The 67,923-nt window shown below is 55.6% G+C and overlaps 3 protein-coding genes, 1 long non-coding RNA gene and 1 other non-coding gene across 8 annotated transcripts in view; 2 read left to right on the top strand and 3 right to left on the bottom strand.

Moving 5' to 3' along the window:
- The first annotated feature begins 7,511 nt into the window (after window positions 1-7,511).
- LOC112322093 (U6 spliceosomal RNA) lies at window positions 7,512-7,618 on the top strand. The gene has a single exon (XR_002976587.1). It is a non-coding gene; the product is annotated as a U6 spliceosomal RNA (small nuclear RNA).
- A 9,885-nt stretch (window positions 7,619-17,503) lies between these two features.
- CBX7 (chromobox 7) lies at window positions 17,504-43,075 on the top strand. Of its 4 annotated transcripts, XR_008426286.2 has the most exons (8): window positions 17,505-17,799; window positions 19,988-20,031; window positions 26,714-26,779; window positions 31,590-31,656; window positions 34,303-34,654; window positions 35,024-36,174; window positions 41,530-41,686; window positions 41,904-43,075. XR_008426286.2 is itself a non-coding variant. In XM_024579153.4 (6 exons), exons 1-6 carry the CDS (start codon window positions 17,731-17,733, stop codon window positions 35,179-35,181), a joined length of 753 nt encoding a protein of 250 aa, XP_024434921.1. In that variant the 5' UTR covers window positions 17,504-17,730; the 3' UTR covers window positions 35,182-38,379. The 4 variants fall into 4 exon arrangements, 3 of the variants coding, with proteins under 3 accessions (XP_024434921.1, XP_024434920.1, XP_024434922.1); XM_024579153.4 differs by lacking the exons at window positions 41,530-41,686; window positions 41,904-43,075 and having other exon boundaries at window positions 17,504-17,799; window positions 35,027-38,379; XM_024579152.4 differs by lacking the exons at window positions 41,530-41,686; window positions 41,904-43,075 and having other exon boundaries at window positions 35,024-38,376.
- On the bottom strand, window positions 19,011-24,685 carry LOC112321680 (uncharacterized). Its single transcript, XR_011651053.1, has 3 exons — window positions 24,496-24,685; window positions 20,989-23,822; window positions 19,011-19,650 (listed from the first exon to the last, which is right to left on the bottom strand). It is a non-coding gene; the product is annotated as an uncharacterized lncRNA (long non-coding RNA).
- Window positions 43,076-43,245: 170 nt separating the features above from the next.
- On the bottom strand, window positions 43,246-56,141 carry LOC112322021 (DNA dC->dU-editing enzyme APOBEC-3F). Its single transcript, XM_053919807.2, has 11 exons — window positions 55,859-56,141; window positions 54,465-54,621; window positions 52,973-53,264; window positions 52,631-52,745; window positions 50,575-50,674; window positions 49,389-49,479; window positions 47,277-47,517; window positions 45,132-45,273; window positions 44,322-44,616; window positions 43,980-44,094; window positions 43,246-43,534 (listed from the first exon to the last, which is right to left on the bottom strand). The coding sequence occupies exons 1-11, from the start codon at window positions 55,912-55,914 to the stop codon at window positions 43,525-43,527; spliced, it is 1,614 nt and encodes a 537-aa protein (XP_053775782.1). The 5' UTR covers window positions 55,915-56,141; the 3' UTR covers window positions 43,246-43,524.
- A 5,516-nt stretch (window positions 56,142-61,657) lies between these two features.
- LOC123479522 (DNA dC->dU-editing enzyme APOBEC-3G-like) overlaps window positions 61,658-67,923 on the bottom strand; it is a 20,345-nt gene continuing 14,079 nt past the window's right edge. Inside the window, exons 6-9 of the mRNA XM_053919806.1 lie at window positions 64,052-64,193; window positions 62,502-62,784; window positions 61,951-62,066; window positions 61,658-61,804 (exon numbers count right to left, since the gene is read on the bottom strand). Coding sequence (XP_053775781.1) covers window positions 61,658-61,804; window positions 61,951-62,066; window positions 62,502-62,784; window positions 64,052-64,193 — 688 coding nt within the window. The remainder of the gene's footprint in view (window positions 61,805-61,950; window positions 62,067-62,501; window positions 62,785-64,051; window positions 64,194-67,923) is intronic.

Genomic DNA, 67,923 nt, shown 5'->3' with positions numbered 1-67,923 from the left:
GTTGGGAGCGGGGCCCTGGCTGCACTCCAAGGGGCAGGCCCCAGACAAGGGCAGGTGACAGAACGGGGCTTCCTCTGCTTCACACTCTCAAGGGCTCGCGGAGGAAGGTGCGGGGTCACAGAAAGGAAAACCTGACACCCAGGATTCTGGGACCACAGAGAGTCGGGGTGGGGAGTGGGCTGGCTGGCAGGGACCGTCTTGTGTGGCCTCCCGATGGGGGTCAATGCTGTGCTGAGGCCCAGTGGTTGGGATCTCTCCCGGCTTCTGACTTGAGCAAAGAGGCTTTTCTGCCTCCCCACGGGGCCTGGACCAGGCTCCCTTGGCCTCTGTCCCCAGAGCCAGAGTGAGGTCTTGAACTGCGTGGTGAAATGGGGTGTGGACTGCGAACTGTCTGGAGCGTCCCTAGGACTGGGCAGAGAAACTCGGGATCCTGGAACCGCAAGGGACAAGAGAGGGAGACCGGCACCCCAGACCTGACCTCAGTTGTGTCCGCCCCAGGGCAGCCCCTCCCCCACCGGCCTCGAGGGACCCCTCCAGGATCTTCAACTGCACAGGGCAGCCTGGGAGAGAGGCCGAGGGGCCGTGTCCCTCGGACAGGAGGTCTCTGAGGCAGAGCCCTGGGGGGCTGTCTGTGTTCACCCCTCGCTGTACCACTCTGGCTCTCACAGGTCTGAGACCCCAGGCTGTTTGCAGGGAAACATGAAAGAGAAGGAACTCAGCTCCTGATGGCTTTGGGGAGGAGCAGCAAATGCGTGGGGTCCAGAGTCAACTCGACCTGACTGGCTGAGGTCTTGGACAAGTCATTTGCCTCCCCGGACCCCCGACACAGCCAGGCGTGAGGCTCTGGAGCCTGACCCTGGGACAGGGTTGCTTCCAGCTCTTCCCTGAGTCTCAGCGCCTGCAGGCCATTCGGAGGGAGTTGGCCCTAGGTAAACACAGTGGGGGCCACCGCCACCTGCGTTGGGCCAGGCTCAGTGCAGAGAAGGGCTGGGTTTCTGCCCGTGGTCCAGGGAAGAGGCTCAGCTAAGAGGCAGTTGCTAGATGGTGACATTGCAGTGTAGCAGAGCTGAGGAGGGAGACAAACCTCCCATTTTGCAGATGGAGCAACTGAGTCCCAGGGAGGGAAAGCAACTGTCCCAGGCACTACAGACTGGATCCCAGGACCCTCAGCCTCTTTCCTCCCCGCCCACCCACCCTGCCCCCGGCCACTCTGCAGAGCTTCCCTGGGGTGGGAAGCAGACCAGCGAGTTCCACGATGTAGAATTGAAAGCAGAAGCTCTTCTCTTGTTGACTGACTGCCCCCGGGGACCCCAATTCTCTCCTTCCAGGATTGGGGTTTGCTTGCTTGTGTGATAACCTAGGGTGAGTGGGACTGGTACGAGAGTGCCCCTAATCACCCCACATCCAGGGGCACCCCAAGTAGGATGCTGTCCTGCTACACCGGGACAGCATGGCACAGGGCCAGTGCCCCAAGCAGCCACGGCGAGAGGCAGCTGGCGGGGCGGACGCCAAGAATGTCAGGAATGCGGAGCAGAGCTGCCCGTCCTTCCCGCTCCTCTCCCCACTCTCCCCCCACTCCGGGAGCACAGGATATTCCCTGTCCAGGGAAGCCCAAGTCCCGCCCCTTCAGGGAAAACCACGGGGCAGGTGGGCACTCCATCCGAGGGAGCCGGGGCGGGGGTGGGGGGGCACGGCTGGTCTGCGTGGGTTCAGCACGTGTTGAGGACCTACTGTGTGCCAAGTGCTTCACGTGTATTCACTCAATCTCACAAGCATGGGAGATTCTGTCTTACAGATCAAAAACTCGAGGCACAGAGGGGCATCCCCTGGCACCCCCAATGCCCCCACAGAAGATGGGGGGGTGTACTGCAGAGAGGTGGCCCCTTCCGGTCGGCAGCTGGTCATTCTGGCTGTAGGCAAAGGGGTGATGTGGGAGGTCTGTCTCCAGGATCTGGAGGCTGGAAGCTCAGCTCCAGGCCCTCTCCCTGTTCATGCGGGTCCGGGCACCAAGCTGTCCCAGAGTTTGACCAGAGCTCCTCTGGCCCTCTGTGATGGGCAGGGGAGCCTGTCACCAGGGGACCCAGGGATAGGAGGTGGGGCTCCGGGAAAGCTGAAGGGAGACACAGGGGTTGGGGGAGAGCATGGGTGCACCCAGACTCCAGTCCTGGGATTCTAGAGGTTTCCCCAACCCCAGCTGGGCACCCATCTCCTCCCTCCTTCTGATCCCGGCCCTTTGAGCATCACCCTGGGGGTTCAGGTGCCTCCCTCCCACCCCTTGACTGAACCAGGCCGGGCAGGCAGGTGGGCAACAGGACTACCGGACCTTGGGCTGCACTGCAGGGGCTGCCCAGACTCAGGCCCCCCGAAGCCAGGCCCCACATCACTGGAGAGCATGGGGCCATCTAGCCCAGGGGACTGGGAGTAAGGGGCACCCAGGCTTGGGTGGGCTGGGTGACCTGCTCAGAGTCACAGAGCTGTGACGGGAATCTTGGTCTCGTCTCTGGCACCTACCAGCCCGCCAGGGGGTCTGGGCTGAGCCGGGGCCCCTCACCTTCCCCTGGCCTTCACCCCCGGGCCCCTTGCCCCTGAGGCCTGGCTGGTTCTGTTCCAGCCTGTTGTCCTGCCTTGGCTCTGGGTCCCCTGGGGGGGCTGGGGTCAGGTAAACAGGATCCCAGCCACATTCCCTGACCTTGTTTACCTCCCGAAAGAATGTGAGGGCATTCTTCCCCGTCCCAGCCCGTGAGTCACCCCTCAGCAATGTGCCAGGCTCCCGCCACAGCCTGCCGCCAACCCCCATGCAGCCCCCTCCGACCCCGACCCCTTGCCTCCTCCCCTGGTGATGTCAACCGTGTCACCCCCTCCCCACCCCCGGGGAGCCCACCAGGCCTGAGTCACCATGACGACAGCTCACAACAGGAAGCCAGGCCGGGGAAGGCCTGTGCCGGGGCAGAAACACAGGAAGCAGTGCTGAGCACTGCGCAGCATTGTCAGCCCCACAGAAAACAAAACAGGACAAAAAGATTTAATGAGAACAATTAGCCCAAAGAAAAAGGAAAAAAAAATAGGCCAAAAAAACAAACAAAGCCAAACAGCCTGAAGGCAGGAGGCTGGCGGAGCTCCAAGGACCCCGTGTTTCCCTCCCAACACAATGTCCGTTAAATAATACTTCCTTCTCAGAAGGAGGCTCCTGGGGGATGGGGGTGGGGGAAAGAGGGGTCCTCTGCTCAGGCCCCAACTTCTGAGGCCACCAAGCCTAGCCTGGCTCCCCTGGCTCCTCCCAGGAGCCCTCCCCCAGGCCCAGCTCTGAGACCTCCCCTGAAGGCTTTGGGAGACCAGGTGGGCTAGTCATCCCTCCCCCCCGCCCCCAGGTGTCACTGCTCCGCAGGTCCCGCAGGGGGCGGCATCCAGCTCGGGAGGAAAACGTGGGTGCTGAGGCACACAGGTGGAAACTCAGCTCCCAGGCCCAGGGCTGCCCGGCGGGGATTCCGTGCAAAGATGACCTCTCTTGAGCCTCAATTTCCTCCCTGGTTTCTCATCAGCACCATCGTCAGCTCCATCCTCACCCCCTCACTGAGGACTGTGGAGCTTCAATGAGTTGGCTCATGAACTGGCATGGGCTGCATGTGTGGTGACTGAACTAGAGAGAGAATGAATGAGCCAGGCCCACGTTCCACAGAGTCAAGGCGCGGCTCAGTGCGAACTCACTCAGAGACAACAGGAGCCCAAAGGGACAGAACTTCCGTCGGCACGGGAGGGGAGTAGAGTTGGGAAGACTGGGGGGGGCTCTTGGAGGTGGACCGAGCCCTGGAGCAGGGGTGCAGCGGGGGATCCTCAAGGTTCCCTCCCTCCCAGTGGCTGAGGGCTGCGGCCCAATGATTCTGTCTGGATAACACGGTCCAGTCCAGTGTCTGGCTGGTGTCTGTGCCGGTCAGCACGGAGGGGGCTTGGGAGGGCAGCTGGAGGCAGTGGGACCCTGGGCTCACTCTCCATTACCTGGACAGGACCAAGACCTCGGACAAAGCAGGCTCTGGGGCAGAGGGGGCCACCATTCAGGTCCTTGGGAGTGTGCTGAAGAAGAGTAACACCGGCAGGACAGTGGCAGAGCGTGGGCCACTGTGGCAGTGCAGGCTGACCCCGCACCTGCCGCTGGCCCTCAGCCCCTGCCGAGGCCCCCGGCGGTCGGGGAGGCCGTGCGCAGGAAGCAGGCCAGAAAACACTGATCCGAGTGTGTTCGGCAGCTGTGACAGGGGCGGCTGTTCTGCTCATGGCATGGCGTGTGCACAGGCATGTCGGTGAGGAAGCCGGCATCTTCTGGGCGAGGAACCTGGACCCACCAGACTGCAGCAGAACTCGGTGTCACGACATTAAGGGGGGCCTGATGGGGAAGAGAAGAGAGCCACATCATGGAGAGCCTTGAGTGCAGTCCCCAGTGGCCGGGTCCCGACACCCAAGGCACCCGGGGGCCTCTCTGGTGTCTGATGTGTCTGGACAAATGAGGAATGGGGGGCACACCAGGAAAAAGCTGAGGAACGGAGACCGGGGAATCTGGGGTCTGCTGGGTTGGTTTCTTTTCTTTTGAATTCAATAATAACAACAATAATAGATGCTCAGTCAGTACTTACTGACAGAGTAAACGATAATCACCTTATACAGAGATTTTTTTTAAAAGAACTTTTTCTCCCCAAAGATTTTATTTATTTATTTACTTAAGAGAGGGGAAGGGAGGGAGAAAGAGAGGAAGAGAAACATCAATGTGTGGTTGCCTCTCGTGCACCCCCCACTGGGGACCTGGCCCACAACCCAGGCACGTGCCCTGACAGGGAATTGAACCAGCGACCCTTTGGTTTGCAGGTCAGCACTCAATCCACTGAGCCACACCGGCCAGGGCCTGAGATCTTTATTTGTATGCATTGTCTTACTAATGCTCACCTCAACTCTGTGAAGTAGGCCTCATTTTTCCTGGTTTTTACAAAGGAGAAAATAGAGGCTCGGAGAGGTTGAGGGAGTTGCCCCAGGCTGTGCAGCATGTACTGCTGGAGCCAGATCCTAGCCTGGCTGATGCCACCTGCCACCTCAGGCATGCTACGCTGCAGTGGTTACCCTGTGCCAGCCCCACGCCAGGCCTGGGGACACACAGATAATCAAGTCCCAGCTGTGCCTCTGTGGAGTCCCCTGGGTTAGTGGCCTCGGTTTTGCAGGCAGTAGACTGAGGGGTGGTGGAGAAAGCCCCAGGCCCCTCTGAGCTCTCCCACCCCTGGCCTCAGGACCTGCAGCAGTGGGGAGCACAATGGGGACGCTGGAGGGCAGAGAGGCTGTCCCAGGCTCAGCTGGGGGACCGGAAGGCTGAGAGGGGAGAAGCCTGAGAAGAGATCGGCAGGATGTGGGGGTCTGGCAGGAAAAGAAGCAGAGGCCAGGGCTCAGCAAGGGGAGGAGAGGTACACATGGTAAGGGGCAGGGGCAGGGGCCACAGGGCCGGGTGGGAGTCATCTCAGTCCCAGCCTCTGGCCCTGGGCCCAGGGCCTGCTTAGCTGGAAGCCAGGCCCCACACACAGCAGGTGGGGTTTGGGGCTGCACCTGAGGGCCTCAGGTAGGACCCGGAAAGGACATGCCTACCCACACCTGTCCTCCTGCCTCCTCATCCAGTGCCCCTTATGCACCTGTCCCGGGGTAGGAAAGGGCAGGATCTCTTTCAATACCCAGTGGAAATCCTCGTGGGGGTGTTGAGAGGGGCTGCAGGAAAAGGACACATCCCGTGGGCGGTCTGTGTCGGCAGCAGGTGAGAGCCAAGGAGCTGGGTGGTGCGGGGGTGGCCACTGGGGGCCTGATGGAGTGGGGTGGGTCCCAGGACAGGAGTGGTCACAGGGTCGTCACAAACAGCTGAGAAAGGGACACTGGCCTTGGAGCCACTGAGCCGGAGTCCTTGTCTGGGTTCTGCTGCACACCAGGGGTGTGGTCTTGGTTGACTCATTCCTCTCTCTGGGCCTCCGTTCCCTCATCTGCGAAATGGGGGGCTCTGGCTCTGGGAAGGGGCAGCAGGTTGGTCTGGTGCCTAAGAGAGTGTGGGCTGGCAACCGACTGTCAGCATGCCGTCCTGGCGCCGCAGCCCCTTCGGGCAGACCCGGGGGCGAGGCATACACGATGCACTATGGTCTGCAGGGAAATGTTCTAGATCTTCCCTCGCTAGCTGTGCGACTTGGGTAAGATGCTCAATATCTCTGTGCCTGTTTCCCCACCTGCAAGAAGTGGCTTGTAACAGCACCCACCTCCTGGGCTCTGGACCCAGAGAACCAGTGCACCTACATTGGGCAGGCCGTGTGTGCCCAGAAAGCACCTAAGATGCTTCTGACTGGGGATCCCTGGAACAGCTTCACCCAGACCCTGTGTGCACCCTGGCTCTCAGGTCACAGAAGGGGCAGGGCAGAGGAAGAGGGAGGAAAGTGGGGAACCGTCTGACCCAGAGGTTGGGACTGTCTTCCTTGACCTTGGTCTCTTGGCCTTGACCACAGTCATCGTGGGGTTGGGTCATTGGGTTTGGCTTTGTCCGTCTGTCTCCCTGGCAGGGGTGAGGGCTTGGCACGCAGCAGGAGCTGGCTGGGAGGCACAGGTCCCAGCGGGGTGGGGGGGGGGGGCAGGGGGGAAGGAGAGTGTATGGCCTGTGTTTCTCAGTTGGTCACTTCACCTCTCCAGCTTCAGCGTGCTCCTCTGTAGAATGAACGCTGGGGGCAGGAGGACCCGGGGACATCACACAGGGGAGGGCTTGTGCCCGGGAGGTGCCCCCAGTGCTCCTGACCTTTGCCTGCCCCTCCAGCACCCAGTTCCTCACTCTTCCCCCAGCCGCGCCCCCTCCCCCGCAGCAGTTCAGACTCTTGCCCAGCATCTGCCCTAAAACAAACACGCCGTGACCCCCAGCTCCCACCTAGCCTTTTCTCTTCCCCTTTCCCTTTCGTCTACACTTCCTCTCCACTGACCCCTCCGTGGCTCCTCCTCAGGCTGGTTGGCTTTTCCCTGCCCGCCTGGACCCTCCGGCCTCGTTCCTGGGGCCTGTGCCTCCACCTTCTTCTCCCCTCCCGGTCCCAGGCATGGCATCCACATCTAATCCCGCACCAGCAGGCTCCTGTAGGCTAGGACCCACCTCCTAGCTGTGCAACCTTCAGCCGGATACTTAACCTCTCTGTGCATCAGTCCCCTCCTCTGTAAAATGGGGCTAACGGTGGTTCCAGCTCCTGGGGTGGTGGAGGGATTAACTGAGCAACGGAGCCACTCAGAGTATGGCTGCACACAGCAGGACCAAGGGCCCAAGTCACACAGCCAGTCTAGTCTCCTAGGTCTCCTGGATCCAAGTCCTGTTCTTAACTCTTTTGGTGACACGCCTGTCACCTAACACACTCTTCCCCGAAAGGTTTTGCAGTGTAAAGAGACATCGCAGCTCCTGTGGTGGAATCTCAGGCACAAAAGCGCAGATGGAGCAAGATGCCCTGAGGACCTGAGGGGACATCAAGAGCCGGCCTAGAGTGCTTGCTTCGGCAGCACAGGTACTAAAATTGGAACGATACAGGGAAGATTAGCATGGCCCCTGCGCAAGGATGACGCGCAAATTCGTGAAGTGTTCCATATTTTTTACCATATGATCTCACCTTTAACTGGAACATAATCAACAGAAGAAAACAGCAAACAAAATGTAACCAGAGACATTGAAGTTAAGAACAATCTAACAATAGCCAGGGGGGAGTAGGGAGGGGGCAGTGAGAGAGGGGATTACAGGAACTACTATAAAGGACACATAGACAAAATCAAGGGGGAGAGTGGAAGTGGGGGAGGGAGGTGGGTTCGGCTGGAGTGGAGTGGAGGGATGGGGAAAAAAGGCATACAACTGTAATTGAATAACAATAAAAATTTTAAAAAGAAAAGAAAAAGAGCCGGCCTAGAGACCCTGTGGTGTTGCTGTAGTTTCTGCTGGAGGGAGGTTGGGAAAAGGCACAGGGCAGCCAGACACCTGGGAGTCTGGCGCCACCTGGTGGCTGGCGTGAGTCTCACTGCCCTCCAGGACTCCCAGTGGGACCTCTGGGCACCCAGTGTCCTGTAGCCAGCAACCCATCCACAGCCTTCCCACCTCCTTCAGCCCCCACCTGCTAACCTCTTCCGCCAAGCCTCACTGAAGTCCAGCCTCTCACTGAGCACTTATTTATTCACTCAACAAACACTAAACACCTCTTGTGTGCCTGCCCCCAAGATGGTGAGCTGAATCAGACACGTTGCCTGTCCCGGAGGAGCTCCCATTCTGCTGGAGAGACACACAGACGGACAGCAGAGTCAGGACTGTGGCTAGGAGAAGCCATGGGGCTCTGCTGGGCGGAAGGCAGAAGGGTGGTCCAGGAGGCTTCATGGAGGAGGGGACATTTGAGCACCCTTAGTAATCAGAGGGGTGGGGAGGAGGGCCAGGAGGAGAGCAGCATGGGCAAGTATGGAGGCCCTGACGAGCCATGGAGGGCGGCTCTGTGTTTTTTCTGCCACTGCCAAGCACAAGTCACCTCATTAACACAAACTCAGAGGTGGTTAAAAGGGGTTTGCTGTGGATATCAAGATACTTTTATCACTCACCACTGAGGAACCTCCAAGGGTTTTAGGAGTTCTGTGCTAGAAATGGGGACGAAGACCAACCATATATATTATACAAATGTACATAATATTTCATTTATTTATTTTTACAGAGAGGGGAAGGGAGGGAGAGAAACATTGATCAGTTGCCTCTCATACACACCCCGACTGGGACAGAACCTGCAACCCAGGTGTGTGCACCAGCGGGGAATCAAACCAGTGACTTTTGCTTTGTGGCTCGATGCCCAACCAACCAAACCACACTGGTCAGGGCCCAAATATATATATTTTAATTATAATCACAATACCACAGTGGTGAGTAGGGAGTGATGCTGTCTCTCTGGCTGCTGGTGCTGGGTAGAGGAAGGGGCAGGAACTGAAGCGAGAGGTGCTGGTGGCCTCGTCTGGGAGAGCAGCTGGTAGTGTGATGGTGTCCCAGCCGCAGGCCCTGGGACAAGGGGGAGGACCTGAGAGATGGGCAGGAGGTGAGCCAGAGGAGGGTCTGGGACACTGTTCAGGCCCTGAGAATCCACATTTTTATATTTAAAAACCAAATTTTCAAAGAACATATTTAATTTTATTATTGATTTTAAAAATCAAATGTTAATTCATCATTAATTAACTGAACAAGGAAAACCACACGATCATCCCACCAGATGCAGAAAAAACACTTGAGACATTCAGCGCTCTGCTGTAACAAACAACTCTCAGCAAACTAGGAACAAAGGGAACCTTCCTTAATCTAATAAAGACGATCTACAAAAAAATCTATACTCAGAGCTGATATTACAAATATGGATGAAAATATGAGGGCTTTCTCCCTAACGTGAGGAAGAGGCAGAGATGTCTGCTCTCAATACTCAGAGTCCTCATGGAACTTGGAGTCTTAGCCAGTGCAGCAAGGCGAGAAAAAGAAAGCTATGCAGATTGGAAATGAAGTGATGCTGTCTGTGTTCACAGACATGATTATCTACATAGAAACCTCAGTGGAATTTACAAAAAAGCTAATGGAAACATGGGTGTGATGTCCGGAGCTACAGCTCCACTGCGTGACCATGCGGCAACCACGTAAGGTAAAGGCGAGCCCTAATCTCTCTGATCTACTGAACAAGCAAGCAATGCTTCCTACACATGTCTTGTTAGGTGAGAAAAGTAGCCTCCTACTTGTTTAAGGCACTGAGTTGTATTTTCTGTTACGTAGACCATTTCTAACTGGCCCAGCAGGTATCTAATTTTAGGTTTCAAGTAATTTTCCCTTAGCATTTGAAGAACTTCCTCTGCCGTCTCTGGCCTCGCTGTTATTGGTGATGCTAGACTGATGCATGTTCTTTTCTTGGTGTGTTTGTTTCTTTTTTTAAACAGAAAGCTTCTAAATTAATGTTCTTTTCATCATTGATATTCAGACATTTCTTAGCGTGTCTAGGTATTAGTATTTTGAAAAATTCACCCTGCTCATCACTCGATGAGCTTTTCGGTTGGATGTGTGTGTCTCCACTCAGCCCTGGGAAATTCTTGGCTACCATTTCCTCCCCGCTGTTCTTCCGCCCTCTCTTTCCGAAACTCCTGATGGCTGGTGTTGGACTTGGGTCAATCTTGCACGGCTTTTGTCCTTGCTATTCTCCATCGTGGTGTTCTGTGTTCTGGGCTCCACGAACTCTTCTCTTACTTTTTAAAATTGCAGCAATGTTTTTCACGTTCAAGAATGCTTATTTTCTGATTGCTCCTTTCTCAGAGCGTCTCGTTCTTGTTTTAGGTGTGCAGCGTCTCCTGAAACATCTCTGAGGCACTTTCACCACACAGTTATCTTTCATATTGTAGATTATTTTTATTTTCTTTTGAGTCGGGGTTTTTTTTTTTTCTGTTACTCTTAGTATTTCTCTTTCTACTGCAGTTCTCTCTCATCTCTCTGGTACTTTTAGGATAAAGACAAAAACCCTTAACACAGCCAAAAATGTTCTGTACAGTCTGGCTCCTAACTTTCCACAGATATTTCTTTTCAAGTCCCAAAAACATTTCTTTTCAATTAAAGTGGATTTTTGGATTGTGATACACAATACATCCATGAGAGTATATATAACATACGGACGTGCAAAGAATAATAATAAAGCAAACACCCACGTAAACAGCTCCCAAATTAAGAAAGGGCACATCGCCCGCACTGTGTGCCCCTCCGCACCCACCTCACACCTCCCACCTAGAGGGAAGCACCCTTCTGATCTCTGCAGTAATGATTCCCTTGTTACCTCCTTAGTTCTACCATCTGCGCATGCATCCCTAAAACAGTGTTTAGCCTTGCCTGGTTTTGAACTGCCCAAGGTGGGGCAAAAGTAGGTTCTCAGCTGTGAGTATGCGAAACACAGAGTTTATTCTTGTATGACTATTTATTAACTATTTCATTATTTTCTGTTCGAACAACTGTAAGCCTACTTTTGCCCCACCCTGTGTGTACGTGGCCCCAGATGGTTCGTACTCTCATTTCTTTTGCTAAACCTGGTTTTGGAAGTCTCATTGAAGCTGATGTGCATCACTGCAGTTCCTTCCGTTTCAGCGCTGGGCAAAAATCTAGCGTAGACTTGACTAGCCCAGCCTATGGGGTTTGGGGGCTGTCTCCGGCTTTTACAAATACCCACTGTCACTAGGCACATTGACAAACAGGTTTTCCCGTGCACACGTACCAGAATTGCTCTGAAGTGTGTCCCTAAGGTGCAAATTACTGGCTCACAGATTGTGTGCGGGTTACAGAGACTCAGTCGTGCCAAACCCACTTCCAAAGCAGTTGACTGCACTTCATCCTCACTGGCAGTGTCTGTGAGTTCATGTGGGTCCACGATCTTGTCAAGACCTGCCTTGATCAGACTTTTAAGTTTCTGCTTCTCAGGTGGGGGTGAAGCTGTATCCCGCAGTGGGTGTGCATTTGCATGATTCACAGGGTTGGGGAACTTTGTATGAAGTGCCTGTTCCGGTCTGGCGCCTCCCTTCTCCACCCCTGCATTTCTGTCCCAGTGGGTTGTCCGTCCTCCTTCCTGATTCCAAATATTCTTTGCCTGCTCTCCTTGGTCAGTTTCTGAGTGCTTAAAATTTCCTTACCTTTTTACCCTGTGTCATCTTTTGATAAAGCAAGTTTATAATTCTGATGTGGTCGAAGTTATCAATGTTTCCTCTGTGACTTAGGCTCTTTGTTTCTTGTGTGAGAAATGCTTCCCTACCTCGTGTTAATAAAGCTATTTTTAAATATCACCTAAAAGTTTCAGAGTTTTGCCTTTCACATTTAAGCTTTTAGTAATATGGAGTTAATTTGGGGGAGGTAGGAGGTCGAATTTCACTTTGTTTGCCATATGGATAACTAATAACCCAGCACCATTTATTGAAAAGTTACCATATTTTTCAGACTATAAGACTCACCCCCCAAATTTGGGAAGAAAATGGGGGTGTGTCTTATGGTCCAAATGTAGCTTATGTTTACATTGGTGAAATATTATGTTATTTATGTTATTAAATATTTTACCACATTTTTTGCTTCAAAATTTTTTTCCTATTTTCCTCCTCTAAAACCTAGGTGTGTCTTATGGTCCAAAAAATACGGTATACCCATGGATCAACAGATTTGGTCTCCCTCTGTCTCTCTGAAGTGGGCTTTCATTTTTGTTCAGTTGTCCTATTTGTCTATTCTTGTGTCAATAGTGCCCCGCCTTGGTATCTGCTAGTGATGCTGCCACTGCCACCATCTCCCCCTCCCCCTCCCCCTCCTCCTCCTCCTCCAGGAGTTCCTTGGCTAGTCTCAGCCGGCCACACTTCCACATAAATTTTGCATTCAGCTTATCCAGTCCCCACTGAAACACCTGTGCTGATCTGCATCAGGATGGTCTTAAGTCTACAGACCAATTTTGAGAAATCGGCATGGTTCCAACACCAAGTCTTTCAATTCATAAATGTGGCTTAACTCTCCATTTTTATTTATTTAAAAAAATATTTTATCTATTTATTTTTAGACATAAGGGAAGGGAAGGAGAAAGAGAGGGAAAGAAACATCAATGTGTGGTTGCCTCTCCCACACCCTCCACCCGGGACCTGGCCTGCAACCCAGGAATGTGCCCTGACTGGGAATCAAACTGGCGACCCTTTGGTTCACAGGCTGGTGCTCAGTCCACTGAGCCACACCAGCCAGGGCTTAACTCTCCATTTTTAGATCTTCTTTAATGTCTTTAATAAAATTGTATGTTTTATTTCATAAGGACCTTGTGTATTTTCTTAGATTTACTCCTAGGTGCTTTACATATTTTTATTATATTACAAGTGATATTTTATTTCACTTTCTTTTTGCTTATTGCTGGCAATGAGAAATGCAAAACAACAGATTTTTGTATATTGATACTTTAAATCGACTAAGAAATAATCTGATAACTTTTTTGGATTTTCTTTTTTCTTTTTTTAAAAACATTTTATTCATTTATTTTTAGAGAGGGAAACGGAGAGAGAAAGAGAGGGACAGAAACATTGATGAGAGAGAAACATCGATCGGTTGCCTCTCATATGTGCCTGACCGAGGACCAAACCTGCAAGGCAGGCATGTGCCCTGATGAGGAATTGAACCAAGGGCCTTTCCCTTTGTGGTATGACCCCCCAACCAACTGAGCCTCACCAGTCAGGGCTGGATTTTCTATCTAAATCTGAAAACAATGGCAGTTTTGCTTCTTTCTAATCTTTTAACCTTTGTTTTATTTTGTTAACTCACTGTCTAGCACAGCACTGTGTGATAGAAAGCTAATGGGAGTCCCGTACGCAGGCCACGCGTATCATTTGAAAATTTCTTATAGCTACATTAAAAAAATAAGCAGGTGAAATTAATTTTTAGAACATATTTTATATAACCCTATGTATCAAGAATACTATTGTTTAAATAAGCAATCCATATAAAATTACTAATGAGACATTTTATGGTGGTTTTTGTGTACTAAGTCTTTAAAATCCAATGTGTATTTCACTTCACTCTTATGTCTCCATTCCGACTGGTCACATTCCAAGTTCTGAGTAGTCACAGCTGGCTAGCAGCTAATACACTGGGAAGCCCAGGTCCCGGACCTGCGGTGCCATGTTTAACGGAGATGGGGACTCCTACGTCCCCCTCGCTTTGTTACCAACCGGAAAGGACATGCTTTTCACGGTTCACTATTGATTAGGAAATTGGCTGTCGGCTCCTTGCAGACACCTTTACTACGGAAAGACCTTCCCTTCGATTCCTAGTTTACTACAAGTTTTAAAACATAAACAGACGTTTGAACTTTTCCTGCATCTCTGGAAATAAATGATCCTAAGTCTTTCTCCTTTAATTCTAATGTGGTGAAACGACTGATTTTCAAATGTCAAGTCCACCTTGCATTGCTGGACGAGACCCGATTTTGTCACGATGTGTTATCGTTTTTATATACTACCAGTTTTTGGTTTGCTAATGTTTTGCTTAGGAGTTTTTAAAATCTACATTCATGAGTGACATTGGCCTATACTTTTCTTTTTTGTGCTGCACTTGTCATAAAGAGAATTGGGAAGTATTCCTTCTTTATCTATGATGTGGAAAAGTGGCGGTAAGACTAGAATTCTTTCTTCTTCAGATAACTCCTAGGTGAAGCCCTCTGGGCTTGTGCTTTCTTTGTGGAAACGAATGATTGATTCAATTCCTTTAACGGTCGGTCATGGGAAGGTCTGATGTTCCGCTGATGCCATAGAACTCCAGGTTGCTAAAGCACCAGCCGAGTTTCATACCAGCTGCTACACAGCGCCACTCCCAGCCCTCCAGTACTGCATGGCTGCCCCAGGTCCCCCAGCCCAGACCTTCCACTGAGGAGGAGATCAAAGAGTTAACGCCTGGCAGAGCCTCGGGCCCCCTGGGCTCTGCTCCGAGCTATGGCCAGCGTGTTATGAATGCTCAGTGTCCCGTTGTTAAATACTTTGGTCCCAATGACCAGGAATGATGCTTATTCGGGTTTTCTCTTCTCAGTTTTGGTAAGTTTTATTTTTCTAGGAATTTGCCCGTTTCATTTAAAAAATTTAAGCTATTGTAATAGTTATTCATAATCTTGTCTGTATTTTCTTTTCCCTCAATGCCTGCAGCCTCTCTAGCTGTTCATTCTCAATATTGGTTAATTGTGCCTTCTTGTTTTTCTCGATCAATCTCATCAGAGGGTTGTCAAAACTATTAGTCTTTTTGGAGAAATAATTTTTGTTTTTGCTGACCCTATTTCATTATTTTCTGCACTTACATTTACTCTGGCTTCCTTCTGTTTTTTTTCTAGCTGCTTGAGGTGGGTGCTTACTTATTATTCTCAGCCTTTTATCTTTTCTAATATAAGCATTATAACCCATAAACTTCCCTTTAAGTCTTGCTGCAGCTGAATCCCACATTATTTTAGTATGTAATATTTTCTCTCGCATTCAGTTAAAAATCTTTTATAATTTCCATTATGCTTTCTTTTTTGATCCATCCATTATTTTAAAATGTATTTCCTAATTTCCAAACACATGGGGCTTTTGAAACTATCTTTTTTGTTATTGATCCTTGGTTTATTTGTGTTATGGTCAAAAAATTATACTCTACCTGATGTGAGACTTGAATTTTCTTGAGGTTTACTTTTCTTGTAAATATTTCATATGTCTTGAGGAGAGTATTCTGTGATGGAAGCCATGGTGTTCTAGAAAAGCCCATCAGACAAGCTTCTTAACCCTATCCTCACTGAATATATGTCTGCTTGTTCTACCAAGGGATGTGTTTGAAAATCTCCTGCTGTAAGTGTGAATTTGTCGATTTTTCTGTGTAGCTCTCTTCTTTGTGTTTCTTATATTTTAAGACCACAGTTGCATGCAAATTTGAAATTGTTCTGTCTTTCTGGTGAGTTGGACCATTTTCATTACTAAGTGATCTCTTTTATCTCTAGTGATATTTTTCTCCCCTGACATTAAAGTAACTGCATTAGCCTTTTATTCATTAGCCTTTGGATACTGTACTTCCCCCATCCATTTACTGTCACTGTTAGTATCCTTATGTTTTGGAAGCATCTCTTGTGGATATGTCTCGTAAACTGCATGCAGTTGGATTTTATCCAGTGTGAGAAACTTTGTATTTTAAGTACAACATTTAGTCCAGTTGCATTTATTAAATTATAGGAGGAATTTATATCTGTCATCTGTTTGTCCCACCTATCCTGTATTTATTTTTCTCTCCACCCTTGCTTACATTAGGATTGACTGAGTTTTCTCACTCAATTTCTACTTTTGCCCTCTAGTAATCTGGATAAATATTATACACTACACTCCCATTCTTTTAATGTTTACCCTGGTGATGGACTCACTCATCACCGTTGAGTGTATTTGGTATCTATCTTCACTTTCCTCCTGAGGAATATAAGGGTCTCTGAACACCAACTCCACCCACGTTATACGCCGTTGTTGTTGTGTATTTTAGCTCTGTTTTTTTCTAGAAGACGGGGTTATCGTTTTGTATTATCAATGTTCTGCATTGCTCCTTATTCCCCACTGCACTAGACCTCTGTCTCTGATCGTTGTCCTCCTGCCTGAAGTGCCTCCGTTGGAATCTCCTTCAGGCAGGGGTTGCTAGTGATAAAGTCTTAGTTTTTGTATTTGTCAATGTTATTATTTCACTTCGTTCTGGCAAGATATTTTCACTTGGTACCTAGTTTCTGAAGGAAATTTTCACTGGGTATATAATTCTAAGATTTTATCTTCTCTCAGGAATATATATATATATTCCTCTGCCTTCTGGCTTCTGTTGCTCCTGATAAAAACTCAAATATAAACTTGTCACTTCTTTTTTCTGTGTGCCAGACAGAAACTTTTGGACTTTATTCTGAGGGAAATAGGGAGTTATGAAAGGTTTTTATGTAGTAGGGTGGCCCAGTCAGATCTGTCTTTTAGAAAGCACATTCTGGCATCGTGTGGATAGAGGGTCGGAAGGGATGGCAGCTCCTGAGAAGGACGTTGCTGGAGTTCAGGGACAGGAGACGGGCAAAGTGTGTGGACGGGAAGAAGAGAGGCAGGACTTGGGGTCAATTGCGGTAGGCGGCGGGAACCGGAGGGACACGGAAGATCCCCGGTTCCTGGCGAGGTTGAATGAAGGTGCCAAGCGAATACAGAAGGCTGGTTTGGGGTGGGGGTTATGATGAGTTCGTCCCAGACCTCAAGAATACACTCATTCCACAAAGAGTTGAACACCTACTACGTGCCTAGCGCCCAGCGTGCTGGGGTGTGTTGCGGCTTGGATCATCGTGGCAGCATAAATCCGTTCCCGGGCGCACCTTTTTTCCGCCGCGGCCACACCTGTCGCCAACTATTGCCTAGCCCGGGGCCCTCAAGGAAGGATCCGCGTCTGACCCGGACGTGTCTGCACTACCGCCTACGGACCGACCACGGATGGATGGAACGATGGACGTGGAGGGGCCTGCTCAGTACTGGCCAAACTGCGGCGCTCCAGAGCCCGAATCTAGGGAGACGGCGGTGCTGCGACGTCGCGACGGATAGGAAAACCTGGGCTGTCTGAGCCCTCCTGCAGCGCAGGGGTCAGCGCCGCGGCCCCGCCTGCTTCTTTGTGGGAGGTAAGGCAGAGGGTCTCCTCGTTCTGCCCGTTTCTTCATCTGCCCGACCCAGGCCGTGCCGTTTTTGGTCCATTAGAGTCACCGGGAGGATTTCAGGAAATGCGTGTGGGGGTTAGGATCCCGTGCGGCCCCAGAGCGGAGAGGCGCCCACGCCAAATAAGTACCGCTGGCCGGCTGCTTTGGTGAGCTGCGCGTGTCCCGTGCCTCCCGGGAGGGGCGGGGCTCCACAGGGGGAGGGGCCGGTGGATAAGAAGGGGCGGGGCCTGTCGGGCACGAGCCGAACCCCGCCCCGCCCACTCTCCGCGCGCTCTCGCGCTCGCTCGCTCGCGCTGAGGAAAACGTTGCGCAGGTTCATAAATGGAACGTCGGCGGCGTGAGGGAGCGCGAGGGGGTGTGCGCGCGTGCGCGTGCGCGTGCGCGCCCGGGCGAGGGTGACGGGGTCCCGGCAGCCCCGGGCATCGCGCGCCGCAACCGCGGCCCCGCAGCTCCGCCCCCGGCCTGGCCCGGCCCCGGGCCCGCTCGTCCACCGCCCCCCATGGAGCTGTCAGCCATCGGCGAGCAGGTGTTCGCTGTGGAGAGCATCCGGAAGAAGCGCGTGCGGAAGGTGAGGCTGCCGGGGGGCGGCTCCCGAGACCCCTGTGGGGTCCCCTCCTGTTCCCAACAACGTCCCCTCTACGCTGGGGACGAGCGCGAATGTGGGGCAGGGCCCCCAGGCAGCCCCGCGCTTTTGGGCTCGTCTCCCCAACTCGTGACTCAGTTTCCCCCAGCTCCTCGTAGGGCAAGCAGAATAAAAGTTGTCGCCCCGGGATGCTGGGGGCCGCTGAGCTTAGGATCGGACTTTAGGGATCCTGAACGCCATCCTTCCTCACCACCCCCCCATTCTAAATGTGGGGGGACTGAGGCCCAAGTTGAGGAGACGGCTTGCCTAGTGCGTTGGCGTCTGAACTGGGTCTCGAACACAGGACTCTGGACTCTTGCTATCAAGACCTTTAAAGTTGGAGGCGGGGCTTCGGAATAGCTTCCAGCCTCTAAAGTCTTAACTGCTGGACTTGGACCTTTTCCGATCGTCTCTACACCCCCACCTCCATCTTTCTCATTCTCCTCCGAGTGCACACCCCTCTGTTTTCCCCACCCCAACTTTCAGCCCCGCCCGGCAAGGCTCAGTGAAGCCGCCTACAGCGCTCTGGCTTCCTCCAAGCTCCTCCCCCTTCGCCTCTGGAACAGACACCCTGCCATTAAGGAGGGTTCTGCTGGGTTCGGGCTCCCGCCTCTGGGCTGGACTTTGTGGTCCACACTTCCTGTGCACATGTTTGCAGAGCGGGGTCGCCGAAGCCTGGAGGTTGGGGATGACAGCCCTAGGGGAAATTTCTTCTCCTGGCACTCACCACCATCCTTTTCCCCCGAGTCCTCTCTGCAGCCCCTTGGGCGGCTCCAGTGGCAGGACTGGGAGGGGTCCAGGGACAGGGGTCCTTGCTTCAGTAGAGGTCACTGCCTCCCATTTGACAGCGGCAGAAACTGAGGCCCAGGCAGGGGGAAGTGAAGTCACAGGACACAGGACAAGTCACAGGACAAGTTAGAGAAGGAGGTAGAGCAAGGAGCTCAAGTTGGCTGGTTGCCAGCTCATCTTCTTTGGAGAGAGAAAACTCAGTCCTGGCATCTTGGGCCAAGGCTCAAGGTCAAGGTGGGCTGTGAGCTTTTTTTTCCACCCATCTCTGATGGAGTTGAAATCTATCTTCAGCTTGGTGCTGCTCCTCCGTCTCCCATCCCCCAGAGTTTCCTGGATTTTAATTTATTCCACAGAGCCCAGTGCTTTTCCTGAAGTGTAGCTGGAGCAGGTACAGTGACCCCTTCTGCACGGGGCCTGAGGGGGAGTGCCAGAGAGTGAGAAGCATCATTCTTTCAGCCATTTACTTAAAATGAATTTATTGAGGATCTGTTATGTACCAGGCGCCGTTCTGAGCCCCGGGGAGGAGAACACCCCGTCCCTCACAGAGCTGGCATTCTGGCAGAGCAGACACTCAGCGCACGAGGAAATAAAAACAGACGCCTTCCAGCCAGGCTTGTGCTACACAGAAAGAGGACTATGAGGCGGGAGGGATGGCATTAGAAAGGGTGGCCAGGACACGCCTCTTTGAAGAGGTGACATCTTGGTCCCAAAGTCTCAGGGTGGGCGGGTTTCACCCAATGCATGGGGTTGGCCTGGGAACTTTTAAAGATCCCTGTCCGCTGTGAGGAGCAGAGGGGCCTGGCTCTAGTTTCTAACTACTAGAGGGGTGGCCATCATTTCTGCAGGTGGAGAATTGTCAGCCTTCTCCAGGGTCCTACCAGGGTCTTTTGAGTTGAGAGTCCTCAAGTCACTGTCCTGTCATCTCTGGGCCAAGGGCAGCCTCTTCTAGGAAGGGGGCTGGTGGGATTACAGCTGAGGAATTTTCTACGGTTTGGAGAGTCTTCTGATCTAAAAAGGAAAGAGAGTTGGGGTCTTGGCACTTGGACTCTAGCCGCTGGGTCTTCGGTGACGCACGCCCCCACGTGGTCCCCGTTTCCACGAATGATGTGAGCTCGGAGCTTCTGCCACAGGAGCCCTGGAGGTGTTTGGGGCCAGATGCACGTCTGTGCTGTGGCAGGGCGGGTGTTTGCGGAGGGTCCGCTGGGTTGGTGGGGATCGGTGGGGGTTTCTCTGGTGTACGTGTGTGCCGGACACCTATCTGCAGAGGGGGTGAGGCCTTACTGTCCTGTGAGGGGTCGTCGGGGCAGCTGTATATCTCACTGTGCCTGCTTCTCTTTCTTCCCAGGGCAAGGTCGAGTATCTGGTGAAGTGGAAAGGATGGCCCCCAAAGTAAGGTCCTTTGTGTGTGTGTCTGCCTGCCTGTGTATCCCTCCATCCACCTTTTGCCGCCTCTCCTGCCTAGCTTTTAGCTCCAGCTGCTCTAGCAATTGGCCAGTGGGCATTGATTCAATCACTTTCTCTGGCTTTCACGTGCCCCTCTGCCAGCCGAGGGGCTTGGAGCACATGAGGGTCAAGGTGGGCCCCAGCTTCCCTTCTCACCTGCTCCCCTCCAGCTAAGTTCCCTCTTCTGTTTGGGGGCAGCTCTCCCACTCCTTCTGGCTTTTCCTGCCACATGGAGGTGAAGCCCAGCATCTCCAGTTCAGAGAGGCCTGCTGGCCAGGCAGGGGGACCCCCCAAGTCGTGGCAAGTACAGTGCTGGGCAGGGGTTTATGAGACTGGTTAAGACGAGGCTAGCCAGTGGGGCATGAGTCCTCAGTGCCACAGAACTAGGGACAGAGTCTGAGCCGCCTTGCCTTTGGACCGCACTCTCCAGTCTACAGAGCAGTTTCCCATACAGCCTTGTGAGGCTGATGGGGTGATAATCATTAAAGATGTAGAAACACGCTCAGAGAAGGTAAGCAGTTTGCTTTAAGTCACACAGCAAGTAGGGGCAGAGTTGAACTAGACCTCTCCATTTTCAGGTATCTCCTCTGAGCCTCCTCCATCTCATTTGGGGAGGCAGGCAGCTGGGTCTAGAACCTCTCCCAAGTCTCTCCACCTCTCTTGCTGAGGCCCAATCAGGAACCTTCACACCAACCAATCACCTCCCAGCAGGGAGTTGTGGAGGGGTGGGGAATGAGCAAGTCGTGGGACCTACCCATTGGTCTGTGGGTGCCCCACCTCCCTGCCCTGCCTCCCAGAGACTGCCTCCCAGGGGACTCCTGGAATCCCCTCTACCCAGAGCCTTAGCTGTCTGTGCCACTGGCTTTCTGCTATGCTGGGGGGATGGGGGGGGGGTGTGCTGACCTGGTATTGAGTCCTGGGAGCATTCTGGGGCATGGTGGGGAGACACAGCACTGAGGAAGACGGCCCATACTGCCTCCGCTTCTTTCTCTGCAAAATGGGTTCAGTAGTCCAGGCCCTGCTCCCTTCACAGGCTTCTTCACCTTGTGGGGTGAAAGGCTTAGGTGCGTGTTCAGGGTGACTGCAAGCATCCTGATGATTGGGGTTGGTGGCCAGCCAACCAGATGATGCACTTGTCCATTCCTCTGCCCCTGCTGCCCCTTCCCAAACACCCTGCGACTGAAGGAGGGTCCCTTCCTCCACTGGGCAGATGGCAGGTGGACTTCTGGCCTGGGTGAAGGGGCAGTAAGAGTCGGGGAGAGCTAGAAAAGGAAGAGGCCAGAGCCGGCAGCAGGAGCAGCAGGAGCTTTGGCTGCCCCTAGCTCCTGTACCGGGAGGCACTGCATGGGCGTGGGGTCCCAGCCCAGTGGCCTTGAAGGCACTGTGGGCTGTTTTTCCTCCTCTGTAGCCTCCATCTTTCAAAAGATTTCCTTCTCTAAGCAGAGGCACTTACCAATTGAAAGTTCCTTCTCCCAGTTTTATTAATCCCAAATGAACATGTGTGCCCATCAGAACTCCCATCAGCAGGGAAGGACCCCACGCTCCAAGGGCAGTCCCTCCATGTATCTGCTGGCCTGAGGCCCACTTGCTTCTTAGCATGAGAGACCACCAGATGGGCCCTCGTGACTACCTTTTATGACCCCCCAAGGGAGCCCTGTTTGATCAGATGACTGGGTGTACCTCTGGCTCCCCTACACTTTGGTCCTGTTCCTGTCCAGCTGTGAGCCCTTGGGCAGGTCCCCCATATAGTGGAACCATTGCTTCCATATCTCCAAACTAGAATAGTGAAGCCTCCACCCAGCGTCGTTGTGAGGATCGGATGGTGGCTTAGATAGTACCTCGTGCGTTCTCCACCGGCCAAGCGCTTAGTGAGTGTTTGCTGTCAATAGGTTTGACAGCTCGGCTTCTAGGTCCCCTGCCCTCAGGGAACTGGAGGTTCCATTTCTCACAGGAGCTCAAAGTAGCCTAGAAACCATTTGGATCAATCCTCAGATGGGGAAACTGAGGCTCAGAGAGGGGAGGTCAGTACAAGAACATAACTGCCAAACCTGTGTGGTGTGATACCAACTTCATGCCATCCACTGCATCACCCCACTTCAGCTGGGGGAAAACAGCTTCAGTCAAGGGAGAAGAAGGAGAGTCAGGGCTCTTTTGTAACCCATTTGGTCTTCAGTCTCCTCTCATCAGGGGGTCTGGCTTGGAACAGAGCCTGAGAAAGTTGGTGGGGAGTGGAGAGCCGGGCAGGCTGTCACCTGCAGGCCCGGGAGCCTTCACTAGGGCAGTGACAGCCTCAGTGGCGAGAGGGGTCAGATTCTCCTGCTCCACATCCCTCTCTTCACCCTGGCTGGGGAAGCTTATATGAACAACAGAATACTCGCCCTGTGACATGCCCCTGTTAAGCTGTTCCATGCTTTGCCTGTTTTCTCTGGAAACAGCAGGCAAATGACTGCCCTTCCTCCCCAGCAGGTGGGGCAGAGGAGCTATCTCGCTATTTCTGGAAGGTACAGCAATGGCACAGAGAGGGTCTGGGGGCACAGGAAGGGCTGGAGTAATGGGGCAGAGGATGTTCAACCATCAGCTGCAGGCGCTCTCACCCCAAAGAGACTCTCAGAGGTCCCACTCTCACTGCACCCTGCCCGGGACTGCCACCTTTCCCACTAGTGAACGCTACCACGTCTCCCAGGGAGGGCTGTCTCCATGGATCTTTCATAATGATGTTGTCAGTGGGCACAGCGATAACCAGGCTGTTCATCAGTAAGCCCCTAGTATGATCAGGCATTGGCCCCTTTAATTGACTTGTGGCAACCCGTTTTACAGGCAGGGAGAAAGAAACCCTCAGCAGGAGAGTCCTTGCCCAGGGACTGATTTGAACTACAGGCTGCCTGACCCCAGGACAGGGAGGCCCAGACCCTTTGTTACACAGTGGTCTGTGGCAAAGGTGACCGAGGATCTCTTGTATGTTGGCCTAATGGCCAGTTCAGTGGGAAGTGCTCAGGCAGTGGAGCCAGACCAGGCTGCCTTTGAACTCTGCTCTATACCTGTGTGACTCAGGGCAAAGCCTTCAACCTCTCTGCACCTCCATCTCCCCACTTGTAAATTGAGGCGCTGGCCTCACGGAGCCCTGGCTGCCCAATACAGCACAAGGTCCCTAACAGTGCCAGAACCACAGGAGACACTTTTTTAAAAGGCTGGGCAGTCGCGTCCAGGATTGCGGTCCTGGCAGTCTTTTGCACTCTCTACGATTTTGAAATAGGTTTAATTAACGTTAACGCTTGTTTGCTTGTATTATGTACCACACCGAAGTAAGTGCTTCTCAGGGCTTAACACAACTAATAGTCACATCAACCCTAAAAGATAGGGACTACATTGGTAGCCCCATTTCACGCAAGGATAAACAGAGGTCTGAATCGCTGGCTCAGTCACCCCTGCTGGCTCGCCCAGACCCCCACCGACCACCGTCTCATTTTGAGCAGGATTACATTAGAGTTGGGCTGGGGAGCCTTGCTCTGCGCGGCCTTGCCCTGTGGGCCGCCCCGCCCCCAGCAGGACCGGAGCTTGCGCATACCAGGCTCAAGCAACTGCTGGTGCCTGTTTACACGCCTGGGTAGGGCTGGCGGTCACGTGGCCGTGTTTACCTCTCAGCGGGCGCGCCGTCCCCGCCCCTAACTCCCATTGGCTGGCCAGGTAATCCGGTGTACGCGCTACTCCAGCGTGTGCGCGCGCGCGCGGCTCCCGTGCTGCGGAAAGAGGCGCGGGGCGGGGCAAAGTGAGCCCTCAGCCCCTCAAGGGGCGCTCCGTACCCGCCCAGCCCAAACACGTTACTCTCTCACCCCACCCGACTAGCCTCTTTCGCCTAGGCTGTGGGCTATGCAGCCTGCAGCTCCTGTCGTCCTTGTGCCGGCTGTTCCCGAACCGCGTCTGTCATCACTGGCCTCTGGATTGCCACTCTGCAGAGGCGCGTTATTGGCTTCCATTTTAGGGGAGCCCAAGGTGTTCCACAGACGCTTGTGCAATCCACGTTCCCTTGCCCTCCCCTAGCATGGAGCAGGGCCTCCTGCTGCCCAGTCTCATCCTGTCTATTGCCTCAGATCCCACGGTTGGATGCCCCAGGCCAGTAACAGCCCCCTCTGAATCTACCAACCCTTTCCTTGCACTCACTGTGTCCCTGGCCCCCAGGTCAGACACTGAGGACTTGGACAACCAGTAATTGGGCAGTGCCCCTCTCCCAAGGGTGTCCCGGCTCGGTGGGGAATCAGATATGGTGACATGTGAAGTACCTAAAGGTAGAGAGGGTGGCCGAGATTGAACTGAGTTCTATCCACACACTGCCCTCTCACTGTCTCAGTGGCCTTGGCAAGATGCTTACCCTCTGGGCCTCAGTGTCTTCATCTGTAAAGTGGGGTCACCTACCTCATATGGGTGTTAGGAAGAATGGATGGGTCCTTGGCAGTCTTCTGCACGCACTCCTTGCTGTTACTGTCTGTGGTGGTGCTAGTGATTCTGAGATGAGGAAGCTGAGGTCCAGAAAAGGTTAGGGACTTGCCAGGAACCATACAGCAGTGACATAAACAAAAAGTGGGCAGGGCGATGAGGCAGTGGGCAGGGCAGAGAGGACTAGAGCAAGGTGGCGTCGTTTAAGCAGCTAGAGAAAGAGGGAGGTTGAAGCAGCCCACAGCAGGCACATACAACTCCCCTTTCTTGTAACTAGTTCCATCTGAGGAAACTCAGCCTTTGTTTTGGGGGGAGGAGGGATTGGAGTCTTTGCTAGCCTCTGGTTGCTCATAGTGTGGGTTCCCCATCCCAAAAAACATATATATAACCAGTTTCAGTTTCACTTTTACTCAGGGTTATCGAAACTGCAGTGCTTCTAGAGCCGTTGCCAGAGCACCTGGGGCAGGGCCTGGGCTGGGTGCTCTGGGCAGGGGTGGGGGAAGGGGGTTACAATCTGCCCACTGGGACACCAGCTGCATTCATCAGTACTTAATGGCAGGTGCCAAATGCCAGTAAGGCCATAGAGGGGAGGGTGCGTCCTGCTGGGAGTGGGGCAGGGAAGAGGATCTCAGGGAAAGCTGCAGGGACCTGGCTCCTAAAGGATGCATAGGAGGCCTCTGGAGGGACTGGATCAGGGAGGAGCACAGCACATACAGAGGAAGAGAGGCGCGACCATGCCCGCTCAGGCTGAACATGTGGCGCTTGGGTATGGGCTGGAAGGTCCTCAGGGCATGGACCTTCACTGCCGAGGGAACATGAAGTAGCTGTGCAGCAGTGTCAGTGGAGAAAGCAGCAGAGGCTCTGTCCTTGGGCAGCTTGTTGTTCATTATCTAGATTAGTTGACTGTAGGTTTCACAGTCCCAGGAGGGTTTACCATGAAGGTTTCAGCTCAGCTGGTTTGGAGACCATGGGGGCAGGGGCAACGCCCAGCCTCTCTCTGCTTCCTGACACCTCCCTGATGCCTGCTCACCTCCCTTCTTACCCAGCAGAGCTGGGTGCTGCCTCAGCCAGAGTCACAGCCCAGTGCTTGGGTTTTGTGTGTGCGTGTGTACAAACACATATTGGCGTGTATTTGTGTGAGTGCACATATGCACGCATTCACGCATGCATGTATGTTTTACATTTTAAATTTTTATGTGCTAGCATCTGTTTATAGTGAGTGATACTGGTTTTCCCAATTATCTAAGTTGTATAGAGTTTGTTTTTCAAATAAAATCATATACATGAAAAAGTGAGCTACTTAAAGGCAGATACTAAGTAAGTAGCAGTGCAGGCGGAACAAGCATGGCTGAGCTCAGGAAGTGCTGGGCTGTCTCAATGCAGGTCTATCCTGGCAGGGGGTGGCTACTCTCTGGTCTGGGATGGGTGGAAGAGCCCCTGGGGGAAGTCCTACGGGGCCTAGCCCTATGATGGCAGGCACTAGACGTTTGCCAAGTTTCCGCTGGATGCTGGGTGCCGGCACGAGGGCACTTCAGACTGGCCTTGAGGGCACAGATGTGTGCCCAGAAGGAGGGAGCAGCTCAGCCTGGCAAGAGAGGCTGTGCGAGGCTATGTTCGAGGAGGGGTGGGGATAGAACGAGAGAGACGAGCACAGAGCGCCTCTGTGTGGCAGGTCCTGCGCTAGACACTTGCAAACGTGGGTGCTTTTTTTCGGCACAGCCCTCGGGGAAGACATGGGGAAGTCGAGGCACGGGGACCTTAGGGAAATTGTTCAGGGTCTTACAGCTATCAAGGATGGTGTGGGGATTTGAACCCAGGCAGTCTGGCTCAGAGCCTATGCCCTTTACCACAGATTTGCACCTCTTCTAGGAAGGGGATATGGGGCCTCCAAGTCCTGCCCTCTTGCAGGCACCCCGTGCTCCTCAGACAGACATGGGGTCTGATCGGGAGTTGTACACAGACATTTAGAGGGCGGTGTGATCAGTGCTCAGAGTGAGGGGAGTCCTGCTGTCATTGGATCCCTCAGAAGGCCCCTGACCTAGCTTGGCTGGCCAGAGACAGCTCTTAGGAATAGGTGACAATTTCCTGGACCAAGATGGGGCAAGGGCTTGCAGACACTGGGCTTTGGTGGAGCAGCTGTGGCCTCTGTGAATGACGTGGGGAGCAGGGCAGCTCTGACCTCTCTTTTCTCTTCCAGGTACAGCACATGGGAGCCAGAAGAACACATCCTGGACCCCCGCCTGGTCATGGCCTATGAAGAGAAGTAAGGGGCTTGGCCTGCGGTGGGGCAGGTTGACAGGCAGCCTTGGAACTTTCCTAGGGAGACTGCTGCTGGCTTGGCTCTCAACCAGGGGCATAGGCGTGGGCATGGGTGTGGGATCCTGGCAGAGACAGCCCCGTCTAGTCTGCAGCTGAAGGAGGGTGTTGGGCACCAGGTCCAGGGCAGCTGGGGGCCCTGGTTCCTTTCCTATTGCTGGGTGATGTTGGCTGCTTCCCTCCCCTCCCCAGGCCTCAGTCTCTCCTCTGGGGTTACTGGGGCTTCTGCTGTGCCTTCTCTATAAGGTAGAGGTTTCGCTGCAGTGATGAATGTTAAAATATGTCAGAGTGATGCCCTACATGAGAGCAACAGCAATATCAGTAATGCCCAGGCATGCCCTCGGGGAGAGAGCAGAGACTTGCTCCCTGGAGATTCCCTCAAAGGAGAAGGCAATCTGATGAACATCAGAAAAAGCCCGGGGTTGGTGGGGGTGGCTTTGGAGATGGGATAGTTAAGTTCTGGTCCACCCCACTTTGCCCTGTCCTAGCTCAGTGACCCTGGCAGAGCCACCTGCTCTCGGTCTCCCACATCTGCCAGCACTCTGCTGAGAGGCACAGGTGGGTTAGTCCGGGGCAGCTCCTCCGATGGCCATGCGGGCACATCGCAGCAGGAGCCTTCGACACCATGTCCTTTCTCCCGGTGTGGGGGCCCTCGGACCACAGTGGAGCCTTCCCTTGTGCTCTGTGAGCCCAGAGTTACTGACCTCCTGCCAGCAGGCAGCCCCATCCCGCAGCCTCTCCCCCACCACTGCCCTGTACAGCGTGAGCCAACTCCTAAAATCGGCCCCTCTGGAAACCCCCTGAGACAGGCATGAGGGCCTCCTCTGCCAGATGGGGAAACTGAGGCTCTGAGGAGCTGTGGGACTTGTTCACGCGCCTGACAGCTGGGAAGGAGCCCAACCAGGACCCATCCTGGGCTCCTGTCTGCACGTCAGATGCCCTGGCTCCACCCCTCGGGCCCCCTGGGTCTCATCTCTTCTCACCCAGGAGACCTCCTGCTGTCAATTCAGAGGACCAGTTCCCTCTGTTGCTGCCTTTGAACATGAGAGGCCCCTGTCCCGCAACTTCTTTCTGGTTCCCGAGTGCTTGTGGGGCCGTGACCCACATGGCTGTGGCCCTGGGAGAACCCTGTGGAATAAATACCCTGGAGTGTGGTTAGGGGAGTGCTGGGCAGGCACCAAAGGCCTGCAGCAGGTCCCAGCTCTGCCCCTGCCAGCTGGGAGGTGTGGGGCAAGGCCTCCCCTCTCTGAGCCTCAGCTTCCCCGACCGTGAAACAGGGACCACACGCTGGCCTCATGGGGCTTTCCTGGGAAGTACAGGCACGGGGAAGCACTCTGTGAACCCCTGAGTGTGGGCTCACACGTGTGAGTGTGTTCTGATGGTAACTCGGGGTCAGCTAGTCATTCTCTGATTCTTCAACAAGTCTTCACTGAGGTCCTGGCATGTGCCAGGCGCTGTTCCAGGTCATGAAGTGCCACAGGAAGGCCCAAAAGCCACAGCCATCACTCCCCTCATGTGGCTCTCGTCCACACTAATGAACGTGTACGCTGTCAGCTGGTGAGCACAGCTGCAAAGATGGAGTAGGGACAGGGAGAGGCGTAGGCGGGGTGCTGGTCTGCCTGGGCAGCTTGCTGGAGGTGGTCCTGGATCTGGGCCTGAGTTAAGTGAGGGAATGAGCCCAGTGGGCGTTGTAGAGAACGTCCAGGCGAGGCCCCGTGAGTGCAAAGGCCCTGGGGTGAGGGCCTGTGTTTGAGGAGCAGCGTGGAGACAAGTGTGGCTCTGAGTGTGGCTGACGGGAGTAGTGTGAGCTGGGAGGCTGGGGATGGGGGTGGGGGGTTGGGGGTAATGTGGGAGGACAGGGGCTTCTGAAGGCTGCGGGAGGGCAGAGGCAGTCCTGGCTGAGGAATGGCGAGATGCTCTGAGTCAGGAGTCAAGGGTTAAGAACAAGCTGGGAGCTCGGAGACTTCTCCAGACGCCCTGTGTGGCACTGCCCTACTCCTGTCAGGCTTGGTGACAAGGGGCGAACGGGAGTGGTGTCTGTGTAACACAGGCTTTGCAGGGTTTTAATGAACACAGAAGGGGGCCTGCCAGGGGGCTGTACTGGGGAGTCCCTGCATATCGCGGGGACTGCGAGGGCACCGAGGGCTTGCTGGGGCCATGACCCTGTGGTGGCCTCTGTCCTTTAGCCCTGGACACAAGTGGTCAGAGTGTCCAGGTCTGACAGATACCAGGCTCCAAGTTGGTAAGGATTGGACATACTGCAGGCCCCCACCTCACCCTCTCACCCCCCACCCCCTACAGTTTGCTGGCAGGATTGGGGGTTCAGGCTGCAGATAGGAAGCCAGGACCATGTGACCTGGCCTCAGGCCCGCCCTGTGGAGCCTGACTGGGGTCCCAGGCCTGCCCCTCCCAATTGTGGGCCAGAGCTTAGCATCTTCACCGGCGAGGGGAGGTGTGAAAATTTGCCTAGTGTGAGTTACTTAACCTCTCTGCCTGGGTTTCTGTGGTATGAAGTGGGGCTGGTGGCAGCGGCGCCTCCCTGCAGGGCGGCTGTGAGTGCTCGCATCCACAGCGGGGCCTCTGGCACGCAGCGCGTGGTCGTCGCGGTAAACACCTCGTGTGACTACAAGAAACGTGTCACTCTCAGCATTATTATTTCCCCCCAAGGCCTTTCCCTCCCCCCCACTTCCTCCCCTCTTTCTCTCTTTGCTTTTTCTTCCCTTCCTCCTCCTCCTCTTTATCATTTTAGTCTCTCTGCTTCTCATTTCCATAAATACCAGGCACATCTCCTGTTTCTCTTAAGAGCCCCGGCGATCAGCTGAGAGTGGAGCCTCTTCCTCCAGACAGGGACACTGAAGCCCAGAGAAGGGAGGTGACCAGCCAAGGTCCCCCATGGGTCAGGGTACAGCTGGGCCTGGAATGGGGTGTCCTGGTGCCCGGCACACTGGGTTCTGAGAGAAGCTTCTCAGCCTCAAGGGCTTGGGAGGTCTGTCCTGGGTAGCCGCCAGGAGAAGGTACCCCAGTGCCCTGCGTGCTTCTTTCAAATGCTGTTTCTAGGTACCCCCTGCCTCCCCCTGCCCTCCGTAGAACTGCCAAAGCCCAATCCATCAGGAGGGAGGGCCTTCACCTGGCACATTGCCTCCAGGAGCCCTGCAGAGACTAACATGCTGGAGGAGGGTGAGCAGCTGTCACATAGAGGAGGGGACAGTGGGAACAGCCTCTCACGACTTGTGGGTTTAGCTGGGCTCAGATTTGGAGACTGGCCTAAGGTCACACAATCAATAACGGGGAAGAGCACTGTTAGACAAGAAAGTAACTCCCATGGCTGAGAGACTTCTGAAAAGAAAGGGCTTCTTGGGCCATCCTGCTAGCCAGCAAAGGACCAGGTCGCGGGCGTGCCATCCACACCACCAGCAGCAAGGCCTGGTGGGGACACCATGTGTGCGCTGTCCCCGAGTCGGCTGATGGGCGCGTTTGCACAGGGGCCGGCAAAAGTAGGTCTACACTTGTTCATAAGGAAAATAACACAATAATTAAGAAATAAAAATACAAGGAAAAACTGCTTTGTGTACTTACAACTGTAACCCTACTATTGCCTGCCTGTCCATTATGTTTTGGGGAAGAAAGATGAAAGTTTTTAAAGGTTTTCCCCAGGTCACAGATAGGGGGGCGGGAAACGGTGAGGTGGGGGCAGCGCTATGACAGACGCAGAGGCTGTGAGGAAGGAATGGCTACCACTTGTGGTAGGTTGCAGGTGACAGTCCTGAGAGTCTGCGTGCGGGCAGAGGGTGGCGGTGGCCGGTGGCCAGCTCCCAGAGGTTGACTCAAGGCCCCACCATGCAGTTTTAGGGATACGGGCCCTCTTCTGTCCTCTGGCTACTGCTGCTTGCTACCAGGCTGACCGCGTTCGCTCTCTCGCTGGCCCGCTGGAGTTTAATCTACAGCATCTCAGCGTTTTCTCTCATCGGGGCGCACCCCCTGCCCTTACATTGCTGCTGCCGACCTCACGGCCTCTGCCATGGGGGGCACGGACAGTGCGAAGGGACCTGAGGGAAGTGGGCAGAAGGAAGTGCCTGTGAATTCCCTGCCACTTTAGGCCCTGTTGTTGGCATCTCTGGGGTGATTCCTGGGGATGTGTTGTGTGTGGCTTTGTCTGTGACCTCAGGCTGTGCCTCTGCATGTGGGGAGGCCCCCAGGGCAGGGGGGTCTGTCATCTCCCCGGGACTCAGTGCAGGCTAGTTTCCCTCCTCTTCCCAGACCGAAGAGTCCAGACAAGCAGGAGCCTGTTCTCTCCGCCTGCCTTGCAGATCCCAAATGAGGGATCCCAGGTGGGGTCAGGGCCATCCCCATCTCATCAACTGCCCTGGGACATTCGGGCAAACTTGGTTGACACTGGAACTCCATTTTTGGGAGGGTGGCATGTGGAGCAGAGCTCCAGTGTGACCCTGGAGCCCCCTGAAGAGCCACATGTGTTTGGAGACGCCACGCAAGGTCTACCTCAGCGTTTGGGACCAGTGGCTGGGCCTTGCCTTTTGTTCGCTGGGAGGACTGAGGCCCTGGGAGTTAAACATGTGACCCCATTGTTACGGCCTAAAGAGAGCACCAAGGAGGAGCCCCTTACTCCAGGATTTGGGAGTGCTCTGTGGAGGGTGCTACCTCCCCCATGGGCTGCAGAGGGCAGGGAGGGGCGGGCGGCATACTTGCCCTTAAATGTCACCAGTGTTTCCTTCTCTTCTGCCATCTGCCTTGCACCTCAGGGAGGAGAGAGACCGAGCGTCGGGGTATAGGAAGAGAGGTCCGAAACCCAAGCGGCTCCTGCTGCAGGTAACCCACCAGCGTTGGTGCCCACCCACAAGTCCCCGTGCCCACCCTGCAATTGCCCAGCTAGTTGCGCTGAACAGCTTGCCCCTCCTCCCCCCGCCTCAGCCCCACCCAGGGCACTGTGGGTGGGAGGCACTTACCAGGCAAGGTCCAATGGAAGGAGTTGGGGGAGTCGGAGTGTGGGGCTGGTGCCCCCCTCTCCAGGAAGGCAGCCTGGGGGGAGGTGCTATGGTGAGAGGGAGGGTGGGTATATGGCTAATGGGCTCTGAGAATTATAAAAGCTTGGAATCTTATAAATGAGCCTTTTTGATATTCATAGTCCCCAAAACGCAAAATTGTAATATTTGACATCCTTAGAAAACAAAAACTTAAGAATTGAGAAAACATGGGAGCCTGGAATTTTAGAATTCAAGGAAAGGAGACTCTTGGCATTCTGGAACCATAGTGTTGGGATGCCTTAGCAATGTGTCGTTTCTGAGTGAGAAGAACCCTCAGGGCCTCCTTGTCTGAGTCTCCACCGCACCCTGCTGCCCAGGCCAGGGCTGCTTTGCCAGCCTCCCTGCCTTGCACTGGAGAGGGGATGCGTCTGGAGTGGCACAGTTTTGCAACTGGAGGCGGTTACGTCATGTGGTTGCCTCTCTGAGCCTGAGTTTCCTCATCTGTGAAACTGGGACGGTGGGGCCACCTGCTCTCCCTAATTCAGGATGGCCCATCTCGGCGTGTGGAGCCAAAAATAAGTCTTTTCAATCCATGTTCAGTGTGAGCCACATCCACCCTCCCGTCCACTCTTGATTGTGGATCACCTGAGGCTTTTGCCAGAGTAGACGGGCTTCCCCCCATGCCGTGGGCACGTTCCCTGGGGCTCAGTGTAAACGGGGCCCAGGGAGGAAAGTGGCACCTGTCGGACGTCGTCTTTGTGCTCAGCGCTCCCACAAGGAACACACGTCATCTGCACAGCAGACCTCTGGGGCAGGCGTGTCATCCACTGTGTAATAAATTCCCCCGAACTAAGCAACTTCACGCAATAAACACCGGTGATTTCACAGTCTCTGTAGGTCGGGAATTTAGGAGTGCACCAGCTAGTCCTTTAGCGGCTCCAGTTCAGGTTACAGCCCTGATGTCGGCCAGGGATCCACTCTCCTGAAGGCTTGGCGGGGGCTGGACCATCCGCTTCCGAAGTGCTGCTCACAGTGGGTGCTTGCAGGCTTGCCTGTGCTCGGTGTTGGCAGGAGGCCTGGGCCCTGCCATGTGGGCCTCTCCGGAGGGCTGCGGTGTGGCCATACAGTGTGGCCACTAGCTTTCCCCAGAGTGGGGGACCCAAGAGAGAGAGAGCAAGGGAGAAGCACAGTATCTCAATGACCTCGCCTGTGGAGTCCCTCCCCCCCCCCCCTCCGCGGCACGCAGTGTGCGAGGGGACCGCCCACCGTGTGAGTTCCCAGAGACAAGGACGGCAAGGGCCGTCCTACAGCTTGCTCACCATTTCACTGATGAGGATACTGAAGCTCAGGCAGGCCAGCAGTCTCCCCGGGGTCACACAGCTGGATTAAAACCCAGGCCTGGCCTCCGGTGCTCCCGGTCAATTCTCTCACAGTGAGACGGAGAAGGACGCAAATGAGTCCCTCTAGATCGTGGGAGAGTTTACCGGGCTTGTGATGGCCTGCAAGCCAGGCGGAAGGGTCAGGTTTGGTAAAGCTGCACGTAAGACGAGCCCTCCTAGCATTGGGTATTTTCCCAGTGCCCTCCCAGTTCAGCCCTCCTCCCATCACCACGGCAACCCACGCCCACTGATGGGCACCAGCAGGTGGGACTAGAGGAAGGATCCTGCACAGGGAATCTTTGCTCCCACCTGGAGATGTTTGACCGACGGGTCCTCTCTGAGGGCTCCCTCTCTTCCTGGGAACTCTTGGCCTCTGGCGAGAGGGTGCAGCAGAAGTGCTATCCCAGAGCGATCCAGGTTCTCCCAGCATTTCAGCACCAAGGCTCTGTCTTGGACTTGTATAAATTACCCCCAAAGTCAGTAAGACGAATCCCCAAATTGCAGACACCAGTCCTTGAGTAGTGGGAGGACCTTCCTTCCAGCTCATTTTAACAGGAACGGGGCAGGGCATTGGCAGAGTGCTGTGCCCACTTGGGGCCACGTGGCAGCTCGGGGCTGAGCCATGCCCTGAAGGGACTGAGGGGTGCCCGCTGGCTGCTGGCAGTGCCTGCAGCAGCCAGTGCTGTGTGTGCCCCTTGGTTAACTTGCCCCGGGGACCTTCAGAGCCCTCGGCCTCACACCGTCTCCCTGGGAAGCCGCTGTCTCGGCTGTGGGGTCCTTCAGTGAGCAGAGTTCCCTTCCCTATGATGAAGAATAATTCCTTATTTATCTGCTTCACAAATCCAGATCTGTGTTTTGTTTCTCTTGTATGCCCCTCCATGGTGTACCAGAGGCATATGCCTGTGGTCCCCATCCCTGAGCCCCGACAGCCCCCGGGGAGATGAGGCTGCCCTGTGGGGCTGTGGGCCAGGGTGGGGAGGGGATGCTGACGGCTGGCTCTGGGCCATGAGACCTGGGGAAGGGCACTGAGGCGGGTGGAACAGCATGAGCAAAGGCGCGGCAGTGGGTGGGAGGGCAGGGCTGACCGGCCATGCCCTGGCTTGCCCCCGCAGCGGCTGTACAGCATGGACCTGCGGAGCTCCCACAAGGCCAAGGGCAAGGAGAAGCTCTGCTTCTCCCTGACGCGCCCACTCGGCAGCGGGAGCCCCGAGGGGGTGGTCAAGGCGGGGGCGCCTGAGCTGGTGGACAAGGGCCCCTTGGTGCCCGCCCTGCCTTTCCCGCTCCGCAAGCCGCGCAAGGCCCACAAGTACCTGCGGCTCTCACGCAAGAAGTTCCCACCCCGCGGGCCCAACCTGGAGAGTCACAGCCATCCACGGGAGCTCTTCCTGCAGGAGTCACCGGCCCCGGACGCCCTGCAGGCAGCCAGCGAGTGGGAGCCTGTTGAGCAGCCCCCTGGAGAGGAGGGTAAGGTGCTCCCCCGAGGCCAGGCCCAGAGACCCTCAGAGCAGGAAAGGTCCCTTGAGTCATCAGGCCCGAGTGGCTTAAGGCCCGGAGAGGGTTTAGGGTACTCCGGAGGCCACACCCTGGCCCCTAGCCCAGAGCTCTTTCTGTGGTCATGCTCAGGGTGAGTTCTGGTCCGGCCAGGGAAGATAAACGTGGTGACTCCTCCCCTTTGTCCTGCCCTGGGCTAGGCCCTGACTTGGCTGGAGACTCAGAGGACAGCCTGGCGTGGGGGGTGCACTGTAGTCTGCATGCTGCCACCGCCCCGCCTCCCCCACGCTGTTGTCGATGCTGTCCTCCATCTGTCTGTCTGTCTTTCTCCCATGGCTGTAGCAGATGCAGACCTGGCTGAGGGGCCCCCTCCCTGGACACCTGTGCTCCCCACAAGTGAAGTGACAGTGACTGATATCACCGCCAACTCCATCACCGTCACCTTCCGTGAGGCCCAGGCGGCTGAGGGCTTCTTCCGAGACCGCAGCGGGAAGTTCTGAATCACCATTTTTACTTTTCTTAAACTGTTTTCTTTTGGGCTGGGGTGGGGACTTCCACAGATGGGGAGGGGTTGGGGTGGGGTAATTATTTTATTTAACAATATGGAACAGGAGGAGGGAGGAGGACCCAACACTCTCCCACCATCCTGCCCCTTTCTCTGTGGGTGACGTTTACAGGGAGGCCTGCGGGTCTCTGTCTGGTGGGGAGGTGGGCAGGCCTGGCGCTGTTCTGTCGGTGCGGTACTGTCTCCAGTGCAGAATGGGGACAAGGCCACCATCCCTTGGATGCCTCCATCACCATTCTTCTCTAGAGACATAGCAGCTGGTCCTGGGAACTGCAGGGGGGTGGAAAGGCCCAAACCCAGCCCCTCGAGCAGCCCACCCCTGCCTCTCTGGTTGATTTCCCTTTTCCTTTTTGTCGAGGGGAGGGGTCTTTATTTTTAACTTTGCACTCCTGCTTGGGTGCCGTTGGAGGTTGCCTTTGTCCAGCATGAGGGGCGGAGAGAAGGGGCAGGAGGAAGGGTTAGGGATTGCTGCGGGGTGTCCTGTGGGCCCGATACCCTCCAGAGGGGTCTCCCCGTTTCCCTGTGGGCGGCTGCCAGCAGAGCACCTGCTGCCGAGAGCTCCCCCTCGGTCCCCATCACTGGCCTGGGAGAAACACGTGCGCCCACCCAGCCGCACAGTTGTGCACCCAGCACCGCTGCTCCTGCCCTAGCGAGTGCGTGCGTGCAACTGTGGACATGTGCCGTGGGTGTTGCAAATCTCATGTTTAGAAACCCTGATCGGGTGAATGTGGGGTGATTCACAGCAGAGGAGAAGTTGCCGCGGGCACCCCGCACTCACCCCACCCGGCATGGCCCATCGTGTAAGAGGACCCAGGCCAGCTCCCTTGGCTGGGAGCTGTCCGCAGGGCTCCGGTCTTGGCGAGGTGGCTTCTGCCGCTCCAGGCACACAGGCGTGGTTTCGTGGCTTCTCCTGGCCAGCCCCCAGCGTGTAAGTGTCTGTGGGGGTGGGCTGTGCACCCCGTGAGCCCTGTGCTTTCTCCTGAGGGGCGTGTTCTCTCTGACTCAGGTGGCTTTCCAGCCCTTCCCACCACCCTCTTCTTCTGCCCCCTCTGCCAGCTCAGCCAACATTCTGAGGTGTGGGTGGTCCGGGAGGGAGAGTGTCCCACCACCTTCTCAGGGCAGCCTCAACTCCCTAACCCTTCCTCCTCACATCCTGTGCCCCTCTCTACCCACCCTCCATGCCGAAGCTGGGGCTGGCCTTATTTTCCTGGGGTGGGGAGGGGGGTTCTGCCCATGTCTTCCTGTGGTCACGCTGCAGTGGTTAGTGGCTCAGGCAGTTCACAAGCCCCACCCCGCCCAGCCAGCAAGGGGCTGTGTGTGCCAGAAGGAAGGGGCTCTCGTTCTCCAGTTTGCACAAATGTGCCTGTGGATTAGTTAGTAGCTTCCCTGGCAGTGAGGAGTGACTTATCCTCTATCCCAGCCCTGTCGGGGGGCTGGTACACCAGGAGAGCAAGTAAAAGCCTGGCTTCTTCCACCCCTCCACCATTGCCTCCCGCCCCCCAGGGGTGTCTCTCTGCTCCACTGTGTCGTGAGGCAAGGATAGGGCGGGTCCTCCCCCAGACCCCTTCTTCCTGAGTTCCCAAACCAAAGACAGCCTGCACCCATTTCAGTTTGGGGTACCCTACTGGCAAGATTCTCCAGTCCCTGGTCTCTCTCTTCTCCCTCCTTAACTCTTTGTTGTCCAGGGTCAATTCAGTGCTTCCATTAGGGGACAGTCCCCTCAGGGGTGACTTGATTCACCCCCAGCCCAAGGAGTTGAATCTAGAGGAGCAAGTGGGGGTGGGTCAGGAAAAGGAGGGGCAGCCATGGGACTGCTGGGAGGGGATGGTGGCTGGAGCTGGGTACTCTCCCAGGGCAGGGGCTCCCCGAAGAGGTCACTGAATGCTGTTGGCTCATGGTTTTGGGACATGGCTGGCCGTTCCCCAGGGGACACAGGATCTATTCCTGCCTCAGGGGCACTTTCAAATTGTTGGTGCAATTTGCAGGGTTGGGGGTTTGGGGAGCCTTGTGTGGAGTGAGGCGGCTGTCCCATGGGCAGCAGCAGACCTGTCTCTCACTCTGCTCTTTACGGCCCACAGGCACCCTGTGTAGCAGGGAGAGCTGAACCTGCAGGGCCGGCTTCCTGGGGAAAGGGCTGTGGCCTCTGAGGACCTCTCCCTGCTCCCCCACCCCCAGGACAGAAACCTCTGTGAGGGGTTGAGCGTGGCCTCACAGGCCTCCTCCCAGCCCTGAGTGTCCCAGCTGGGCTGGGGCCCGGCCTGAGCAGGGCCAGGTGGACCCTGACCTCCCACCTACCCCCCCACCACTGGAAGGCCAGCACCCGATGGCATGGGGGCTTAGAAAGATTGGACCACCTGCCTCTCCTTCCTCCTGCCCTGCCCATTTGAATGTAGAAAGACTGGTTGGTACTTCCTTTTGCTGTGGGATTGGACAAGGAGAATGTTCTCCACCCCTGGCAAGGCCACTCGTGAGGGCAGTGGCCCAGTGCTGTTGGGCAGCCCAACAATCGTCATTGCTCCATTGAACCTATTGCCAACTGTCCCCTCCTGTCCTGCTGGGGGAAGGCACTGCGCTACGGTTAGGTGGTGGAGCTTCTGCTTTATAAGCGGCCCACCTGGCCTCCAGGGCCCAGCACAAGAAGCTTCCTTTGCACAGAGTGAGCAGCGAGCTTGGTTCAGACGAAATGAATGTACTGGGAGGGCCGGGCCTGAGTGGGAGCCTGCACATGCCCTTTCTGTGTGGGTGCGTGTGGGGAGAGCCGGGGTGGGCGCAGAGCTCGGCTTTATTTTTGTACTGATACCGGTAAGAGAATGTATAGCATCTATTTATTTAGATGATTTATCTGGTAAACGAGGCAAAAAATTATTAACTACATTAAAGATGATTTTAAAAAAAAGTTCTTGGGCATTCAGTTCCTCTTTTGATGGGGTCCCAGAGGTGCCAAGAAAAGAGCTCCAGCCTCCAGGCTCAGCCTGGGGTGTAGGTCCCAGCTCTGCCAGGTACTGGCCATGACCTTGGACAGGTCATTTATTTTTCTGTGACCATCACATGTAGGATGAGGACTAATTTGGTAATGGATGGGAAGTGGATGCCCACCCACCTTGGTGCTCAGGGTACAGAGGCAACAAGGAGTGAGTGGGCTTGGGGCGGAGTCTGGCCTTGCTGGAGGCTCAGACAACTCCCTTTAGAAAGTGAGGGGTTAGCATGCCTTGTGCTCAGCTTTCCGGCCTTGACCCTAATTTTGGATCCCAAAGAAAAGCTCCATAGTCATCCTGGTACGAATGTCCATCCTGACTCTGAGGTGCGTTACCTGGGCACAGCCTTCTGTGGCGGGCACTGGTACTGCGCTCTTTCTCACGGTAGACGGACTCTCGGGTCACTGTTAGCTATTCAGTCTGCACAGCGAGGGCACAGCGAGCCGGAGTGGGAGCCTGGGTCTCACTCCCAAACCCTTCTGCACAGCTTCACTCCCGTGGTTTCTGTTTCCCAGTCAGCCGGGCTGGAGAACATGAGACTGAAACTTTCAGAAGTAAACAGTGCGTTAAGTTTCAGTTTGTGTGCCTTTGGGAGTAGTGTGAGACCTGGTGCCTTCCGTGTTTGTCCTTCCAGGACATGAGTCACCCCTTTGTCCAGTGTCTCCGCCCTGCATGTGTAGCAGCCCCTCCCTACCCTAATCACTTAGTAGCTGTCTCTGTTAGTGTCCAGGGCTAAAGGACAGAGGCCACCACAGGGTCATGGCCCCAGCAAGCCCTCGGTGCCCTCGCAGTCCCCGCGATATGCAGGGACTCCCCAGTACAGCCCCCTGGCAGGCCCCCTTCTGTGTTCATTAAAACCCTGCAAAGCCTGTGTTACACAGACACCACTCCCGTTCGCCCCTTGTCACCAAGCCTGACAGGAGTAGGGCAGTGCCACACAGGGCGTCTGGAGAAGTCTCCGAGCTCCCAGCTTGTTCTTAACCCTTGACTCCTGACTCAGAGCATCTCGCCATTCCTCAGCCAGGACTGCCTCTGCCCTCCCGCAGCCTTCAGAAGCCCCTGTCCTCCCACATTACCCCCAACCCCCCACCCCCATCCCCAGCCTCCCAGCTCACACTACTCCCGTCAGCCACACTCAGAGCCACACTTGTCTCCACGCTGCTCCTCAAACACAGGCCCTCACCCCAGGGCCTTTGCACTCACGGGGCCTCGCCTGGACGTTCTCTACAACGCCCACTGGGCTCATTCCCTCACTTAACTCAGGCCCAGATCCAGGACCACCTCCAGCAAGCTGCCCAGGCAGACCAGCACCCCGCCTATGCCTCTCCCTGTCCCTACTCCATCTTTGCAGCTGTGCTCACCAGCTGACAGCGTACACGTTCATTAGTGTGGACGAGAGCCACATGAGGGGAGTGATGGCTGTGGCTTTTGGGCCTTCCTGTGGCACTTCATGACCTGGAACAGCGCCTGGCACATGCCAGGACCTCAGTGAAGACTTGTTGAAGAATCAGAGAATGACTAGCTGACCCCGAGTTACCATCAGAACACACTCACACGTGTGAGCCCACACTCAGGGGTTCACAGAGTGCTTCCCCGTGCCTGTACTTCCCAGGAAAGCCCCATGAGGCCAGCGTGTGGTCCCTGTTTCACGGTCGGGGAAGCTGAGGCTCAGAGAGGGGAGGCCTTGCCCCACACCTCCCAGCTGGCAGGGGCAGAGCTGGGACCTGCTGCAGGCCTTTGGTGCCTGCCCAGCACTCCCCTAACCACACTCCAGGGTATTTATTCCACAGGGTTCTCCCAGGGCCACAGCCATGTGGGTCACGGCCCCACAAGCACTCGGGAACCAGAAAGAAGTTGCGGGACAGGGGCCTCTCATGTTCAAAGGCAGCAACAGAGGGAACTGGTCCTCTGAATTGACAGCAGGAGGTCTCCTGGGTGAGAAGAGATGAGACCCAGGGGGCCCGAGGGGTGGAGCCAGGGCATCTGACGTGCAGACAGGAGCCCAGGATGGGTCCTGGTTGGGCTCCTTCCCAGCTGTCAGGCGCGTGAACAAGTCCCACAGCTCCTCAGAGCCTCAGTTTCCCCATCTGGCAGAGGAGGCCCTCATGCCTGTCTCAGGGGGTTTCCAGAGGGGCCGATTTTAGGAGTTGGCTCACGCTGTACAGGGCAGTGGTGGGGGAGAGGCTGCGGGATGGGGCTGCCTGCTGGCAGGAGGTCAGTAACTCTGGGCTCACAGAGCACAAGGGAAGGCTCCACTGTGGTCCGAGGGCCCCCACACCGGGAGAAAGGACATGGTGTCGAAGGCTCCTGCTGCGATGTGCCCGCATGGCCATCGGAGGAGCTGCCCCGGACTAACCCACCTGTGCCTCTCAGCAGAGTGCTGGCAGATGTGGGAGACCGAGAGCAGGTGGCTCTGCCAGGGCCACTCAGCCTCTAGGGGGCAAGGCAGGGTGGACTTCACGACCTGACCCGCCTTACAAACTACCACACACTGGGCAGCTTTAAGCAACACAAATGTCCCCTTCCATGGCTCTGGAGGACAGAGCTTTCTCTGGCGTCTCCCGTGTCTGCCACAGGTGGGGCCCCAAATCTCGGGCTTGTTCAACATCCCTCCAACCTCTGCCCTCACCTGGCCTTCTCACTCGAGTCCCTGTGCATGTGTCTCCCCGTCTTATCAGGGCACCAGCTGCATTAGGTGAAGGGCCCGCCCACTTCAGTATGGCCTCGCCTTAACTAGTTACGTGTGCAGGGACCCTATTTCCAGTAAGGCCACCCTCTGAGGTTCTGGGAAGGACACGAATGTGGAAGGGACACTCTCCAACCTGGTACATACATATTTCACATGTAGCATTGAAAACCTTGTCATGTATGTTGTAGAGACTGCGAATTGTGCCACTGTATTTGTATGTATTTGTTTATTTTTAGAGAGAGGGGAAGGGAGGGAGAAAGAGAGAGAAAGAATCTCGCACTTTCACAACCCAGCTACGTGCCCTGTCTGGGAATTAAACCGGCGAACTTTTGGTTCACAGTCCAGTGGGCAATCCAGTGAGCCACACCAGGCAGGGCTGATCTACCCCATTAATGCTCCTGCTTCAGAATGTATAACCCCTGATTTTTAGCAAGTTACGTAGCCATCCAAAATAAAGTATACATTTCCCAGACTCCTTTGCTGCTAGATGTGGCCGACTGACTGGCTCCTGGTCAGAGAGATGTGAAAATAAACTGTATGGCAGCGTCTGGGAGGGACCCTTCCTTACGAGCAGTTAGCGTGGTCATTTGCCCCTTTCTGCTCCTCTTCCCCCATCTAGCTGACGGAACACAGACATTGTGTGGCTACATCTTGGGCCAGGGGGACAAAGTCCACACATCCCAAGGATGACACAGCAGGAAGCTGGCAGCTGTGTGGGTCCTACATGCCTGTGGAGTGCCCGCTCTGAAGCTCATGCCAGATCTTGCCTGCTTGAGGTAAGCACCCACCCAGGGCTGCCGGGCTGCAGGACTCCGGGGCTCACGTCCACGTGGTACACCACACTCCTGCTCTGGCTGGAGAATTCCTGGAGTGTCGGCGGTGAGCAGAGAATGGAGACGTGTCGGGAGCGGGACAGTGGCTGTCTTGGAGGAGATGTCCTGGAGGTCCCCATGGATCTCTAAGATGGACCTTCTGCTTTGTCCTTTTCTCCAGGAGGAGGAGGCATTTTCAGCTGGACTCCGTGGCCGGATTCAATGACACAGTCAAGGGTGTGTGGTCCACATCGGAGCATCAAAACAGAAGGGAGCATCAAAACAGATGGGCTGAGGCAGGCAGAGATGCCTGGACTCTGCCCTACATTGCCAGGCAGCAGTGAGGACAGGGAGGCGGGGTGAAGGGACAAGCGTCTAGCACCTTAGACCAGGACGGCCAAGATCAGGGGAGAAACAGTTGGCCGGTGGGAGACCCAAAACATTCTCTGAAATGATTTTATGGACATATTCACAATGCACGCTTTCCTCTTCCTTTTCCTTCCTCCCGGGTGCCTGCCCGCCAAGAATCTTACCATGTCACGATCGTCACCTGCTCCATGGTGGCAGCCCCATGGCCCAGCCCACCCTCACTGGAACTTGACTCAGTTCCTCCCCAGGATGGTCCCGGGGTCCTCAGCTCTGTGGTCCGAGGACCAGACACCTTCATTCGTGTCCACGTGGAGTGCCTGAGCAGCCACGTGTCTGCCTGATTCTCAGCTGCTCTCCGCTTTCTATTCTGCTTTTGGGAAAGCTCTGATAACCACCACCTCACAGCCCGATCCTACTGTTGCTATAAAATGTATTTAATGTCAATGTAAATTCACCACTACATTTTTTCCTGCTTCTTCTTCATTGCAATCCCTAGGAGGCAGCTCCACCGAGTGTCCCCCGGGGGATGAAGTGGGAAAAGATGCGGGGGAGCAGAGAGTGAGGGGGGCTGGGAAGTTCTTGGGGCACAACGCCTGGAATGGACGCAGGTGGCTCAGGGGCAGGGTGGACAAAATCTGGGATCAGACACACGGGACAAGGCTCAAGTTTGTACCAAACCCACTCAGAGAGCTCCCCGGTCACTGTGTGGCTGACCTGGGTCCCCCACCCAAATGGATGTGCTGAGGTCCTACTCCCAGGGGCTCAGAATGGGACTGCATTGCAGAGAGGACCTTCCTAGAGGTGATCAAATTTAAGGAAGACACTGAGAGTGGACCTGATCTAATCTGACTGATGTCCTCACAGGCAGAGTGAGTTGGGACACACAGAGGGACACCAGGGTCTCACCAGAGGTCTCGCGCAGAGGAAAGGCAATATGAGGGCAGAGGGAGGAGGCGGCCATCCCCAACCAGACAGACAGGCCCCAGGAGCAAGCTCCCTGCTGACGTCTCGACTGTGGACGTCCAGCCTCCAGGACTGGGAGGGGAAATGGTCTAGTTAAGTCACCCAGTCTGTGGAGCAGTTACGGAATCACCTCCCGAAGAGCAGGTGTGTGCGCCCACGTGCTGGGAGCCAGAACACGCAGACACCGGGGCTGGAGTCACAGAGGCTTTATTGGACGCGGCCAAAGTGAAAGAAGAGGAGAGCAAGGCGTCTCAAAGTTGTCTTCTCCGGAAACCAGAAGGCGAGCGTTTTTATGCAGCTGGGAGCGGGGCAAGGGCAGCTTCGGAGACCTGGACAGAAGCCTGTGTTCCCTCCGACTCACACGGGGAGGCCTGTTCTCAGCAGACCCTGGGGCCCGCAGCGGGGCTCGGCTCCCTTGGACACGGTCTTCCTCCTGCAACACACTCGGGAAGCCCCCTCGCACTCTGAAGTCATCCCCTGCTGACAAGGAGGCAGCACATCAGACACCTCTGACCACCTTCCCGGGACTAAGGGACTTGAGCGGGCAGAGCTGTCACCACGGGAGACCCGGCCTGACTGAGCACACAACTACTGACTTCCAGCTGCCCCAGAGGGAGGCCACTGGGTCCCCAGGGGCTGGGCCGTGGAGCTCCTGACGGGGAGCCCTGGCAGCCGGGTGCTGTGGCTCTGCTCCTCACACTCCTGCCTCCATGAGCGCTTGTGTTCAGGTTAATGACAGGATTGGTTAGTGTGGTGGAGTGGGAGGGCCCAGTTGAGGAGTGGGGCCCCTCCCTCGGGGAGGGGGAGGCCTTGAGGGGTGAAGGGGAAGTGGGAGGGGGTGGGGGGCACCTGAGGGAGGGAGGGGCAGAGAGGACAGAGCTCAGGTGCAGGTGGTGGGAGGAGAGGGGGCTGAGGGAACACTCACGAGAGGATGTCACGAAGCCTCTCATGCAGACCATAATAATTTCGACGTATACCCCTCCAATACGTGAAGTCGCGTTCGCGGTTGTCCACAAAGTTATCCCAACAGTATTGAAAATCTGATGCAAGGAGAGGAGACAGCAGTCAGGTGTGGCCAGGGAGCCTCTCTGTCCTGACCCTCCCCTGGCCTCGCCCCTCAGGGCCTGGTCTCCTCCCTGCATGGAGCCATCACTCATGCCTCAGATTCCCAGGTTCCCCTTCCACTCTCTCTCCTGGGGAATCCTAGGTGCCCCCATTCTGGTGCTATCCCCAGAGCTGCCCCTGCCCCAGCTGCCACTGCTCTCACCCTCTGGAGACATCACGGCCACCTGGGCCCCTGCCCGACGCAGATGTCGTAGCCCCTGCTCATCTTTGTGGTCGTGGATGTAGAGGCGGGAGGCGGAGATGCTCAGGCTCACGTTCTCGTGCTCCTCCAGGAAGTTGACCACCTTCTCTGCACACTCGAAGCAGGGGCTCCAGGATATGTACCAGGTGACATGGTAATCCGCACGAGGAGACAGAATTGTGTCATAGAACCAAGAGAGGAAGCACTCTTCTGCATGGAGAGGCTCCTCCAGGTAGGCGTGTTGGAGGTGGGAGGGCTGGCGTGGGGAGGGACAGGGCACAGGGGAGGTCAGGGGTTGGCTGCAGGCTGGGGGGCGTGCTCTGTGTCTGCTGAGGCTGCATGCTCCTCCAGGGAGACCTGGGCCCAGGCTCAGAGCAGGCAGGAGGCCGGCAGGGGGTGGGGTGGGTTCCCCCAGGGTGACATCTGCTGGGTCTGGAGGAGTCAAGGGTGTGGCTGCGGGAGGACCCAGCCAGCAGAGCACCTCCTGGGGCCACCTAAGGAGCTGGTGCTCAGCAGGCCCAACTCTCCAAGATGCCCTTCCCTCCAAGACTGCAGAGGCCCTGGGTGAGATGCAGACTGACAGTCAGCAGATGCTGTAAAAGAGGCCTCATGGACCAGTCCAATGCCACAGTGTATCGGGGTTCAGGGGGTCAAGTGGGGACTTCAAGGCCTAAATCTAAGGACGATGCTGTGGGAAGAAGGCTCTGGCATTTTACTTATTATAGTTTTTCCTCCTCCTTCCGTTTGGTGACAGTATCATTGATTCTGTACCTGGTTTCGAAAGACCCCCCAGTAGCAGGACTCGGGAGAGTCAGGCTGTTCTTCCTCCACCTCGAAGCAGAGGTAGGTGGAGTTCCGGTCAGGGGCCTCTCGCAGGTTGCGGAAGTTGAAGAGGTAGGTCTTGGGAGGTAAGCTGTCCATTAGGATGGTGGGGCAAGAGAGAAAACAGAAAATACAGAGAATGTTCCCAGGGCTTTCTCCCACCTGGTTTCTACTCAACACGGCCCCCTCACCCCCTGGTGCTGTGCCTCCCCTTGATCCCTTCTCCCAGCATGTCCTGCTTCGTCCCAGGCAGGCAGCTGGGGAGAGGAAGAGGAGGGGCCCTGCAAGGACAGCAGGGACCAGCGTCCTCTCCCATAGGATGCGGCTCTGCTGCTTCCGACAGCACACCCCCACCCCCACCCCCACCCCAGGGTCCTCCCCACCCATCCCCAACCCATTGGAATACAGAAATGAGCGGTAAAATGCTCTCTGTTACCACAGGTGGCTGTTAGTAAGAAAGCCAGCAATGGCAATTAGACATTGAGCTTAGTACACTGGGCAGCGTTAGCCTGCTTGCTTAGCCAGGGCTCTGCACATTACAGACCCCTTCCCACACTCCAGGGTTCTGCCCCTGGGCACACTGAGTCCTAGGAGCGCCAGAACTCTCCCCAAGGGCAGGGGGAGGTGCTGCCCACAGAGGCCTGTCAATCTAACTAGGGGGGTGGACCCTCAGAGGTCAGGAAAGTTTGGGAAGTTGATTGGTTATTTTGAAAAAGCTCCTGGCCCTTCCCATGGTGATACAATCCCAGAGGAACTGGGAAGCTCTCTCTGTCTCTGGCTGGGGGTGACTTGCGCAGATGCTGTTTCTTCTGCGCTCTCTCTCGCAGCGGGGGTGGGGGTGGGGGCGGGGGGGGGGGGCGGGGGCGGACACGGCTGCGGCTGCTACGTGGGTGTAGCGGCTGTGTGGGCCTGCAGCAAATGCAGGGGCCTCAAAGGACTAAGCTTTCATATGAAACAGGAATTGTAAACGCTGGCCTTGGTTTTCACCTGGCTGAAGACTCAGTTGAACTTTTTCCTTGGAAGGACAACTGGAGATGGGACATTGGACACCAAGGGGCTTCCACTGGAATAAACCTTGCCCGTCATAATCTCTGGGCATAGGTCCCTGAAACACTTTCCTCGTGATGCTGTGGAAGAGCCTGATGTCCATGGGCAACACCTCCACCCCCAAATAATAGCTTTTAAAATGTAGGTACATTGATGCGTAAGTTTCATCCTATGCAAGTTTTATAACTGAAGCTAGCAAATTAATTCACAGGCTCCGACGACTGTTCTAAGACCTCCGTGTATGTGAACTCCCCTTCTCCTTCCCAAAATTCTGTGGGAATCACCCCATTTTATAGAGAAGGAAGCAGGGCAAGACAAGCAGTGGCCTGGCCAAGTCCCGGGGCAGGTGAGTGGCAGAGCTGGGCCCTGGCCCGGGCAAAGCCCTGTCCAGCAATGACAGGATGTGAAGGGCAGTGTGTATCATGTGGGCTGAGGCGCCCTTTCCCACCCAGCTGTGAACAGCGAGTGTTTCTCCTGACCACGGCCCTGTTCTCCACTCCAGCTGGTGGCAGCTACACTTACAAACGCCAAGGAGGTGGGCGAGTCTGGGAGCAGAGTGGCTTCACTCCTCTGCTCCCAGTGGGAACGTCTCGGAGGGCTCACGGACCGCCTGGCCCAGAGAGCTACCCTCATGCAGCCTGTGCGGTGGGGTCCACAGCGCAGAAAGTGGATCAAAGCGCTTCCCACTACATCGACCAGCTGCCCGCCCGTCCGTTAGCCCCATTCTAATTGTGAAGAGTGCGCAGAAAAGGTTGTAGCTGAGACAGTCCCCACAGGCAGGGAGGGGACATCCCGGCCCACAGACTGGTGGACTGAGAGGTGGACCAGGAAGACACAGCCTTGGGGTGTTGTGGCAGGGGCCATTCAGGGCAAGAGTGGGGCATCCCCGGGACAGGGCACAGACCCCCGATGCAGTGGGAGCTGAGGGAAGGAGCCCAGAGGGAGGAGAAGCCAGGCTGGTGGTGGGGAGGACAAGGCTGAGGACAGACCCCTCAGGGCCCACCCTGTAGGCAGGGGCCACAGAGGGGACAGAGTGGGCAGCAGTACCTGGGCCAAGGCTCCATGATGTCGTCCTCTTGACAGGCTGTTTCTCTGCTGGTAGTTGTCCCCAGCCCTGGCTCTGTTTTTCTGCTCAGAGGCTCCTGCTTCAGGAAAGTCCCTTGTCTGAGGACTCCCAGCCTTCTCAGCTGAGGCCCCACCTCCTCCTGTGTGGGCTGCAGGGTGGGAGGGCCCTGGGCTGTGAGCCTCCTCTGGTTCAGACCCACCTGCCCTGCTTCCTGTGCCCTCCCTCCTCACAGAGCTCCTCCCCTGCTGGACACAGGCCCCTCTGGGTGGCTGGACCCACGTCATTGCAAAGGGAAAGTGAAAGTGAGGATGGCAGAGCTGGGTAGACCAGGCCCTGCTCCCCTGGGAGGGGCTGGTAGAGCCCCTTTCCCAGCCCAAGTCCACACCCAGTTGGTGCCCCTCACAGCCTGTGGAAGGATGGAGGTGAAGAGAATGTGTGGACCCTGGGTCAGGGACAGATGTGCTTGGAGTTCCTCCTTCTGTGCTTGGTCGTCTGTGGAAGCCCCCTCAGCCTTCCCGTGGTGGGGAGAGAGGGCTGCTGCTCCAGTCCCTCTGGCTCAGTCAGGGTGTTCACACACTCGGGGTAGGAGTCCTCCCTCAGTCACATGGCAGACACTCTCCTTCCACGTGTGGCCAGGCTCTCAGGTTATGATGTGCAGTGGAAGATGTCAAGCCCGGGATCTCGACTGCTGGTTTGGATAAACCAAAAACCACAAGGAGGACCAGATGGAGGAGACCCAGCCTTTATTACTCCATTACAGGGATCACCGACCTCAGCAGGTGGGAGAAGCTGGTTGTGCCTCCCCTCGGTCTGAGACCCATTGTGAGGGCCCCAGACAAAGGCAGCACGGGTCCAAGCTGCGTGAGCTTTCCCACGGCTGGACGCTGTGCTCTATCAGTGTGTCCACAGAAAAAGAGAAGGCCAAGGAGCAGTTACAAGGCGGGAAACCAGTGTTCAGGGCAGATGGGGAGGGAGTTACAATCCTGTGCTCAGGACAACACACGCCCTTCCCGGCCATGGGCCCTCTGACCAGCCGTCTTTGCGGTGGTGGGGAGCCACGTGCGGCGTGAACCCCACGCTCCACCCCAACGTGGCTCTTCCACCTCACAGTCTTCGCGTTACAGCCCTCCCATAGGGGACCTGTGTGGGGAGCGTGTGGGCACGTGGCCTCCATATACCACAGATACAGTAAAGGCTACACCCGGAGACTAAAAGTGCAAGACAGACGCCAAGGACACCCAGGAGGCGGGAGCGCAACCCAGAACCTAAGGAATTCCACCGAGTCGTAAAGGCGTCAGAAGCCATGGCGGATGCATCATTGATTTCAGCTCCTCGGGCAGTTAAGGCTTGGGCTACGTTGTGGGCATCACCAGGAATATGCACACAGCGCTGGGTGTGCAGAGGGGCACAGGTGCCCCCAGAGTAGCGAGGAAGCCCGATGCCGTGCTACTCTGCAGCACAGCTCTCCTCACTCGAGTGACCTCAGCAGCAACCAGAGTGACAGCGTGCTTGGTGTGATTGGCTAGGGCCTCAGATGGCTTCGTGGGTTAGAGCCCCGCCAGGGGGTGGAACGACCAGTCGGAAGGCCTGACTTGAGAGCATGCCTGAATGAGCCCCAATTCCGAGGGGCACTTGGAAAAGTATTTAACAGTTGCCCTGGGGAGTATGGTTCTCCCCAGGAGCAAAGCCCAGCCCAGTTACATGGGATGTAAGGACAACCATGTTGGCCACAGGCCCACTGGGCTCCCCCACAGGGCCTGCTCCCCACTAGTAGACTGCCTCCAGTGGTCTGTAGCGGTCATTACCGCAATCCTCCTGCCTAGGGCGGGGGCAGCCACCCCACGAGCTGAACAGTCTCATCTACAGGGCCTTTTCTCTGTTCCGTTCACATGGGGCCAGGCGGTTGCACTTCTGCCTGTGATGCTGACCTCCACCCCACACCATCCCAAACCGCATGTGTAAGCCATGGCTCGCTGAGAGTGCCCGTTCTCTCAGGTGGGAAAACACCTTTTGGCGTGTCTGCCTGGAGAGGGGTCAGGAGCTCTCCAGCCTTGTGCCCAGGCCCAGCTGCCCACTTTGCTGGGTGGACCCACCAGGATGGGCAGGCAGAGGCAGCAGTGGGAGTGGGTGCTGGTGGCTACCATCAGGCAGGCCCACTGGAGACAGGAGCTTCCAGAGCAGAGTCTAGGGGTGATAAGAGAGAGGTTTAACGAGAACTAAGAGAGGCAGACTTGGCGGGCGGGCAGGGCACAGGCAACAGTCTGGTCTTTGGTGGATATGGTCACAGGAACCAGCAGACGCCCTGGCCGATGGGGCCAGCACTACGCTCAGGGCCTCCTGCACTCAAAGGGCCAGGACAGGTGTGCGCACCTGCCCAACCAAGTCTTTTTAGGTTCCCGTAGGAAGTGAGGTCCGCTGTGGCTTAAAAACAACAAAGGGTGAGAGGCCAGGAGGCCGTCACCACGGGTGCCAGCTGCAACCCTCCTGCCAGTTCTTCTCCCAAGGAGCCACCAAAGAAATGCAACGAGAGTCAGCCTGCGCCTGCCAAGGCCAGGAGAGGGTGATTTCCCTGGGGATGTGTCTTGGGGCACTGGCGAGCGCTTCTTATTTTGTTGCCCGGTCCAGGGGCAGCACAGACTCCTGGGTGCTTCACTCTAGGTGGAGAGGAGCCGCCCAAGGTCTAATGAGAAGGTTGATGGGAGATGCTTGTCCCACTCCAGGCCGCTCATTCAAAGCTCATGGACAGTCGGAAAGATGGGTCGTCTCCCGGGATGAGCCAGAGTCGGTCTTCAGAGCATCTTTGAAAAAGGCCGTTATATCTCTTGATGAGCCAGGCTCCAGGAGGGATGTACAACAGAGGGAATCTCCAATCTCGACTGAGGTGCACCTGTGCATCCTTGTACTTGATTTCCTGTAAAACGGGTGCCTTGGTCTCTTCTAATGATGTGCGGGGTCCCCAGGCAACACAGCGCTGCTTCTGGCCTCAGAGGGTGTCTCTCTGTGTGGCCGCCTGCGTCGGTCTGCTTGCAGCAGGCCAGGGGTGGTGTCCATGCAAGTTCGGGCAGAGGGTGAGCCTTCGGAAGTGGGTAGCGGACCAATGTAGTTGACTGGCCAGTGGGTCACCAGGGTGTCCCCTGTCGTGGACCACCCACATCTTGGGGCAGCCAGCGAGGGTGCTTGCTGCACAGATGGCGCATTACTGACAAGCCGTGACAACAGCGGAGTAACGGAGCAGTAGGCCCCAAGCCTTCACCACTTCCCATGAAGTCTCTGCCCTACATGACGTGTCTTTCTGTGGAGCCACTCGGCCGTGCCTTCTGCTGGAGCCCCTTCTAGCCAGCAGATGCGGGCCAGGGTGTCGGCCTCGGCATTGACCTGGCTGCGGAGAGGTTGGTGTCCCCTGATGTGGTAAAGAGTTATTACATTTTCCAGACTGTGTTCACACATGTCCTTCCATAGCTCCTGTCCCCATCAGGGTCACTGAGCCACCTGCCAGTCGTCTTGTTGCCATCGGGGCAACTATGGAGTCAGTCCTCTGCACGCTGCCCAGCCCCCTGTGCAAGCCGCCACTGGCCCTGGCTGTCGGGTTCTGAAGATCCAGACGGCTCTCCACCCAGATCGTTAGCTACTCCTTCCACCCATTTGCTACCGTGCTGGGCTGACAGGCCACCGCCCTCCAGGAGGGTGGCAGGCCGACCCCCACAGGAGCCATCAGTGGACCAGGTGTCCTCAGGTTCAGGGGCTCGTCCCTCTTTAAAAGCAGGTCCAGGCCTGGGGAGGATCTGGAGCATCTCGGTAGGTAACCAGGCTCCGGAGCTGCTGCTGTTCTTGCCCAGAGGGCTCGTGGCCCGTTTGCTGCTCTGTTGGAGACTTGCCCTCCACTCAGTCACAGTGGCCGCCTGCACCACTGAGCTCATGGGTCGGTTTACAAAGTCCTGTGCCCACCCAGCAATGGGATAGGTAGTGTGGACTGCGACCTCAGCAAGGCCAGGGATGACCTCAGGAGCCAGGAGCGCCTGGTAAACAGCATTCACTTGCTCTCTTGGGCTGTACTGAGCATCCACCCGCTTCCAGAGCTACGATCAGAAGCCGAGGAGCACATTGCTGAGTCTCAAAGGGAACCCCCCACTCAGAGAGCTCCCCGGTCACTGTGTGGCTGACCTGGGTCCCCCACCCAAATGGATGTGCTGAGGTCCTACTCCCAGGGGCTCAGAATGGGACTGCATTGCAGAGAGGACCTTCCTAGAGGTGATCAAATTTAAGGAAGACACTGAGAGTGGACCTGATCTAATCTGACTGATGTCCTCACAGGCAGAGTGAGTTGGGACACACAGAGGGACACCAGGGTCTCACCAGAGGTCTCGCGCAGAGGAAAGGCAATATGAGGGCAGAGGGAGGAGGCGGCCATCCCCAACCAGACAGACAGGCCCCAGGAGCAAGCTCCCTGCTGACGTCTCGACTGTGGACGTCCAGCCTCCAGGACTGGGAGGGGAAATGGTCTAGTTAAGTCACCCAGTCTGTGGAGCAGTTACGGAATCACCTCCCGAAGAGCAGGTGTGTGCGCCCACGTGCTGGGAGCCAGAACACGCAGACACCGGGGCTGGAGTCACAGAGGCTTTATTGGACGCAGCCAAAGTGAAAGAAGAGGAGAGCAAGGCGTCTCAAAGTTGTCTTCTCCGGAAACCAGAAGGCGAGCGTTTTTATGCAGCTGGGAGCGGGGCAAGGGCAGCTTCGGAGACCTGGACAGAAGCCTGTGTTCCCTCCGACTCACACGGGGAGGCCTGTTCTCAGCAGACCCTGGGGCCCGCAGCGGGGCTCGGCTCCCCTGGACACGGTCTTCCTCCTGCAACACACTCGGGAAGCCCCCTCGCACTCTGAAGTCATCCCCTGCTGACAAGGAGGCAGCACATCAGACACTTCTGACCACCTTCCCAAGACTAAGGGACTTGAGCGGGCAGAGCTGTCACCACGGGAGACCCGGCCTGACTGAGCACACAACTACTGACTTCCAGCTGCCCCAGAGGGAGGCCACTGGGTCCCCAGGGGCTGGGCCGTGGAGCTCCTGACGGGGAGCCCTGGCAGCCGGGTGCTGTGGCTCTGCTCCTCACACTCCTGCCTCCATGAGCGCTTGTGTTCAGGTTAATGACAGGATTGGTTAGTGTGGTGGAGTGGGAGGGCCCAGTTGAGGAGTGGGGCCCCTCCCTCGGGGAGGGGGAGGCCTTGAGGGGTGAAGGGGAAGTGGGAGGGGGTGCGGGGCACCTGAGAGAGGGAGGGGCAGAGAGGACAGAGCTCAGGTGCAGGTGGTGGGAGGAGAGGGGGCTGAGGGAACACTCACGAGAGGATGTCACGAAGCCTCTCATATAGACCATAATAATTTCGACGTATACCCCTCCAATACGTGAAGTCGCGTTCGCGGTTGTCCACAAAGTTATCCCAACAGTATTGAAAATCTGATGCAAGGAGAGGAGACAGCAGTCAGGTGTGGCCAGGGAGCCTCTCTGTCCTGACCCTCCCCTGGCCTCGCCCCTCAGGGCCTGGTCTCCTCCCTGCATGGAGCCATCACTCATGCCTCAGATTCCCAGGTTCCCCTTCCACTCTCTCTCCTGGGGAATCCTAGGTGCCCCCATTCTGGTGCTATCCCCAGAGCTGCCCCTGCCCCAGCTGCCACTGCTCTCACCCTCTGGAGACATTACGGCGAGCGTGGCCTCTGCGCCAGCAAGATTTCGAAGCCCCTGCTGGTGCTCTGGCTTGTTGGAGTAGTAGAGGCGGCAGGACACGATGCGCAGCCTCACATACTTGTGTGTGTTCAGGAACTCAGCCACCTGCCTCGCACATTCCACGCAGGGGCTCCAGGACGTGTACCAGGTGACACAGTATATCCCCCCAGGCTCCAGGGTCTTCTCCAAGAACTCCTCCTTGAACCAGTTCAGGAAGCAGAGCTCTGCGTGCACAGGCTCCTTCGGATAGAACTGGCAGAGAAGGACAAGGAAAGGGGACGCTCTTGGCTGTTGGAGCAGGCCTGTGGCAGGGCTGAGTGGGTGGGGACCAGGGCACAGGGAGCGACAGTCTCAGGGGCATGTTACTGGTTGATTTGTCCTTTGTAAACCCCTCCCTTCCCCTCTGTGCTATTTGGTCTCCCCTCCCACACTCATCCATTCATTGCAACACGCATTCTCCCGTCCATTCATCCTATAGGCGTCCAGACTGCCTGCCCTGGCCAGGCCTCTTGTTCCCGAGTGCTGTCCCCGGGGGATGGCCAGAGAGCTGCCTTGTCCACAGCAGAGTCACGAGCCACACACATCTACCATGCAGATGGAATGTGGCTCACCTGTGTTGACACGTGATGCAACTGTGAAACACGCACTTTGTGTCAATGACTTGGTATGAAAAAATAATGTAAACTCTCTCTGAAGAACTTTTGTGTTAATTACATGTTGAAATAACACCTGAGCTATATTACAAAGCACATGGCCAACCTTAACCTCATCAATTTCCCATAAAGTTTGACACTGGGTATGGGAGAAGGTAAAGTGCCGTGAGTGACCCCATTACTCATCCATGGGGTGGTTCTGCTACAGTGACAGCTGCCCATCCCATAACAACTTCTCCCCACCATAGGTTCTGAGTGGTCTTCAGCCTGGAGGAGGTGGGAGGGCTGGCGTGGGGAGGGACAGGGCACAGGGGAGGTCAGGGGTTGGCTGCAGGCTGGGGGGCGTGCTCTGTGTCTGCTGAGGTTGCATGCTCCTCCAGGGAGACCTGGGCCCAGGCTCAGAGCAGGCAGGGTGCAGGGAGGGGTAGGGGTGGTTCCCCACTGGAGGGTGACACCTGCTGGGTCTGGAGGAGTCAGGGGTGTGGCCGGGAGAGGACCCAGCCAGCAGAGCACCTCCTGAGGCCTCCTAAGGAGCTGGTGCTCAGCAGGCCCGACTCTCCAAGATGCCCTTCCCTCCAAGACTGCAGAGGCCCTGGGTGAGGTGCAGACTGATGGTCAGCAGATGCTGTAAAAGAGGCCTCGTGGACCAGTCCAATGCCACAGTGTATTGGGGTTCAGGAGGTCAAGCAGGGACATCAAGGCCTAAAACTGAGGACAATGGTGTGGCGAGAGACTCTGGCATTTTACTTGTTTAATTTCCACATCTGTGCCTTAAATGACAGTATTGTGGGTCCTGTACCTCGTTTTCAAAGACTCCTCTGACCAAGGAAATAGGTGAGTTGTGTAGCCTTCTTTCCACTTCATAGCAGATGTAGCAGCCATTTCGACCTTTAGGGGTGGGCCAGTTTGTAAAGTGAAAGTTGAAATAATCAGCATATAACTTCTCCATTGGGTTCCTGGGGACGAGAGAGAAGACAGAAAATGTACAGTGTTCCCCGGGCTTTGTCCCATCTGGTTTCTCCCGAACAGGGGCTCCTGGACCCCCTGGGTGCTGTTCCTGCCCCTACCCCTTCCACCCAGGACTTCCTGCTTCCTCCCAGGCAGGAAGCCAGGGCAGAGGAAGAGGAGGGGTCTGCAGGGACAGCAGGGACTGGTGTCCTCTCCTGCAAGGTCCCGGCTCTGCTGCTTCCAACAGCACACACTCACCCCTACCTCAGACTCCTGCCACTCATCCCCTACCCACTGGAAAAAAAGAGTAGTAAAACCCCCTCACTGCCCGAAATAGCCTTCAATATGGAGGTTCACATCACGCCTGACTTCTCACTTATGCGGGCTTGTTTTTTAAAACATCAGGCTAACACCTGAAATTTCAGGCTCACACCCTTGTTCTAAGAGCTCCATGTATCTGAACTCTCCTCCTCCCCAAGTCTAGGGGAGTCACCCCATTTTATAGAGAAGGAAGCAGGGCAAGACAAGCAGTGGCCTGGCCAAGTCCCGGGGCAGGTGAGTGGCAGAGCTGGGCCCTGGCCCGGGCAAAGCCCTGTCCAGCAATGACAGGATGCGAAGGGCAGTGTGTATCGTGTGGGCTGAGGCGCCCTTTCCCACCCAGCTGTGAACAGCGAGTGTTTCTCCTGACCACGGCCCTGTTCTCCACTCCAGCTGGTGGCAGCTACACTTACAAACGCCAAGGAGGTGGGCGAGTCTGGGAGCAGAGTGGCTTCACTCCTCTGCTCCCAGTGGGGACGTCTCGGAGGGCTCACGGACCACCTGGCCCAGAGAGCTACCCTCATGCAGCCTGTGCGGTCCACAGCGCAGAAAGTGGATCAAAGCGCTTCCCACTACATCGACCAGCTGCCCGCCCGTCCGTTAGCCCCATTCTAATTGTGAAGAGTGCGCAGAAAAGGTTGTAGCTGAGACAGTCCCCACAGGCAGGGAGGGGACATCCCGGCCCACAGACTGGTGGACTGAGAGGTGGACCAGGAAGACACAGCCTTGGGATGTTGTGGCAGGGGTCATTGTCCCTGGGGCATCCCCGGGACAGGGCACAGACCCCCGATGCAGTGGGAGCTGAGGGAAGGAGCCCAGAGGGAGGAGAAGCCAGACTGGTGGTGGGGAGGACAAGGCTGAGGACAGACCCCTCAGGGCCCACCCTGTAGGCAGGGGCCACAGAGGGGACAGAGTGGGCAGCAGTACCTGGGCCAAGGCTTTGGGATGTAGCCTTCCTTCCGGCTGAATTTCTTTCTTGCCATTCTGTCCGGCTTCTGGTGCGGCCTTTCTGCTCAGAGGCTCCTGCTTCAGGAAAGTCCCTTGTCTGAGGACTCCCAGCCTTCTCAGCTGAGGCCCCACCTCCTCCTGTGTGGGCTGCAGGGTGGGAGGGCCCTGGGCTGTGAGCCTCCTCTGGTTCAGACCCACCTGCCCTGCTTCCTGTGCCCTCCCTCCTCACAGAGCTCCTCCCCTGCTGGACACAGGCCCCTCTGGGTGGCTGGACCCACGTCATTGCAAAGGGAAAGTGAAAGTGAGGATGGCAGAGCCGGGTAGACCAGGCCCTGCTCCCCTGGGAGGGGCTGGTAGAGCCCCTTTCCCAGCCCAAGTCCACGCCCAGTTGGTGCCCCTCACAGCCTGTGGAAGGATGGAGGTGAAGAGAATGTGTGGACCCTGGGTCAGGGACAGATGTGCTTGGAGTTCCTCCTTCTGTGCTTGGTCGTCTGTGGAAGCCCCCTCAGCCTTCCCGTGGTGGGGAGAGAGGGCTGCTGCTCCAGTCCCTCCGGCTCAGTCAGGGTGTTCACACACTCGGGGTAGGAGTCCTCCCTCAGTCACATGGCAGACACTCTCCTTCCGCGTGTGGCCAGGCTCTCAGCTTATAGTCTTTCCATATAGAGACGCTTTAATTTTATTTAATGGTTTTCTTTTTTAATGGATTGATTGTTGAGAGAGTGAGAAGACAGAGGGAGAGGGTCAGGATAAGGAAGCAGAGATTCGTAGTCCCACTCATTCACACACTGCTTGGTGTCTTCCTGTGTGGGCCCTGACTGGGGTCAACCCCGCGACCTTGGCAAATCGGGAGGACTCTGCCCAACTAAGCCGCCCTCTCAGGGCCGAATGTTTTAAGATTTAATGTGCTGCACGAGAAGCCGTATTATCAGTGTGTAGGTCGATTTGGCGGCACAGACCTCTGGGTGCCACTGAGCAGCTCCAGCCACGAACACGGCTCGTCCCTTGATGTCTATAGGCCTCCTTCTACGTTCTCGCTGAGTCGGCAATCAGGTAAAGGGAACCCGAAAAGGAAGGAAAGAAGAGGCAGCCTTGAGGACGAAGAGGAGGAAAGTGAGCGTGGGCAGGCAGGAACAGGGTCAAACAGGAAGATATTCCACTCTGGGCCGGTGGAGGGAAGCGAAGGGCCCTGGGGACAGAAGAGAAATGGAGGGTGTGAGTCTGGCTCTATCTTGTCAACCTGCGGCCTTGGGAAAAGGGAAAGGACTTTACCTCAGAGCAATAGGTGCTGAGCAGTCACTCCCTGCTCTGAGAATTGGTGAGGTCTGCACAAGCTTGGGCATGAAGGGAGCTTGGCCCACCAGGGGAGCCAGCAGGGGGCGTTCAGGAGCAGGGCAGGCGCTGCCCTGGGTCCCAGCCACCACCACCTGCTGAGGCCTCCAGTGCTGCCTGTCAGCTCTGCCTCCCAGCACAGGGCTGCACGGGGAGCGCGCACACCCTGCTGGAGGACTGAGGGACTATTTGTAAATGGAAGGATTATCTGTAAATGAGACTTCCCATCCTTTCAATAACAACCTCACCCTTTGTTGAGGGTCAGCTATCTCAGACATTGTCCTAAATGCACGACATTTAACTGACAGGACAGCCCCCAAAGTCAGTCACTGGCTCACCATATGTTACAGGTGAGGAACCCATGAGCCAGTCCTGTTCCCTCCACAGTGCCCACATGATCTCCCAGAAAGTGCCCCTGGGGCCTGTGATTTATGGGCTGTCTCATTAGCCACCCTTCACGGTAGGTCCCTGCTGTTGTCCATTGAAAGGACATAGAGGCTGCAGTGTTCTGGGCTTGGTCCTATCCTCTTTCTGCCCCCTTGGATGGAGGAATGAGGTCTGGAGGAGGGCAGCCTTCTGAGGCTCGGAGGAGACCAGGGAAGACAAGCCCTAGAGCTGCGCTGGGGAACGGGGCGGTGGGCCTGGTGTCCGAGAACATCACTGAGACCCTGAGCCAGGCCCCCACACTCCTGCTCTCCCCACAGGTCTGCTTCTGTGGAACAGACTGACTATCAGCCCCTCCAGGCAGCTTCTGTCACAAGCAGCTCAGTCACTGACACACCCCTCTATCTCAAGTCCAGTCTTCAGGCTCCTTCTTGTCCCTTGTCCTCCCTCCAGGGCCCTCAGCCCTGCGTTGTCCCTCCCCACCATGCCCTCACCTTTACTTCCATCTCTGTGGTCACTTTGTTTCTCAGTTCCTCCCTCTGGTTGCCTGTCCTCATTCTCTTTCTCTCCATTGTCTCCCACTAAATGATTCACCCCAGTCCCTATAGTCACTGTGTGAGGTTGTGACACAGGTTGGGTCCAACAAGTGGGCAGAAGTTTGGGAGGAGGGGCCTGGGAGCCTTCGCTGCCAGGAACACCTCGTGCAGCACGCCCAGCTGCCAGGGGCTCACTCAGCATGAGTCAGGCTGCACAGAGACACGCAGGACAGACGTCTGGTGCCTGCAGTGGGTCCTGCTTGGCCCCAGGACTGTAAGGGCAGAGGTGAACCTGGGGCAGGGAAGCCCCTGTCTCGAGTTTCCTTCCAGGTCAGTGGAATTAACAATGGCCTGTGGACTAGAATAATTTTCAGCCTCCCATCTAACTGCCAATTTGATTTTTCTTCCTTGTAGTTACACTCAGTCTTTATCTTCTCCTATTGTGTGGGCTGCCCTTTCTTTTTTTTCTCATTGAAAAAAATATATTTATTGATTATGCTGTTACAGTTGTCCCATTTCCTCCCCTTCACTCCACTCCATCCTGCCCACCCTCTCCCTCCCACATTCCCCCCTATAGTTCATGTCCATGGGTCATACTTATAAGTTGTTTGGCTTCTACATTTCCTATACTATTCTTACCCTCCCCCTGTCTATTTTCTACCTACCATTTATGCTACTTATTCTCTGTACCTTTCCCCCCTCTCTCTCCCTCCCACTCCCCTATTGATAACCCTCCATGTGGTCTCCATTTCTGTGGTTCTGTTCCTGTTCTAGTTGTTTGCTTAGTTTGCTTTTGTTTTTGTTTTAGGTGTGATTGTTAATAACTGTGAGTTTGCTGTCATTTTTATTGTTCATATTTGTTATCTTCTTTTTCTTAGATAAATCCCTTTAACATTTCATATAATAAGGGCTTGGTGATGATGAACTCCTTTAACTTGACCTTATCTGAGTAGCATTTTATCTGCCCTTCCATTCTAAATGATAGCTTTGCTGGATACAGTAATCTGGGATGTAGGTCCTTGCCTTTCATGACTTGGAATACTTCTTTCCAGCCCCTTCTTGCCTGTAAGGTCTCTTTGGAGAAATGAGCTGACAGTCTTATGGGAAGTCCTTTGTAGGTAACTGTCTCCTTTTCTCTTGCTGCTTTTAAAGTTCTCTCCTTATCTTTCATCTTAGGTAATGTAATTATGATGTGCCTTGGTGTGTTCCTCCTTGGGTCCAGCTTCTTTGGGACTCTCTGAGCTTCCTGGACTTCCTGGAAGTCTATTTCCTTTGCCAGATTGGGGAAGTTCTCCTTCATTATTTGTTCAAATAAGTTTTCAATTTCTTGCTCTTCCTCTTCTCCTTCTGGCACCCCCATAATTCGGATGTTAGAACGTTTCAAGATGTCCTGGAGGTTCCTAAGCCTCTCCTCATTTTTCCGAGTTCTTGTTTCTTCATTCTTTTCTGGTTGGATGTTTCTTTCTTCCTTCTGGTCCACAGCGTTGATTTGAGTCCCAGTTTCCTTCCCATCACTATTGGTTCCCTGTACATTTTCCTTTGTTTCTCTTAGCATAACCTTCATTTTTTCATCTAATTTGTGACCATACTCAACCATTTCTGTGAGCATTCTGATTACCAGTATTTTGAACTGTGCATCTGATAGGTTGGCTATGTCTTCCTTGCTTAGTTGTATTTTTTCTGGAGCTTTGAAGTGTTCTTTCATTTGGGCCATTTTTTGTCTTGGTGTGCCTGTTACATGAGGGGCAGAGCCTTAGGTGTTCCCGGGGCGGGGTAACGCTGGTCGCTGCGCTGTGACGCTGTACGTGGGGGAGGGGCCGAGAGGGAGCAATGGAGCCTGCTCCACTCTCTGCCAGATTTCAGTCACTCCCTCCGCTACCCACAAGCAAAGTGGGCCTTTCTGGTGCTGATTCCTGAGTGGGTGGGCTTGTGCATGCTCTAGGCCCCTGTGGGTCTCTCCAACGACCTGTCCTGTGAGGCTGGGAGTTCCTCCCAAGCCACCTCAACCTCCATGGGTGTTTTCAATCAGAGGTTTGAGGCTTTATTTCCCCGCACTGGCGCCCTGGGTTGTGCGGTCTGCTTCGCTCCCCCGCCATTCCTCCCAGTTTATGCACGAATGTGGGGCCGCAGGGTCTGCTAGTGGTCGCACTACCTGCCCCGTTCGTCCCACAATCTGTCAGCCGCCACCGTGCTGCAAGTCCTCTCCGCCCCAGCTGCCTGTCCCCACACTCCTACTGGTCTGGGTGAGTGTTTCTTCTTTATCTCCTTGGTTGTTGGACTTCCATGCGGTTCGATTTTCTGTCAGCTCTGGTTGTTTTTTGTTTTTAAATTGTTTTTCTTCTTTTGGTTGTGCAAGGAGGCACGGTGTGTCTACCTATGCCTCCATCTTGGCCAAAAGCCATGGGCTGCCCTTTCCAAAACAGCACTATTTGGATGATAGTTTGGGGGAGAAACTCCATCCCACAGAGCTCTCCTGGCCACCGTGGATGAGAAATAAGTCGTCCTGGACACAATCTTGTTGTTCTGGCGGGAAAGAGGGTGGGGATTCCCTTTAGTGGGGAACACCCTGAGCCCTTCTCCCAAAGGGCTTTTATTGGGAATGGTATGTAGGTGTACACAGCATACATGCATAGCTCATCAATCAATGTCAAAAGGCTGTAGTCATAGAAAACCAGGTGTTATCTATAGATAACAATTGAAGGACATAGATCCGTCACAGGTCAGGATCTGTGAGTCATAGTAAGACGAGTTTCATGAGAAAAGGACTTTACTCCTTGTGCCTTGAACTTAAACTCCAGTTTATATCGACAGGGTTTATGGCTGGGCATAACAGGCTTCACAGGATACAATGTACATTTCAGGCCTGATTCCCACGCTCAGTGTCAGAGTCGAGTTATGCCTGCCACCTGCATTTTTACCTGGTTTTCCAGGAAGACTTACTAGCTAGCCCCTTTCAGGGCTTGCTCTCCCGGGACCATAGTCTCCGAAACCACGCAGAGTGGTCCCCAACAGTAGTGTGGCAGTGAGTTTAGGCTTTTGAATTCCAGATTCTGCTCCTATAAACTTTACCGATTTTTACTTGAAAGTGAATATTAGTGTGACCACTGCCCTCCCGTGAAACTACCACCAAAGAGACAGGCTTTTGCCCATTTGGAAGTGTTTATTGAACTCGTTGGACATCATGATACACGTACAGAGGGTAAAAACATTGTGTGGAACATTTTCAGTCTTTCATTTCATTGCTTTGTATTTAAAATCCATGAAAATACTTATTTCCCTAAATCAAAAATGATTCTGATAGTACTGAGTAGAATTGTACTGGTGTGTACTTAGAACATGTCATAGATTTTAAATAAAAAGTAAATCAATTGGATATTGTTAAAACAAATTTCTTAGGAGCTCCTTGACCTTTTTCTGGTATCTGGATCAATTTGGAGATGGTGGTAAAGGTGAGTTTTCTCTTCTTGAAGGTGTTTTATTCATCCTTCTCCAGAAGACTCCTACGTATTTAGAGAGGTTGAGTCCATCTTCAGCTTCCCTGAATCCACATGGAGATGACGGGTTGAAGGGTATGGGGAGCGTAGCAGGTGGAAAGAGGAACAGAGAAGAGGTCTGGGGCAGCTACGATGATGGGGAAGGACGGAGGGACACAAGGAGGAGGGAGACCAGAGGGACCCTGCGAGAAGGGAAGGGAGAGATGGAGCTGGTGTCCCAGGAAGGGGCAGGTGACCCAGAGGAGGCCTGAGCAGAGGGAAGAAAGGCCCAGGGAGGGAAGGGGAGGAGGGAGGGGAGCAGAGGGACAGCAGGGAGGGGGAACCTCACCTGGAGAATGACCTCCAGCCTGCGTGACTGCACTTGAATGTGTGCATGCAGGTCATGCTGGGGCTGGAATGGTCGTCCCTGGTGGTCCACGAAGGTTTCCCAGCAGTGCTCATACTCTGAAGGGAACAGGGACTCAGGTCAGCTCCAGTTCCGGGGAGCAGGGAGAGGCCACACGGTCTCTGACCCGTAGGGACACCCTCTCCCCATCATCATTTCACTGCCCCCTTTCCCTTTCCTCCCAAGGGACTTAGCTGATCCCTCAACTTCTTCCCTCCAATGCAATGTGATGCCACGCCATCCCCTTCTACACGGAAGCCCCTGGGTCTCTACTGCACATGTACCCAGCCGCCCTCCCTGCCCAGGACCAGGATCCCGCCTGTCCCCAGAACTCTGTCCTCCAGGAGACACCCCCGTCCTCTCTGAGTGCAGCACCCCCTCTGCAGGCAGCTGACAGGCTTCTCCACCAGGGGTTCTCATCCTGCCCACCTCTTTCTAGCCACTTCCCTCGGCCTCCCCCTGCCCACCTCCCACCCCCATGAGCCCTTGCTGACCAGGGATGTTCATGATGGAGACTTGGGCCCCAGCCTCCCGCAGTTGGCGCAGTCCGTCCCCATATCCCTCTCGAATGTCGTAGATGCGGGCGGCGAAGATGCGCAGGCTCACACGCCTGTTCTGGTACAGGAAAGACGCCAGTCTGGCGGCACAGTTAAAGCAGGGGCTCCAGGAGATGAACAAGGTGACATTGTAGTGCTGCTCCCTGTCCAGGCCCCAGGAAGGGATCAGATCCAGGAAGCACAGCTCTGCATGGTGGCCTCCCCCTAGTGGGCCTGCACTCTGGGCACAGAAGAGGGAGAAAAGAGTTCTGTCACCTGCTGTGACCTGTGGGAGGCAGGTGAGGCACTGGCCTCCAGCACAGAATTAGGGGAGGCACAGCTCCCCACCGAGAGGAGTGTCATTTCCACGCAGGGTTCACATGACCAAACTCACGAGGAACACCACATGGGCACATGACAAAGCCCCGCCCAGCAGTGAGGACATGTTACTCCACATCAGCCAGTTGTGGCTCCACATGGCATGCACTTGATTGGTGTCCCTTTACACTGTCCATGTTTCCTTCTCCATGGAATTTGCATGAGTTCGGATCTGAAACTATGGCGTTATTGTGACTCCTCTCGATGGCCGAGTTCCTAGAGCCCCTCTGTTTCGTGCCCAAGGGCCAACCTTCAGGAGCCTCCCCTACGTCGTTAGGGCCCTGGGGATGGGATGAAGAGCTAGGGACAGAGGCAGGAAGCTGGCAAGCCCCAAGGTCACCAGTGTGATGCCACAGAGAGGGGTGCTTCCTCCAGGGAGGGGTTCGCCCTGCTCTCCATCGACTCCCCTACCTCGCCCTCCCTCGGGGCACCAGTACTTCAAGTCCCTACTCTGGGTTTCTCCCCCTGAGGAGCCTCAGTGTGGTACACCCCTTCCATAAGGGCTCATGGTGCAGGGAGAGAGGGGTGAGGGCCGCCAAGGCAGAGGTGCCCAGGAACCGGGGGCAATGTCACTGTGGGCTCCTAGGGTCATGGAGACTTGTGCACCTGCAGACGGGAGGATTATCGACCATGGTGAAGGGGAAGGGGAACCAGTCCTGCCCACAGTGGCAGTGCAGAGCCCCGGTGGGAGTGTGTGGGTGCCTGGGGCCCGAGCAGGCGTCCCTGGGCTCAGTGTAGCCGGCAAGGCAGCCGTGGGGACCAGCACCCTGCCTGGAGCCCCCACAGTGACTGGACGGAGCACCAGGATGCTCTCGGGCTCTCTGGCCAGAGGCTGCCCTGGGCAGGGGGTAGGAGGGAGCCAGATCCCATACCCAAAGGTCTTTCCCTCCATCCAGACCCCTCCTCAAAGGCACAGCAGGAGGGGACAGACAGAGCCCTGGGCCCCTGCGACCACTTTCTTCTGTGTGTCTCAAAGCCGCCAGTCACGAAAGCATTCACCCTCCCTGTCTCTTGGCAAAGCCACAGAAGCTGTGGGGCCAAAGGACGATGCTGAGAGGACACCTGGTGTGCCCTGCAGCCTTCTCTCTGACTGTCCCAGGACAGGAGCCCTGCCTGCTGTGGTCGGTCACCTTGTTGCGCAGGAATCCCTTCAATTGGTCCGCTGGGGTCCGGGGGTCGCCTTCTGGCTGCTCCACCTCGTAGCACAAGTATGTTTCATGTGGCATTTGTGGGCCAAAGTTCTTACTGAAGGTGCACTCGTCCATCCGGGGTCTGCGGGCACAGGTTGGGAAACCCACAGGCATGGGGCTCCTCCAGGGATCCCCCAGTTCTCCTGCCCTTCTCTGCACACCCCTTCCTCTTCCCCCTGAGCTCCCCCTGCACCCCACATCCCAACTGGACCCATAGAAGATGGGCGTCCGCTCACTGAGCTGGAGCCACCTAGCCTTCCTCTGTGACCCCTTCTGGGCTCCTGGGGACAGCAGCTCTGTCCTTTTTTCAGGGTCTCCCCCCAGGAGCAGTGTGGGGTGCTCCGAGCTCTGATGGGGCCCCTCCGTCTGCCCCGAGTGGGCTGGGTCTCCTCTCCTGACACCACCATCCTGCCCTTGACCTGCTGACCAACCCCCTGCCGGTGTGGACCCAGGGGACTATTTCCCCCTCGTCTTCAGGCTTAGCCTGAGCCACACGGAGCATCGTAGGCCCAGCACATTCCTGAGTAGGACTGGCGTGAAAGAGAATGCCAGACATTCTCCTCAAGCAACTCATGATATTTTCTTTGTAATTATGAAAACAATAATGCCCTTTACACAAACAAAAACATAAATCTGAACGTGACCTCCTGGCCCACAGTTCAGAGCAGAAAGAACAGGTTTCATAGGGGATGGAGGAAGAAGGGGACCGGGGACCTTCAAGGATGACCTCCCAGCCTTTGGAGCCAGGGCCTAGGGGAGGCAGGTGGGACAGCAAACAGGGCATCCGCTGAGGGTCCTGGCTGGACAGAGCAGGGCCATGGGGAGGAAGGTGAAGAAGCAGAGGCATTCCCTGGGGAAAAGGTCTGTCCCCATCAGGGAGCCTGGAGGAAGGGTTCAGAGGTAGAGATGCTTCAAGGGTCAGGCGGTACCTGTCCATGGGTGTTGGGTCGGCCTCCATGTCTGAGCTTCTTCACAGTCTCTGGCTCTGCGCCCTTTGCTTCTCTGCCTGGTCGCAGCCTGTGCCCTCTTGCTGGGACACTTTCAAGGACCCGGGTGTCTTATATGCCATCAGAGCATGTTATGGAGGTTCTTCCCATGAGCCCCACGTGGGAAGTGTCGACACATTCTGTTTTGGTCATAGAGACCTCGCAATGTGGGGGTGTGTCTGGGGGACCCAGAAGTGGTTCCTTTATTTTAAGAAATTATTTATTTATTTATTTTTAGAGAGAGGGGAAGGGAGGCAGAGAGAGAAGGAGAGAAACGTTGATATGAAAGAGAAACATGTTTCGGTGGCCTTTGCTAAGGGCCCCACCAGGATTATCCTACCAACCAAGCCTGTGTCCTGACCAGAAATCGAACCGGTGACCTTTTAGTTTGCAGGACAACACACCACCCACTGAGCCACACCAGGCACAGCTGAGGGGTTCCTTTTGCCATGTCCCCTATAACCCTGTGCCCTTTGTGTCAGGGATGGGGGATGGGCTGGGCCTATTGTCCCACATAGCTGTGTGTGAGGCCTGTTTTTGTCATAGTGATGGCTTCTCAGGTCCTGGGGACATCCTGAGGAGGAGCTGGCTGATAGAATCCACCCCAGGGGTCAGAGTTTGCAGATGGCAGCAAGATGTCCAGCGTCTCCCCAGCCCACGAGGACAGGGTGTCAGCTCCGCATTCTCCTCCTGTGCCAGGTGCCAAGCCTGACCTCGCCTCTTGCCAGCCTGGGGACCCTCGGCACAGGACAAACACTTGAGAATTGACTCACATTCCTGACGTTATTCTCCCTAACAGCCTACACCTGCTCCAGAGACACGGGTCAGGGCAGAAAAGCCTGTGGTCGCCCCACGTAGCCCTCTCCTGTCCTCACTCCCAGGACAAGTCTGAGTGCCCGCCCCCCCTCCACTGTCTCCACCTGAGTCCTCTGAGGAAGTGACAGGAGCTGTGTCTGTTCCTCAGGTCCTGACAGCCTGACGTCCTCCCAGAAAGCTGTGGTTGTCACCTGCCACTGAGTTCTGGCCTGGTGAGGGTGTCTCTCTGTTCTCAGATGGTCCCTCCTCCTGAGGGTGAGACAGAGGCCTCAGGTCTCTGAGCTCCTGGATCCATTTCTCTTCCCTCTCAGTGTCCCCTGCTGTGTATACAGTAGGTGCTCAGTGTGTGTGCGAGTTCAGTGATGACTTTCAAAGACTTTGGGGGTGATATAAGGACTTTGGGGAGGCAGGAGCGTGGCTTCCATCCAGGAGCTCAGAAGGAGAGGGTGTCAGCTGCCCCGACTCAGCAGACACACTGACACACGCACACACGCACACACGCACACCCAGGCATGATGAGAGGGAACCTCCTGGGGTTCCCCAGACACACCCAGAGCCTCGCTCTGCAAAACAGGAAACCTGAGAATGTCGTCACATCCCAAGGCCAGATTGCAAGAAGCTCATTATCAAATAGGCTCCTTTGGTTTCGATTTTTGGGCTCTGTCAAGAACCCCATGTCTGTTCCTGTAAGCAAGAGAACAGATAAATGCCCCTGGGAAAGGCGGACACCCAGTAGAAGACATGTGGTGTCAGCTTGGAAAGGGGTTCCCACATGTGTGCTGTCCAAGTGCAGGTTCCGGCCAGACCTGACCCCGACTCTCCGAGGCCCCATCTCTCTAGGCCACTGTCCCAGTGTTTGCCCATGACACGAGAGCCCCAAGATCCTGGAGAGGGCATGTGACACAGCCTGAGAACATTGCTGGGACCCTGTGCTGGGCATGGTCAGCCTGTCCTTGATCTTGGCTGTGAGGCGGGAAGGTAACCTATAGGCAGGCAGACCTGGGACCTCATACAGAACAGCCACTCCCCAAGCTGGGCACACGGCCCCTGGGAGGGAGCACTGGGCCAGCACAGGGTGGTCTCAGAGGAGCCTGGATGGACAGCCCGTGGGACAGAGAGACATCCCCTAGGGCACAAACACAGCCAGCTGTGGCTCAGGTAACTTTGGAGCCTGGACACAGGGTCCCCCACGTTCATCGTGGCTTAGAGGTGGAGGGAAAGACGCGGTGGCCCTTGCTGAGGCGGTGCCCCTGCTGTGTCCTTCTGCCTCAAGTGCTATCCTACTGACCCCTGCTCCCTCCAGGAGCCTTTCTGGTTGCCCCTAGGAATTGGGGGGAGGGAAACACATCGGGTCCCATCTCCTTTCCTTGCATAGTGGGTTTGAAATAGCGGCAAAAGCTGACGGCGTGGCTCAGTTGGCTGGGCGTTGTCCCCTGCAGCAGAGCTTGAGAGGGGCAACCTATTGATGTCACCCTTTCTCTCTCCCTTTATTTCCCCCTCGCTAAAAATAAAATCTTCTCCAAAAAAATGTAGCTAAGAAAACTGTGATTTTAAACACACCCCCTCATCATGGCAGAAAATTTGCAAGATCTGGTAAGTATCTGACACAATGGACCTTGTCACGGTTGATACTTGGGACAGTTTTGTGCAAACTACAGTCATAACAAATATAAAATACGTATCATCTAACTGTGAGTCTAGGCATGTTCCCCCATCATTAGGTACTCTAACCAAACCCTAATTTCAGAGGTCGAGAGCAACTGGAACTTCACAGTGCTGTTTGCAGAAGCGTGTAGTGCCCCTCAAATTAAACCTGAAACAAGGGTTGGAGGAGGACCCGACAGCCATGGGCAGATCGAGGGAGGGGTGCTGTGCCAGCTGGTGACAACTGTCCTCAAGGATGGTGACTGACTGAGGATGCACAGGTCGTTGGAGACTTTTCTTCTCCATCTCACAGCAGCGTCAGCCTCCAGGGAGCCTCAGATGAATTCCACAAATACAATACTGAAT

This window comes from Desmodus rotundus, chromosome 3 (assembly GCF_022682495.2).
Source record: "Desmodus rotundus isolate HL8 chromosome 3, HLdesRot8A.1, whole genome shotgun sequence".
NCBI classification, from domain to species: domain Eukaryota; kingdom Metazoa; phylum Chordata; class Mammalia; order Chiroptera; family Phyllostomidae; genus Desmodus; species Desmodus rotundus.
The sequence above is the reverse complement of the archived record's forward strand: the minus strand, read 5'-3'. Positions and strand labels throughout refer to the sequence as shown.

Excerpts from the sequence above, each read along its gene's own strand:
- CBX7 (XM_024579152.4), top strand. The coding sequence starts at position 17,731 with ATGGAGCTGTCAGCCATCGGCGAGCAGGTGTTCGCTGTGGAGAGCATC. Across the intron at positions 17,800-19,987 it reads GGAAGAAGCGCGTGCGGAAG|GGCAAGGTCGAGTATCTGGT; the intron begins GTGAGGCTGCCG and ends CTTTCTTCCCAG. Across the intron at positions 26,780-31,589 it reads GTCATGGCCTATGAAGAGAA|GGAGGAGAGAGACCGAGCGT; the intron begins GTAAGGGGCTTG and ends CTTGCACCTCAG.
- LOC112322021 (XM_053919807.2), bottom strand. The coding sequence starts at position 55,914 with ATGGCAAGAAAGAAATTCAGCCGGAAGGAAGGCTACATCCCAAAGCCT. Across the intron at positions 52,746-52,972 it reads CGCCGTAATGTCTCCAGAGG|ATTTTCAATACTGTTGGGAT; the intron begins GTGAGAGCAGTG and ends TCCTTGCATCAG. Across the intron at positions 47,518-49,388 it reads GCCTCTGCCTGCCCATCCTG|GGAGGGCACAGGAAGCAGGG; the intron begins GTGGGTCCACCC and ends CTCTGTGAGGAG.